This window comes from Scyliorhinus torazame, chromosome 21 (genome assembly GCF_047496885.1).
Source record: "Scyliorhinus torazame isolate Kashiwa2021f chromosome 21, sScyTor2.1, whole genome shotgun sequence".
NCBI lineage: Eukaryota > Metazoa > Chordata > Chondrichthyes > Carcharhiniformes > Scyliorhinidae > Scyliorhinus > Scyliorhinus torazame.
In genome coordinates, this window is record NC_092727.1 from 107,752,639 (window position 1) to 107,824,727 (window position 72,089).

A 72,089-nucleotide genomic window follows, 5' to 3' on the forward strand; every position below is an offset into this window, starting at 1 on the left:
TTCATGAATCCTGCATCATCCCAGTTCGTGGCGTATACGTTTACCAACACCACCCACGTCCCTTGCAGCCTACCACTCACCATTACATATCGCCCTCCATTGTCCGCTACATAGTGCCCCCCCCCCCGGCCCGGCCGACTAGCCATCTCCTTTTCTGGGCCAGTCCCGTGTCCACACCTCCCTCACCCTCCAGTCCCCCGGAGGGGGGACCCCCGTCCCGACCACCTCTTCTGTGTCCCATTCCCTTTCGGCCAGTGCAGCAGCAACCCGCTCCGCACCCTCTGGTGCAGCTCCTGTCGCGGCCTTGTCTCTCTCCCCCAGCCAATGTAACATTTCCTGCGCGTGATTGACCCCCTTTATACAACAACCATCACACATCAAACCCCAAAACATCCCCCCCACCCTCACAAACCCTCAGTTTGACAAAGGTCAACGCCTCTTCAGGCGTTTCGAAGTAATAGTGTTGGCCCTTGTATGTGACCCACAGTCTCGCTGGCTGCAGCATTCCGAATTTCACTTCTTTCCGGTACAATGCCGCTTTGGCCCGGTTGAAACCCGCTCTCCACTTTGCAACCTCCGTGCTCCAGTCCGGGTATATTCGGATCTCTACATTGTCCCACTTACTGCTCCGCTCCTTCTTGGCCCATCTCAGGACCCACTCTCTGTCCGTGAACCGGTGGAACATCACCACCATCGCCCTTGGCGGCTCATTTGCCTGGGGCTTCTACGCCAGCACCCGATGTGCCCCGTCCAACTCCAACGGCCTCGAAGGGGCCTTTGTGCCCATCATCGCCTTGAGCATCGTGCTCGCGTATGCCCCGGCATCAGCCCCCTCCACTCCCTCAGGGAGACCCAGGATTCGCAGATTCTTTCACCTCGACCTGTTCTCCAGGTCTTCGAGTCTTCCCGCCCACCTCTTGTGTTGCGCCTCAAAGTACAACAAAGAACAAAGAAATGTACAGCACAGGAACAGGCCCTTCGGCCCTCCAAGCCCGTGCCGACCATGCTGCCCGACTAAACTACAATCTTCTACAGTTCCTGGGTCCGTATCCTTCTATTCCCATCCTATTCATATATTTGTCAAGATGCCCCTTAAATGTCCCTATCGTCCCTGCTTCCACTACCTCCTCCGGTAGCGGGTTCCAGGCACCCACTACCCTCTGCGTAAAAAACTTGCCTCGTACATCTACTCTAAACCTTGCCCCTCTCACCTTAAACCTATGCCCCCTAGTAATTGACCACTCTACCCTGGGGAAAAGCCTCTGACTATCCACTCTGTCTATGCCCCTCATAATTTTGGATACCTCTATCAGGTCTCCCCTCAACCTCCTTCGTTCCAGTGAGAACAAACCGAGTTAATTCAATCGCTCCTCATAGCTAATGCCCTCCATACCAGGCAACATTCTGGTAAATCTCTTCTGCACCCTCTCTAAAGCCTCCACATCCTTCTGGTAGTGTGGCGACCAGAATTGAACACTATACTCCAAGTGTGGCCTAACTAAGGTTCTATACAGCTGCAACATGACTTGCCAATTCTTATACTCAATGCCCCAGCCAATGAAGGCACGCATGCCGTATGCCTTCTTGACTACCTTCTCCACCTGTGTTGCCCCTTTCAATGACCTGTGGACCTGTACTCCTAGATCTCTTTGACTTTCAATACTCTTGAGGGTTCTACCATTCACGGTATATTCCCTACCTGCATTAGACCTTCCAAAATGCATTACCTCACATTTGTCCGGATTAAACTCCATCTGCCATCTCTCCGCCCAAGTCTCCAGACAATCTAAATCCTACAGTATCCTCCGACAGTCCTCATCGCTATCCGCAATTCCACCAACCTTTGTGTCGTCTGCAAACTTACTAATCAGACCAGCTACATTTTCCTCCAAATCATTTATATATACTACAAAGAGCAAAGGTCCCAGCACTGATCCCTGTGGAACACCACTGGTCACAGCCCTCCAATTGGAAAAGCATCCCTCCATTGCTACTCTCTGCTTTCTATGGCCTAGCCAGTTCTGTATCCACCTTGCCAGCTCACCCCTGATCCCGTGTGACTTCACCTTTTGTACTAGTCTACCATGAGGGACCTTGTCAAAGGCCTTACTGAAGTCCATATAGACAACATCTACTGCCCTACCTGCATCAATCATCTTAGTGACCTCCTCGAAAAACTCTATCAAGTTAGTGAGACACGACCTCCCCTTCACAAAACCGTGCTGCCTCTCACTAATATGTCCATTTGCTTCCAAATGGGAGTAGATCCTGTCCCGAAGAATTCTCTCCAGTAATTTCCCTACCACTGAAGTAAGGCTCACCGGCCTGTAGTTCCCGGGATTATCCTTGCTACCCTTCTTAAGCAGCCTCATTCTGCTCCACTCTCACAGCCAGGCCCACGAGCTCGTCCTCGTTCTGACTGACTCTTTTCTGTACCTCCTGGATCTTAGCTTCGTGGGCTTTCTGGGTGATCCCGAGTCCTTCAATTGCCGAAAGCATAGGCGCCAGCATCTCCTTGTGCATCTCCTCGCGCTGCTCCTCGAAGCAGCGCTTGATGAACTCCTGCAGCTCCCCTTTGTCCCTGGCCGCCGCCATTTTGTTTTCTTTCCCTCACTCCTCCCGTTGCTCCAGTGCCGCTCCTTTGGCCGTTACACTTCTGGTCCGTTTAATAGAAGCTGGAGGGGGACCTCTCTCTTCCCTTCCCCACGGGTTGCGTCAAAAAAAAAAATGTTCCGTTGGGGCTCCTCTAACGAGCCCGAAAGTCCATGGTAGCGGGAGCTGCCGAATCGTGCGGCTTAGCTCCGCATAGCCGCAACCGGAAGTTGAGAGGGAATCCTTTCGGCAGTGTTCGCTTCACCAGTCTGCCCCAAAAAGTCTATGGAAACCCCTGAAAAAGGTCTGAGAGTTGGTTCCAGACAGGAGCTGCCAAATGCGCGACCTACTCCTCCATGGCCGCCACCGGAAGCCTCGTCCCTGCTTCTTCAATGGCCTTGGTAGATCTTTTCACAGTTGTTCCCTCTGCTGCTAGAATTCACCTTTGATAGAGGCCCCCAAGTCAGATTGCAGCTTTAAGCTTGCCCTTCCCCCGCCTGCATGCTGGAAGAGGCTTTTGTCTATTCCTGCAGCTCAAGCCAAATTTTTTACTGTTTTTGCCGGGTCTGGTAGCCAAAAGACACAACATTCCTGGGGGACACTGTCGGGGGAATGCCGCAGTCTTCTTCCCACACCGGGAAATGTCAAACAAATGCCGTGGGGGCCCTGTAAAAGAGCCCAAAAGTCCGTTCCAAGCGGAACCTACTGAATATGCAACCTAGCTCTGCATAGCCGCACCCGGAAGTCTCCAAATTGAAATGAACTGAAATGAAATGAAATGAAAAATGAAATTAAATGAAATGAAAATGAAATGAAATTGGGATAAATTGTTGAGTTATCTTCCAAAGGAAAAACAAACTGACCTGAAAGAGTTATTGATATCATGTGGGCAAGTTTGTAGTGATAAATTGGGAAGTAATAAAATGGCTATACATGATGCAGATGTGGGAAATGCTGTTCCAATCTAACAACATACATACAGACTTAACCCTTTAAAATTGGCATAGATTAACAAAGAGATTGAGAGTATGCTTCAAAATGGCATAATTGAAGTGGGTTGCAGCCAATGGAGCACACCCACAGTGATGGTACCTGAACCAGAAGTACCGAACAGTTGTGTGTGGACTATAGAAAGGTTAAGGCAGTTACAAGAACGGACTCTTATCCTATCCCACGTTTGGAGTATTACATTGAGAAAGTGGGACAATCAGTTTTATTTCCAAACTGGATTTTCTTAAAAGGTTACTGGCAGGTACCTTTAATAATAATAATAATAACCTTTTATTGTTACAAGTATGAAGTTACTGTGAAAAGCCCCTAGTCGCCACATTCCGGCGCCTTTTCGGGTAAACTGGTACGGGAATTGAACTCGCACCTTTATCCGAAAGGGCGAAGGAGATTTCAGCTTTTGTGACTCCAGATGGTATATGCCAATTCAAAGTTATGCCATTTGGAGTGAAAAACGCCCCAGCCACATTTCAACGGTTAACTAACAAAGTCTTTTCAGGGTTACCCAATTGTGCGGTATACATCGATGATCTGGCAATTTTCAGCCAGACATGGACAGAACATTTGACACATCTGATGGAGTTATGCGATCGACTTCAGGAGGCGGGTTTGGTGATAAACCTAGCCAAAAGTGAATTTGGAAAAGCCCAAGTCACTTTCCTTGAGGAGTTTCCGATACCCTCAAGACAAAGGGAAATAATGCGATTTCTTGGCATGAGTGGATTTGTTCGAACATTGGTGAAAGGTTTTTGTAACGTGATTGCTCCACTGACGGACTTGCTGAAGAAATGTCAAACATTTCAATGGACAGCGGACTTTCAACAGGCATTTGACTGCCTGAAAGCGGTGATAACCAATGCTCCTGTGTTGGAGAATTGCAAGGGACTCTGTGATCAGATTGAACTAAAGTATCTGACTTTAAAGAGAAATGCCGAGGCATAGAGAAATGGATGGAACATGCAGAGACCTTCTTGTTCAAAGAGACTGTCTATCAGGAAGGATTTCAGTTGGAGAAAGAAGATCAAAAATGGACTATATTATTATACCTTTTTGCGTGTGTAGTTTTTTTTTAAACAAAAAAGTATATTTACTGTGTGCATTTCTTAAAGGATAGTGAAAAGGTGAAAAATGAAAAAATCTTGAAGTTGGTTTATTTTTTTTTCTTGGGGGGAGGTGTCATGTGAGAGTACCTTTATGAAATGGTTGCTTATAAATGGGTATGTATATAAATATCTGTAGTGAGCGTACCTTTAAGAAATGGGTGTTTATTACTGCAGTGATGTCGGAGAGTGGGTGGAGCTGGGCTGTCTGTCAGCTTTTTACTTTTGTTTTAGGCTGTTTGCTGCAGGGTGTGTTTTAGTTTCGTTTTCAGAGCAGGATAGCTGCAGTCACAGCCAGAAGGTGTATGAATCGCTCTCTGTAATCTAAAGACTGTAAATCGATCCTGGTTATTTAAAACTAATAACAGTAGTGACTTTAACCTGATGTGCTTCTGGTAAAAGATGTTTTAAGTCTTATGGGTGTTAAAAGGAAAGTTTAACGGATTACTTATTGTTGTATTCTTTGGGGGTTGTATTTCAATTGATGGTTGCTAAGATGTTCACTGTATGTTTTAAAAAAGTTAACTTGAGTTCATAGAATAAACATTGTTTTGCTTTAAAAAATACTTTTCCATTTCTGCTGTACCACAGCTGTCGAGTGGACCATGTGCTCCCCATACCACACTCCTTTAAAGGTTGTTGGTCAGGTGAACTCCATGATACACTTTGGAGTTCTCTACACCCTAGCCCATAACATGTGGCACAGTCCCTGAGTGATGTGGTACAGTCCCTGAGTGATGTGGCACGGTCCCTGAGTGATGTGGCATGGTCCCTGAGTGATGTGGCATGGTCCCTGAGTGAAGTGGCACGGTCCCTGAGTGATGTGGCATGGTCCCTGAGTGATGTGGCATGGTCCCTGAGTGATGTGGTACAGTCCCTGAGTGATGTGGCACGGTCCCTGAGTGAAGTGGCACAGTCCCTGAGGGATGTTGCACGGAGACCCTAATCGAGACAAGAGCGGGCCTCCAGCACTGGCAGCGGCAGATGATGAGGAGCCCCCAAAACCTGCTCAAGCCCCGCCCCCCCATCCCAAGGAGTAGCCCGGAGGCCATCGGGCATCCCGGGGCAGGAGGAGGTGATGGGGCACGTGCTGGTGACTCCCACAGGGGAGGTGCTAAAACACCTCAGCACCTCTGAATCAAACCCACCTGTTGCTGGTACATCCAATGGGCATCCGGCAGAACAGAGTGGCAACATGCCACCTGTGACATCCTGTAGACTGGAGGGGACATCTAGTCCCGGTCGCTACAGAGGATGTCCCGCCAAAGGGGACCCAGATCACAGAGAGGGGATCGCAATAGGCCGCTTCAGCTTCTGATGTACTACCTGGGGACCAACCTAGATGGAGCGTTAGGGCAGGTAAGGCTAGAAAGTTGGCACAGGTGAAGCACGTAAGTTAGTGATGGGGGCTAGGGCACAATACTTGTATATATCACAATAAACACCTGTTCACCAATGTTCAGACCTACCTCGGTGCTCTATCTGAAAGGTGTAATGGATGGGTTGAGCTGGACTTGGTGCAGAGGGTGGGCTGTGTGGGGGAGGTGCGAGGTGGGCAATGGAGGTGGGCATGGGCCTGGGCCACCAGGGCAGTCTCGGGCAACACCCAATGTAGCTCCAGAAGGCAGCAGAGAATGGGGCTAGATATGTGGGCATGCCATGTGGTAGGGACTACCCGGTGCATGACCGACCACCGGTACCCAAACCCACCCCTCTCCCCCTCCCCCCTCCCACCCCAGACCTTGTCCCCACCCCTGCCACCCCAGGGGTTCGCTGGGACCGTGAAATGGAATGGCCAGCACGCATGCAGTGATCACCCAGGCAGACGGCGGAAAGTGCTACCCAGGGCAGGAGTCAGATATTGTCCAGAGCACCAGAGCTCAACGCGGAGCAGGTTGTCATCATCCCCTGCCCCATGGACCAGACCCGCTGATACTGCCAACACTCTGTAGTGAAGCAGGTAGGAAGCACGGTGGGGGGTGCGGTGCAGGGAGAGGAGGGGGTGGGGGTGGTGAAGTGCAGGGAAGGTGGACAGCGCCGGGGGTGACTGGCCGACACGGAGTGTGTGGGGGTGGGAAAGGACATTTGAACTGCCACCGGCCAGGTCCCCTGGTCAGTGAACCTGGAACCTGGTGATGATTAGATTGTCCCATGTGCGGAGGTTGTGGCGCACATGTTATGCGGTCTCCTCTAGCTGCCCAAGGCCCATGCCCGGCCCATCTTGGCCCTCCTCTGCATCCTTCTCGTTGGACGAGGCATAGCGTTCATCCTCCTCCTCCAGCATAATGGCCCTCTGCTGCATGATGTTGTGGAGGATGCAGCAGGCCTCCACGACATGGAAAACTCTCCTGGGGCCAAGCTGGAGAGCATCTCCAGAGCGGTTAACGTTGTGAGGGACAGCCGGTGATGCTCTTCGCATCTATGGACCATGGTGGATGGTGTGGGGGGTGCGCAGGCCTGTGGCTGGACACCTATGTGCTGGGGCAATGCCCCAAACCCAAAGCCCGTCCACCGGTTGCCTCCCCTTCCCACCCCCCCGCTACTCCCCCTGGCCCTGGCAGATCTGGTCGTGCACAGCTGCGCCTTTGGGAACATGTCTTACCTCCTTTCTCTCCCTCAGCAACCTCGGCAACCTGATGTTAAATACCATAAATGAACCTCGCCGTTCCTGCATCCGACTGCCAGAGGCGGAGCACTGCGTGAGGCCGGGAGATTGCCAGGTCTGGCCCATTAATGATATGCCAAGGGTCTTTACTGTACAATTTGCATCCCCACGCCAGTGTGCGCCGTGGAACGCATTCACGCTGCTGTTGCAACACCGGAGCTGCGTTTCCCATGGAATTCCTTTGGGTGCCCGACAATGGCCTCAATTTTCGACTGACGCGGGATTCTCTGCCCAATCGCGATTCACGATTCCAGCATCACTGGATGGAGAATCCTGTCCAGCACCTTTAGCAATGTTGCTTCCTGATGGCCACTTGCATGAACCTCTTTCATGATCATCGGGTTCATTTAATTTGGACGGCCAAAATATTAAAACATTTCACATTAATTACTTTAAATTTACATTTCCGAGCAGCAAACAGTCTGTGTGGCTCAATCCCTTGGATGAATGTAGATTTATCAATTAATGTCTGGTTGTTTTAACCAATGGTTCAGAGGTCTATGTCGCACCTTTTGAGTATAATGTCATGTGAGATGTGGAATTCAGGGTGAGAGGCGTAGTGTTCCATTATATAAGGTAAGGTTAGAAAGTCCAGTGAAGAGTGGTGAAGTGGTAGTAGGAGTAATAGATAAACTATCTTGTCCAGGAATGATATAGCTGGATCGCAGGTGGGAGTGATGCCTTCTTTGGTTGATAAGCCAGTGGAAAATCAGACAACTGGACTGTTGAAGGACGAATATCTTGGGATTTGTCCAGATTGTGTAGTAACAAGATCGCAAAGTCACAGGTTAAGACAAGAGGAGAAATCAGAGAGTGAAGATAAAGGTGAAGTGCCATTATCAGAAACGACTTTTGATCAGATGGTTGGAAAGAACAGGTGGAGGCTGAGACAGATATTTTTAGTTCAGGAAAATTGGCGGAGTTACAACAGAAAGGTGTAGAAATAAAACAGATGTATCAGAAAGCATACATGGAAGAGGAATCTGAGTGAAAAGCAGAGTGTTATTACCGTAAAAGTTTTGTCTTGATGAGAAAATGGAGACCTTTACGTTTGCAGGCGGATGAAACGTGGCCAGAAGTTCATCAAGTGGTATTTCCGGTAGGGTATAGAAAGGAGGTGTTGCGAGTTGCACATGAGGTACCAGTGGGAGGTCATTTGGGAGTAAGGAAAACTCAAGCTAAAATCCAAAAACATTTTTATTGGCCTGGACCACATACAGATGTAGTTACATTTTGTCAATCATATCACACATGTCAAGTGATAGGGAAATCTCAAGCAGTGATAAAACCAGCGCCCTTAATACCCGTTCCAGCATTTGAGGAACCTTTTACAAGGGTCCTAATTGATTGCGTGTAACCGTAAAACGAAAAGTGGGAATCAATATCTTTTGACTACAATGGATGTGTCTACTAGGTTTCCAGATGCCATTCCAGTATGCTATATTACAGCTAAAACAATTGTGGAGGAGTTACTTAAATTCTTTGCCAGATATGGACTACCCACAGAAATACAATCAGATCAAGGATCAAATTTTACCTCAAGGTTATTCAAAGAAGTTATGGATAGTTTAGGAATAAAACAATTTAAATCAATCCAGAATCGCAGGGAGCGTTAGAAAGGCGGCATCAGACATTAAAGACCAGGTTGAGGGCTTATTGTCAAGATTATCCAGAGGATTGGGATAAAGGAATTTGATTTGTACTGTTTGCAATTAGGGATGCACCGAATGAGTCAACCAAATTCTGTCCTTTTGAACTAAATTTTGGTCATGAGGTAAGAGGACCACTTAAATTGATTAAGGAGAAATTGGTCGTGAGCAGTCTGAAACTACATTATTAGATTACGTGTCAAATTTTAGGAAACGATTAAATAGAGCAGGTGAATTGGCTAGACAGCATTTACAAGTTGCACAACATGTGATGAAACAGGTAGCAGACATGAAATCCAAAGTTCGTAGTTTTGCCTGTGGAGATAAAGTTTCAGTATTGTTACCAGCGGGAGGTGAACCTTTAAAAACAAGGTTTTGTGGACCTTATCAGATTGAAAGGAAATTAAGTGAGGTGAATTATATGGTAAGATCGCTGGATAGAAGGAAAACTCACCACGTGTGTCATGTGATTATGCTTAAAAGGTACTTTGAAAGGGAAGGAGAGCAAAAGGAGGAGGTTTTAATGATTCTAACTCAAAGTGACGAACCAAATCCAGATGACTGTGAATTTCACATACCTCAAAGTAAATTGGAAAATGAGGATGTTCTTAAAAATTGGGATAAATTGTTGAGTACCTTCCAGAGGAAAAACAAACTGACCTGAAAGAGTTATTAATATCACATTGGCAAATTTGAGGAGATAAATTGGGAAGTACTAAAATGGCTATACGTGATGTAGATGTGGGAAATGCTGTTCCAATTAAACAACATCCATCTAGACATAACCATGTAAAATTAGCACAGGTTAACAAAGAGATTGAAAGTATGCTTGAAAATAGCATAATTGAAGTGGGTTGAGGAAATGGAGCTCACGCATCATGATGGTACCAAAACCGGACGGCACCCAACGGTTGTGTGTGGACTATAGAAAGGTTAATGCAGTTACAAGAACGGACTCTTATTCCATTCCATGTTTGGAGGATTGCATTGAGAAGGTGGGACAATCAGTTTTCCTTTCCAAACTGGATTTACTTAAATGTTACTGGCAGGTACCTTTATCCGAAAGGGCGAAGGAGTTCTCAGCCTTTGTGACTCCAGATGGTATATGCCAATTCAAAGTTATGCCATTTGGCATGAAAAACGGCCCAGCCACATTTCAGCGGTTAACTAACAAAGTTGTTTCAGGGTTACCCAATTGTGCGGTATACATCGATGATCTGGTTATTCGATTGACTTCAGCAGGCGGGTTTGGTGATAAACCTAGCCAAAAGTGAATTTGGAAAAGTCCAAGTCACTTTTTTTGGCCATTCAATTGGACAGGGTTGAATGGTCACACGGGATGTGAAAACAAAAGTTATTGAGGAGTTTCCAATACCCTCGAGATGAAGGGAAATAATGTGATTTCTTGGCATGAGTGGATTTGATTGAACATTTGTGCCAAATTTTTGAATCATGGTTGCTCCACTGATGGGCTTGCTGAAGAAACGTCAAACATTTTAGTGGACAGAGGAGTTTCAACAGGCATTTGACAGCCTGAAAGCTGTGATAACCAATGCTCCTGTGTTGGAGAATTACAAGGTGAACTGACATATCTGACTTTAAAGAGAAATGCTGAGGCGTAGAGAAATGTATGGATCGTGCAAAGACCCTCTTCTTCAAAGAGACTGTCAATCGAGACGGATTCCAGTTGGAGGAAGAAGAACAAAAATGGACTATGTTATTATTAAATGTTTGCGTGTTTTGTTTTGTTAAACAAAAACATTTATTCATTGTCCTATTTCTTAAAGGAAAGTGAAAAGGTGAAAAATGAAACCATCTTGAAGTTGATGGTTTATTTATTTTTCTTAGGGGGAGGTGTCATGTGAGAGTACCTTTAAGAAATGGGTGTTTATAAAAATATCTGTCGTGAATGTCATTTGAAGAAATGTTTGTCTGCTCAAGTGACTGCAGTGATATCAGAGTGTGGGTGGAGCTGAGCTCTGGCTTTGCTTTTTAGTTTCGCCTTGAGGCAAAGCTTGGGTGTGTCTGTGTTTTTTAATTTAGTTTTAGTGTTGGAGTTGCAGCCAGCCAAAGAAGGTGAGCAATAAATGCTGACCTAGCCAACGACACCCACATTCTGTAAAGTAATTTTAAAAAGGCGATTGAGACATCATTTAGCTGTGTTATATACCATTGCAAGGCCCCAATGAGCAGTGTGTGAGATAAATAGAAAATCGTATTTACTATTCATGTTTTAAGTCAGATCCCACCCCTTGAGTGTCCTGCCTGCTTATTGGTCATGTCCTGTTCTCTGTGTCGATTAGCTGCTTGTCTGTATATCATTATGTGTGTTTGCATATCATTACAGCTTGAAGCACCTTTAACTTCATTGTTTTGACATGCGAGAACACTTCCTGCTCAATGGGTGTCACTCTCCTTCCTGGAGTCACTATTTCTTCATATCAAAGCATTTCATTAATATCGAGTCAGATTAACACCTGCGACAGGGCAAGGGAACACCAGTTGTGCACATCTGACTGGAGAAAAACAGCAGTGAACAGGAGTGAAATAGGCAAGGAAAAACTTGTAGACGGAGACAATAAGAAACATCGGCAAAGACAGAGAAAACATGGGAAGGAATTGAAAGGAATGAAGGTGCGAAGAAAATAAAGTAATTGAGGTGAGCATGTTACAAGTAAAAGTGAGGGAATTAAGAGGCTTTGAATGTGAATTAGAGGGATCACGTAACTTCTACCATTCACAGGCTTGAGAAAATAATTGTGCATTCAAAAATTAACCCATTAATCGCCAAAGTTGACATTAATGCCCTAATTTGGATTGATGCATGTTACTCTGTTTCAAAACTATGTATCATCCTTCAGTTTATCTGTAGCAACTAGCTTCTGCAGGAGTTTGTTTGTACATCAACTTGGTTCAATGTCTTTCTTCTTTCTAAGTACAGATCACACATGCCCAGACTTATTTTCTTATTCTCTATTTCTAAATCTTTACTTTGTTGCACAATCCATCCTTTACAATCGCCATTCAGGCAGAACAATTGTTGTTCAAACATGGGTTGGTCTATTTCGAAGAGTTATCAGTTTCTGTACTGAGAACTGAGCACCACCAGAATAATTTTCCAAACAGATTAGTTTGCTACTCTGCACAGGCTGAGTCATTTTATAATTACCTCCATACAGATCCAGAGCTGAATGTTGCCAATAATGAGGTACTTTGTGATAAAGCAGCACCTTTTGATTTGAGTGGTGGCCTCTGTGCAATGGGAGGGCTTAACAGCGAAGAAGACACACACACTTTAAACTGGAGATGGGGTGCAGTGAGACTGAGTGCTTCAATCCAGCAATTTGTGACGGGAAGGAATTTGGTGCAGAAAGGGAAGAGGCGCTGCCTGGCCTTTTACAGAAAAGGAATAATCTGAGTGGGAGGCGTAGATATTGCAATGGGAGTGTTGAAGCCCAGAGTCATTCATAACACATTCAGGTATGCAGTTCACCAACACCTTCTCTTAGGCATGGACAATAAATGCTGGGCTAGTCAACCACACCTATATGAGGGTATCATATAGTTGGGATTATGGAGGCATGGCTCCAAGGTGACCAAGGATGGGAACTAAACATTGAGGGGTATTCAGTTTTTAGGAAGGACAGACAGAAAGGAAAAGGTGGTGGAGATGCATTGTTGGTTGAAGAGATATTGATACAATATTTTGGAAAGATATTAGCACAGAGTAAAAGGTTTCCTTTACTCCACACAGACTGAGAGACTAAATATGGGTAATTTTAAAAATAAATAGTTTATTCAAGAAAATCCAGATCGTAAAAAACAACCCAAACTCAGATCACAGCACACAATACCCCACTACTATGGTATGGGAACAAGAAATTTGGCAGCACGGTAGCACAAGTGAGTAGCAATGTGGCTTCACAGCGCCACGGTCCCAGGTTCGACTCCCTGCTGGGTCACTGTCTGTGCAGAGTGTGTACATTCTCCCCGTGTCTGCATGGGTTTCCTCCGGGTGCTCCGGTTTCCTCCCACAGTCCAAAGATGTGGATTGGCCATGATAAATTGTCCTTAGTGACCAAAAAGGTTCGGAGGGTTATTGGGTTACAGAGATGGGGTGGAACTGAGGGCTTAAGTGGGTCAGTGCAGACTCGATGGGCCGAATGGCCTCCTTCTGCACTGTATGTTCTATGTTCTATGTAAAGGCGGCACAACGTAAATTCTTACTTTTACACAATTACCTTTACACCCAAACCACCCCACCTCAACAACCTGACCTATGTGGGGGATTCTAAAGGCTGAAGTATACCCACTGCTCCTGGAGTTGATTTCAAAGTCACAAAATGTCTCCTCTGCTCCTTCTTTAACTCGGCTGGACCTTTGTAACAGTATCTTCCTGTAGTTTTCTGTTTGTCTTAATTCTGTTGAATTCTTCTTGGATTTTCTCGCAGTAGTCTTTTATGCCAAAAATCTGTAGTCTTTTCTTTCTTGAAGTCTTCCGTTGTAATAGTCTGAAATCTCCTTGAGACTGTTTAGACTCAAACAGGTTGATATTAAGAAGGAGGATGTGCTGGCAATTTTTAAAAACATCAGGATAGATAAGTCCCCTGGGCCTAGGTTACTACGGGAAGCGAGGGAGGAGATTGTTGCGTCATTGGCGATGATCTTTGCGTCCCTCCACTGGAGTAGCACCGGATGATTGGAGGGATGCGAATGTTGTTCCCCTATTCAAGAAAGGGAATAGAGAAATCCCTGGGAATTACAGACCAGTCAGTCTTATGAATGTGGTGAGCAAAATATTGGAAAGGATTCTGAGAGATAGGATTTATGATTGTTCAGAAAAACACAGTTTGATTAACGATAGTCAGCATGGCTTTGTGAGGGGCAGATCATGCCTCTGCCTTACAAGCCTCATTGAATTCTTTGAGGATGTGACAAGACACATTGATGAAGGTTGGGCAGTGGATGTGGTGTATATGGATTTCAGTAAGGCATTTGATAGGGTTCCCCATGGTAGGCTCATTCAGAAAGTTTGGGGCATGGGATACAGGGAAATTTGGCTGTCTGGATACAGAATTGGCTGGTCGAAAGAAGACAGCGAGTGGTAGTGAATGGAAATTATTCCGCCTGGAGGTCGGTGACCAGTGATATCCCGCAGAGATCTGTTCTGGGACTTCTGCTCTTTGTGGTTTTTATAAATGGCTTGGATGAGGAAGTGGAAGGGTGGGTTAGTAAGTATGCCGATGACACGAAGGTTGGTGGAGTTGTAGATAGCGTCGAGGGCTGTTGCAGGTTACAACAGGACATTGACAGGATGCAGAGCTGGGCTGAGAAGTGGCAGATGGAGTTCAACCTCGATAAATGTGAAGTGATTCATTTTGGAAGGCAGAATTTGAATGCTGAATACAGGTTTAAAGGCAGGGTTAATGGAAGTGTGGAGGAACAGAGTGATCTTGGGGTCCACGTTCATAGATCCTTCAAAGTTGCCACCCAGGTTGATAGGGTTTTTAAGAAGACGTATGGTGTGTTGGCTTTCATTAACAGGGGGATTGAATTTAAGAGCCTTGAGGTTTTGCTGCAGCTTTATAAAACCCTGGTTAGACCACTGTATGGTGTCCAGTTCTGGTCTCCTCATTATAGGAAGGATGTGGATGTTTTGGAGAGGTTACAGAGGCGATTTTCCAGGATGCTGCCTGGACTGGAGGGCTGTCTTATGAAGAAAGGTTGAGAGAGCTAGTACTTTTCTCACTGGAGGGAAGAAGGAAGAGAGGTGACTTGATAGAGGTGTACAAAGTGATGAGAGGCATGGATAGAGTGGATAGCCAGAGACTTTTCCCCAGGGCCGAAATGGCTATCACGAATGGATATAATTTTAAGTAAGAAGTCTTACAACACCAGGTTAAAGACCAACAGGTTTGTTTCAAACACTAGCTTTTGGAGCACTGTCGGAGTTTCGCCTGAGGAAGGAGCAGTGCTCCGAAAGCTAGGGTTTGAAACAAACGTGTTGGACTTTAACCGGGTGTTGTAAGCCTTCTTACTGTGTTCACCCTAGTCCAACGTCGGGTCGGAGAATCCCCGGAGGGGAGGTGCGAATCCCGCCCCACCACCCCAACGCTTGCTTCCCTATTCTCCAGCGCTGTTTTTCGGGGGCCGGTGGGTTCCCGCCACGCCGCTCGGGGGCCTTTGATAGCAGCTCCTCCGGGATTCTCCCTATGGGCCGTCAAGTTTGCCCAGTCCCGCTGGCGTGGATTATTCACCTCACACACGGCGGGACCTGGGGCAGGGGGGTGGATGGATCCCCACGGTCACCTGGCCCGCGATCTGGGCCTACCGATCTGCGGACGGGCTTGTTACATGGGTAACCAGGAGGACGGCAGTTGGACGGAATGCATTGATGCAAATTTTCCCCACAACAGCCAATCAGCAGCTCCGCTCTACTGCCCTCTACTGGATGCTTGCCTTGACTTGAACACTCCAGGTTCCTTGCTCATGTACACTTTCTGGATGCAGTGACTGCAATGCACTGATGCAAATTTTCCCTGCAACAGCCAACCAGCAGCTCCACTCTACTGCCCTCTGCAGGGTGCTTGCTTTGACTTGAACACCTCGGGTGTCTTGCTCAGGTACACTTTCTGGATTCAGTGACCACAATGCACAGCTGCAAATTTTCCCTGCAACAGCCAATCAGCAGCTCTGCTCTACTGCCCTCTGCTGGATGCTTGCCTTGACTTGAACACCTACGGTGTCTTGCTCAGGTACACTTTTTGGATGCAGTGACTGCAATGCACTGATGCAAATTTTCCCCCCAACAGCCAATCAGCATCTCCGCTCTACTGCCCTCTGCTGGGTGTGTATTTTCGTCTTTTGGATGCATCTGAGCCTGTCCCACCTTTTCACGTTTTTTAAATTTATTTTTTTTATAAATTTTCAGCGGTTTCACACATGGCCTGGGCATATTTTAGTGATGCCTCATCTGCCCATATTAAGCTACTGCCGCTGGAGTCATTGGGGATTTAGTTCCAGTTGTCATGGGGCATCCCATTAATATCTCATACGGGGTTAAACCCGTATTACGATTTCTCTGATTTTGCAGTGCATACATTACTATGGGTATGGCATCTGGCCATAGCATCCCATTTTGTTGACACACTTTTGTAACTGCAGTTTTAATTATTCCATCCGTCCTTTCCACCATTCCTGAGGATTGTGGCTGATATGGTATATGCAATTTCCAATCAAATCCCATGGCTTCTGTTAGGGCTTTGGTCAATTTGCTAGTGAAATGAGTTCCCCTGTCACTGTTAATACCCATTGGTATCCCAATCCCAGAATATTCATCCTTCCACACTTCAGTTGTCTGATTTTCCACTGGCTTATCAACCACAGTAGGCATCACTCCCACCTGCGATCCAGCTATATAGTTACCCAAGATAAACTGTATTCCTGGATAAGATAGATTCTCTTTTACTCCTACTACCACTTCACCGCTCTTCACTGGACTTTCCAACCTTACCTTATATAATGGAACACTACTCCTCTCACCCTGGATTCCACATATTACCACCTTTTTTGGCAACATTCTTCCCAGACTACATAACTCTTCATCTCCTACCATTAAAGATTGACTAGCTCCCGTATCTCTTAAAATTGTGACTTCATTACCTGCTCCTCCTGATACACATGAGTAAACTTTACGCACACAAGTAAATTCTTTAAAGGGTCTGGCACCTTCTTATCAATCACATCTTGATCAGGCTATACAATCTTTTGCACCTCCTTCGCTTCACTTGGGCTTTCCTTTACCACTTTAACAAACCCCACTGTCTTATCCTGTTTTACCACATCAGCCTTCCCAGTGCTTTTCTTCAACCACCAACACTCTGACTTTACATAGCCTAGTTTATTACAGTGAAAGCATTTGAAACTTTTGACACTCTCCTTATTATCTCCCATCAGATCACCTTTACCTTTACCACTTGAGTATTTCTCATTTTTTCAAAGCCTTTATTCACCTATCAAAATTGTCTTGATAGCAACCTGCTTTTAGCCAAGAGTGAATCTCCTGTACATAGACATAGATCATACTGTGCAGAAGGAGGCCATTCAGCCCATCGAGTCTGCATCGACTCACTTAAACCCACACTTCCACCCTATCCCACAACCCAATAAACCCTCCTAACCTTTTTGGTCACCAAGGGCAATTTATCATGGCCAATCCACCTAACCTGCACGTCTTTGGACTGTGGGAGGAAACCAGAGCACCCAGAGGAAACCCAGGCAGACACGGGGACAACGTGCAGACGCCGCACAGACAGTGACCCAGTGACCCTGTAGGGAGGCTTGCTCCCGTGCCTGTTTTAACTTTGGTTCTGTTATGGTGGATGGAAGTTCAACTGCAGCTGCTTGCAGTTGTGGCTGCTGTTTGAGAGCCAATTCCTTTGCTATTTTATCAGCAAATCTATTGCTGCATGAGACTTCATCATCTGCGGTAGTATGCGCTTCACACTTTAAAACGGCTATCTTGCTGGGCAGCTGAACAGCATCTAGTAAATTTAAAACCAATTTAGCATGTTTAATAGGTTGGCTGGAGGAAGATATGAATCCACTGTTTTTCCATAATTGGCCACAATCATATACTACCCCAAAGCGGATCGGGAATCGGTATAGATATTGACTGTTTTATTTTTAGCTGGAATACATGCTTTAGTAAGGGCAAACTATTCGGCCGCTTGAGCAGACGTTCCCGAAGGCAGAGCAAAAGCTTCCACTATCTTGAATGGAGTTACTATTGCATAGCCGGCCAGGAGGGTCATATCATTTGGCCGGTTTGCTGATCCATTGGTGAAAAAGATGATGTCTGGATTTTCTCGTGGGTGAATCAGGTCGAGGGGTTGTGGTGGCTTCAACCAATTGTAAACAGTCATGATCATACATATGTTCTGTTTCCGAGGGCGCGGGTAAGCGTGTAGCAAGGTTGACAGCTGGCGCTTGCTTGTAGGTAAAGGTGGTTTTAGAAAGGATTACTTTACACCCAGTGCATCGAGCCGCAGTAAAATGCTACGTTGTGGATGAATTAAGCAGCAGCAAAACTGAATTTTTTTACTATGGCCGCTGTGGCAGCTACTGCTCTTAAGCAACTTGGCATAACCTTTACCACAGCACATAGGGCCACCGAGTAATAGGCAAGGGGTCTTTTCCCCCCTCAATGCTCTTGCACCAGGAACGCTGTTGCAAATCCCCCTGCTTCATTCACATAAAGAGTAAAGGGCTTGCTGAAATTAGGAAGTCCCAAGGCATGGGCGCTAATCATGGCTTGTTTCAAGGTACGAAATGCTTGCTCCCTCTCTAGAGTCTAGATAACAACTGAAGGGGCATCCTGTAGGGTAGCCTTGCGCAGTACTGCGTCCATCTCTCTATAGTCCGGTATCCACTGCCTGCAATAGTCCACCATGCCAAGGAAGATAAAGGTTTCCTTTTTCCGTGCACAGAGTTGGAACCCTTGCTGCAGCCTGTACACTTTCAGACCCAAGCCTCCGCTGTCCTTGCTGCAGCTGAAATCCCAAATACTCAACTGTTTCCTGACAGAATTGCAGTTTGTCCATTGAGACCCTATGCCCTCTTTCTGCCAGATGTGATAATAACAAAAGGGTATTCTGTTGACAAACTAGCCCTCCCTCTGAGGCTATCAATAAATTGTCATCATACTGAGGGAATGTTGAGCCTGCAGACAACTGTCTCTTTTAAAAGTCTCTGTTAATACTGTTAATTCCGATGTGTAAAGCAAATAGATATTGACTTTCTGGCTGCAATGGTATGGAGAAAAAGGCTGAGAAAGTATCCGTTGTTGGTGGTATAGAAGACAAAATGACATTTGTGTCCGGCACCAATGGAGCAATTGTGATATCAATTTTATTGATGGCTCTGACATCTTGTCCAAACCACCAATCGTTGGGTCTTCCTACCTTTGGAATGGGGAGTATACAGGTGTTACAGGGGCTTTGTGTTCTCCTCAGCACCCCTTGCTGTAATAGTGCATTGATTACTCCCTCTGTCCCTTTTTCTGCTTCCGGTGCCAACCTGTCTAGTTTTAAGTAGGGCAGGGCAACGTTCTTCTGTAACTGCATCCTATGCACTGGGGCAGAATGTACTTTTCCAACATTACTTTTATGTTGGGCCCATAGATGGGCCAGTACCTGGGCCAGGATTGAAGGGAGCAAATGCTGGCTCTCTCGGGGAGGTTGTTGTCTTTCAAATGTAGCGGGCCATTGCTCCTCTTTCCATGTCACTTTGCCCTCCTGTTTGCCATAAAATTCTGTCAGGTAATTGCGTCCGTCCATTTCAATATTAATCCCCTGTATTACTTTTTTCCTTTGGCCTCTTTGATCACTTTTCCTATTTGCTTTGCCTTAGCGGGATGTCTTACAGCCAATGTTAAATGGGGTTCTGAAGGTAAACCCATCCCAAAAAGGTCCCTCTGACTATAGGTCAACTGTACTAACATTCCTAATCCCACAACACCGAAAAATAAAAAGGAGTGACATGCAATGATGTCTGCTGTCCTAAGTGACTTTGCGTTTATAAATTGTATGCGTGCTCATCCTCACGAGCATACCAAGCCGTGCAATGGGTCACAATATTCTCTCATCTGGACTTTATCAGGTGTTTTAATAGCTGTGCAAAAGGATCATTGATCTTTTGTAAGACTTCCTGCAGTTTAAAAAAATTGTTTTTTTTAACAGTGGTACTGTAAGGGTTAATGTCCAGCTGCCAGCATAGAACACAGACACAGAGCGATCGGGCACAGTCTCAGAAGTTATTACATTTTTCAGCTGGTGAGCTCGTATTTGAGACAGTTTTACAAACATTCCATTATCAATGCAATGAATTACCGCTCCTAACTTGCAGAGTGTCTGTCTGCCTAATAGGGTCAGGTGTCGCTAGTTTCGGTACATCCTTCCTGGGGGTTAAATGCTTCTTGGCCCCTTGCATGATAGCCTCTTTCCCTCTATTTGCTAACCAGTGTTCAAGGGACTCATTTCCTTCATTCAAATGATTATCATTATTGGGAAGCCAGCCCCCATTTATGCCGGGTGGGACTGCAATTCAAAGCTTCAAAGCTGACAAAGATGCATCATAAGAGTATTTTGGAAGCAGCAAAACATCCCCTGGGAGGGGGCTATAAATAGCACACATTTAAGTCAATTTCCAATGATTGATGTTATAGGCATTAGCTATTCTTAGAGACGTATATTTTTTCTTTGTCAATTCAGAAAAGATCAACTGTCTGCTGAAATGGTTAATATTTCCTACAAAATCTAAGGGGCTGAGAACTTGGCATGATGCCATTTACGTTTTTTCACGTAATCTAAAAACTTATTCATATTCAATTACTTTTATTCGTAAAGGCACTTTTAAACTGATCGTAATTTCCAATGTTTCCGTTCATTAGAGAAATCTCAACAAAAATCACTTAAGTTATAATCTCTGACTCACAAAGACAGATGATAAAAAATGCAACCATCTTCATGCTTTGACTAAAATTAATTGGTTAAACAAAACACACAGATTCTCACAGCTCACAAATATCACAGTTAACCGTGAGCCTTATCTCACGGCTACAGAAAATCTGAAGTCCCATTTTCTACAGGAACCCATCTGTTATGCTTTTACCTTAATCTTCTATTTACTTTTACTCCCCTGTTTTTTTTTTCGAGAGGGGTCAGCTTCATTAGATTCCTATGCGGAACATATAGGTTTTCCTCCCTCATTCCGTTGCTTTACGATTGTTTCTTTTCATTTTCTTACTCATTTTCACTCCCTTATCTGTCCTCTTTAAGGAGTTCACCTTCTTTCTCGCTCCGGATATCTTTACCGAGGCTTCGGGACGACCTGTGAGGGGGCGTCGAGTTTAGTGCTCATCGTTCCTTCTGCAAAATACTTTAGAACATATTTATAACAATAACAATGACCGTGGAAATCATTTACAAATACTACAGGGAGCGCACACCGGTGTTTATCCTTTCACGAACCTCAAAGTCTTTTTTTTTAAATTTTAGTCTCTAAGGCACCTTTTTCTTCCCATGCAGCTATCATTAATTTATTAATTAAGATAACACTCCTAGCATGAGTCACTGGCTAGTAATTAAGGCTGCCGAGCCGCAGACCCCCTTTCAGCTGGGGCCACGCTTTGGCTACTTCCCGTTAAATTAGAGAAACTACAACAACTACGCCAATTTGTCGTGGAAGTCATAATAAAGACAAATTCCTCAAGGTTCGATTTAAGGAAATTTATTGACACAAATATATTTGTGGAGATAGAGTGTTCCAGCTGCAAAAGCTAGTGCACTGCACTCTGACTTATGCAGTCGAAAACCATTATATTTATAGTGTGAAATAAACAACTTTGAAGAGATAAAGCTTGGGAACATATGCAAGAGGAAATATGAATGTTTTGCCCTTGGTTTAAAAACAATTCGAGTACGCATTTTGTTGTCCTTCGGAAGAACAACTTATTATCATAACAAGGCCAGTACAACATATTAAGCAATATTTAGCAATGCTTATTTTCGCTCAAAAGCAGTGTTAAAATATAGTCAATATTCCCAGCATGCTTCTAAATTGGTAACTCATTAACTTCCCTTCCACAGGCGGTTGACAAGGATCAGACACAAGCCCTAAAGATTGGACTTATAGACATTAATCTTGTAAATTTTGTTCTGTATCTGCACGCTAGACACCTCTTATGTATATATTCATCCACTTGCCATTTAATGTAAAAGGTATACATGTAAATACAGTCAGGTATGCGCCAAGCAACCAACATTTTTTTTAAAAAGGGGAGATGTCATGATATGCACTCATGCACATAATGAGATACAGACAGGCAGTGACAGACACCCAGTACAGCCAATCAACACACAAGACAGAACACAACCAATCACCAGGCAGAACACTAGAGGGTGGTCTCCCACTATAAAACACACGAGGCATCACCACTCTGCCTCTTTTCACTGGTGACAACTGTAGTGACAGTCAGGGTGTATAAATCAGTTAGCACCTTCTACATGTGGCACAGAGCTAGTCTGGTCTAGTTAGTTATAGTAAGCACGCTTAGATTAGTAGAGTGTCAAACTCACAGAGAACTGTGTGCACTGCTTAACAAGTTCAATAACGCGTATTGAACTAACATCAAAGTTTGGAGTCTACTTTCAAGTACAACTGCATCCAGTTGCAGTCCGTGTTACCCCAGGGTGATTAACACGACAGTTTGGACAGGCTGAGTGATGGGCATATGCATGTCAGATGCATATAGTATGGATAAATATGAGGTTATCCACTTTGGTAGCAAGAATAGGAAGGCAGATTATGGTTTGAACGGGTGGAAGTTGAGAAAGGTGGATGCTCAGCGAGACCTTGGTGTCCTTGTGCATCAGTCATTAAAAGGTAGCCGCAGGTACAGCTGGCAACAAAGAAGTATGTTGGCCTTCATAGCGACAGGGTTTGAGCACAGGAATAGGGATGTTTTACTACAATGATGAGGGCGTTGGTGAGGCCACATTTGGAGTATTGGGTGCAGTTGTGGTGACCTTATCTGAGGAAGGATGTTCTTACTATGGAGGGAGTGCAGCAAAGGTTCACCGGGCTGATTCCTGGGATGGCGGGACTGTCATATGAGGAGAGATTAAGTCGGTTTGGATTATATTCATTGGAGTTTAGAAGAGTGAGAGGAAATCTCACAGAAATGTATAAAATTCTGACAGGATTAGACAGGGTGGATTCAGAAAGAATGTTCCCGATGGTGGGGGAGTCCAGAACTCGGGGTCAGAGTTTGACGATAAGGACTGAGGTGAGGAGAAATTTCTTCACCCAGAGGGTGGTGAATCTGTGGAATTCACTACCACACAAAGTAGTTGAGGCCAAAAGTGACGTAATTTCAAGAAGGAATTAGAGATAGCTCTTAGGGCGAAATGGTTCAAGGGATATTGGGGGAAGGCGGGATCAGTGCATTGAATTTGATGATCAGCCATGATCACAATAAATAGCGGAGCAGGCTCGACGGGCCGAATGGCCTCATCCTGCTTCTATTTTCGACATATGTTTCTATGTAATATTCACTGCTGGAACTCACCAAGGCTCCTTCGTGGGCATCTTCCCAATCCACGATCGTTACCATCTACAAGACAAGGACAGCAGACATATGGGAACACCACCACCTGGAAGTTCTCCTCCAGTGGCCATCCTGACATGGAAGTACATCGTCATTTCCTCTCTGTCACTGGGTAAAAGTTTGGTAACTGCCTCCCTAAGAACACTGTGGGTATACGTACACCACATGGACTGCGGAAGTTCCGGAATGCAGCTCACGACCACCTTCTCAAGGGCAATTTGCGATGGACAAAAAATGTTGGCCAAGCCAACAGTGGCCACATCCCATGAATGAACAAAAAGAATAATAGTAAATAATGTCACTTGTTGTGCTCACTAAGCCACAATATATATTTCTTCAAAGAGAAAATGAAATCCACTTTGTCTGTAAAGTTACTGCTGTTATTTGTCTACAATCAGTTTTTTTTCTCACATGTTTGGAGTATCTATTGAATGATCACTGTTATATATCTATTGAATGATCACTGTTAACTATAAATATTACCATTGTAACGCATACATCTCCTGCAGAGGGCGGCACAGAGGCGACGCTGATTGGCTGTTGCGGAGAGTGAATTGTGGAAAGTTGCTGTCGGGTGAGTTTCTCGAACTAATATATTTCAGGCAGTGGCTAAACCCGAGACATACACAAGTAGTGTCTCCCGCTCCTCCTCCTCTAACCCCAAAAAAATAAAGACTGTGTGGTGAGTTGGTGAGGTAAGTGTTTCTTTCCTTTTCCTCTCTCCACCCTTCCACCACCTCTAACCTGCGGGGAGTGTGAAAATCAGGCAAGCTTTTTTTTTTCTCTCTGTAATTGTCAAGTGGATAAATGGAAGGGATGGCAGAGAGGGCAGTGCAATGTTCCTGCTGCAGGATGTTCGAGCTGAGGGACACCGTCAGTGGCCCTGCTGAGTTCACCTGCGGGAAGGGCACCCATCTCCAGCTCCTCAAAGACCGTGTTAGGGAACTGGAGCTGGAGCTGGATGAACTGAGGATCATTCGGGAGGCAGAGTCGGTAATAGGTAGAAGCTACAGCGATATAGTTACTCCTGAGCATGAAGGTAGCTGGGTGACGTTTAAAAGGAGGGGGAAGAAGCAGTCAGTGCAGGGATCCCCTGCGGTTGTTCCCCTCAATAACAGGTATACCATTTTGGATACTGTTGGGGGGGGGGACCTACCAGAGGTAAGCCACGGTGACCAGGTCTCTGGCACTGAGTCTGTCCCTGTGGCTCAGAAGGAAAGGGGGGAGAGCAGGAGACAATTAGTTATTGGAGACACTATAGTTAGAGGTACAGATAGGCGGTTCTGTGGCAACGATAGAGGCTCACGGTTGGTGTGGTGCCTCCCGGGTGCCAAGATCCGTGATGTCTCTGATCATGTTTTCAGGATCGTTAAGGGGAGGGGGAGCGGCCACAAGTCGTGGTACACATCGTTACCAACGACATAGGTCGGAAAAGGGATGAGGATGTAAAACAGGAATTCAGGGAGCTAGGGTGGAAGCTGAGAGCCAGGACAGACCTTGTTATCATCTCTGGTTTGCTGCCAGTGCTAGCGAGGTGAGGAACAGGGAGAGAGTGCAGTTAAACGCGTGGCTACAGAGATGGTGTAGGAGGGAGGGTTTCAGTTCCTTGGATAATTGGAGCACATTCTGGGGAAGGTGGGACCTGTACAAACAGGACAGGTTACACCTGGAACAGAGGGGCACCAATATCCTGGGAGGGAAATTTGCTACAGATCTTCGGGGGGGGGGGGGACTGATTTGTAGTCCAGGAGCTAGCGTTGCTGGAGTTCAGGAGGTTGAGGGTAGTGCAGTACTAAGGAAGGTACCAAGATCACACGAGTGGACCTGCATGCATGTAGGTGGTTTGAAGTGTGTCTACGTCAATGCGAGGAGCATCAGGAAGAAGGTTGGTGAGCTTGAAGCATGGATTGGTACCTGGGACTACGGTGTTGTGGCCATTACGGAGATGTGGATAGAACAGGGGCAGGATTGGTTGTTGGAGGTTCCGGGGTTTAGATATTTCAGTAAGATTAGGGAAGGTGGTAAAAGTGGTGGAGGAGTAGCCTTGTTAATCAAGGGTAGTATAATGGCTGCAGAAAGGCAGTTTGAGGAGGATCTGTCTACTGAGGTAGTGTGGGCTGAAGTTAGAAATAGGAAAGGAGCGGTCACTTTGTCAAGGCGTTTTCTATAGGCCCCCAAACAGTAACAGAGATGTGGAGGAAAAGATTGCAATGCAGATTTTGGATAGGTGCAGTAGTCACAGGATAGTTGTCATGAGTGACTTTAATTTTCCAAATATTGATTGGAACCTCTATAATTCGAATAGTTTGGATGGGGCTGTTTTTATCCAGTGTGTGCAGGAGGGTATCCTCACACAGTATGTGGATAGACCGACAAGAGGCAGGGCCACATTGGACTTGGTACTGGGTAATGAACTGGGCCAACTAGATTTGGTTGTGGGAGAGTACTTTGGAGATAGTGACCACAATTCGGTGACTTTCCCGATAGCAATGGAGAGGGATAGGAACATATGGCAGGGCAAGGTTTATGACTGGGGGAAGGGTAATTACGATGCGATTAGGCAAGAATTGGGGAGCATAAGATGGACACAGGAACTGTCAGGGATAGGCACAATTAAGATGTGGAGCTTTTTCAAGGAGCAAATACTGCGTGTCCTTGATATGTATGTCCCTGTCAGGCAGGGAGCAAATGGTTCAGTGAGGGAACCATGGTTTACAAAAGAGGTTGAATGTCTTGTCAAAAGGAAGAAGGGGGTTTATGTAAGGATGAGCAAACAAGATTCAGTTAGGGCACTTGAGGGATACAAGATAGCTAGGAAGGAGCTCAAGAAAGTGCTTTGGAGAGCTAGGTGGAGGCATGAGAATTCCTTGGCATGTAGGATCAAGGAAAACCCCAAGGTCTTTTACAATTATGTGAGAAATAAAAGAATGACCAAGGTGAAGTTAGGGCCAGTCAAGGACAGTAGTGGAAACATGTGCATCGAATCTGAAGATATAGGAGAGGCTCTAAATGAATACTTTTCTTCAGTGTTCACAAAGGAGAGGGGCCATGTTGTTGAGGAGGATAGTGCGATACAGGCTTGTAGGCTGGAGGAGGTAGATATTCGGAAGGAGGATGTATTAGAAATTTTGAGAAGCCTGAGGATAGATAAGTCCCCTGGGCCTGATGGGATATATCCTAGGATTCTTTGGGGGATGAAGGATGAGATTGCAGAGCCTTTGGCTTTGATCTTCATGTCCTCACTGTCTACAGGAATAGTGACAGAAGACTGGAGTGAGGCGAATGTTGCCCTCTTGTTCAAGAAAGGGAATAGGTATAACCCTGGGAATTATAGGCCGGTTAGTCTCACTTCGATCATAGGTAAATTATTGGAAAGGGTGTGAGGGATAGGATTTATGATCATTTGGAAAGATACAGCTTAATCCAGGATAGTCAGCACGGATTTGTGAGGGGTAAGTCTTGCCTCACAAGTTTGATTGTATTCTTTAAGGAGGTAACTAAGTACATAGATGAAGGTAGAGCAGTTGATGTCATAGACATGGATTTTAGTAAGACGTTTGATAAGGTGCCCCATGGTCGGCTCATGCAGAAAGTAAGGAGGCATGGCAAAGAGGGAAATTTGGCCAATTGGATCAGTAACTGGCTATCACATAGAAGACAGAGGGTGGTGGTAAATGGTAAATTTTCATCCTGGAGCCCAGTCACCAATGGTGTACCACAGGGATCAGTGCTGGGTCCTCTGCTATTTGTGATTTTTATCAATGACTTGGATGATGGAGTTGAAGGTTGGGTTAGTAAATTTGCTGATGACACCAAGATTGGTGGAGTAGTGGATAATGTGGAGGGCTGTTGTAGGCTGCAAAAAGATATTGATAGGATGCAGAGCTGGGCTGAAAAGTGGCAGATGGAGTTTAATCCTGATAAGTGTGAGGTGATTCATTTTGGTAGGACAAATTTGAATGCGGATTACACGATTAACGGCAGGGTTCTGAAGAATGTGGAGGAGCAGAGAGATCATGTCCATAGATCTCTGGAAGTTGCCACCCAAGTGGATAGAGCTGTGAAGAAAGTCTATAGTGTGTTAGCATTTATTTACAGAGGGATTGAGTTTATGAGCCTTGAGGTTATGCTGCAACTGTACAAGACCTTAATTAGACCACATTTGGAGTATTGTGTGCAGTTCTGGTCACCTCATTATAGGACGGATGTGGAAGCATTAGAAAGGGTGCAAAGGAGATTTACCAGGATGCTGCCTGGACTGGAGGGTAGGTCTTATGAGGAAAGGTTGAGGGAGCTAGGGCCTTTCTCATTGGAGCGAAGGAGGATGAGAGGTGACTTAATTGAGGTGTATAAGATGATGAGAGGGATAGATAGAGTGGACGTTCAGCGACTTTTTCCTCGGGTGGATGTAGCTGTTACAAGGGGGCATAACTATAAGGTTCATGGTGGAAGATATAGGAGGGATGTCAGAGGTAGGGTCTTTACTCAGCAATTTGAGCAATTTCTGGACTTTCGTAAACGCGACCTGAATTGAAGGAATCAATCACATGAGGCTGCGGTGATGGTTCATTTAAGCAAAGTCTGTGTTTGGCAAAGAAAGAAAATGCTCTTTTCATTATTGTTCGGTTATGGAAATATATATGGAAATTAGCTTGAATATTCAATGGATTTCATTTATGGTATGCTAGCGAGACAGCCATATATCTTCAGTGTTTTAAAAATGTAACCATGACATCGCAATGTGAAACAGTGAGTGACTCTGAAAGGGTGAAGATTTCTAGTAAAAGAATTTGGACAATGAATTCTATTGTGCGACTTGGTAACCAGATAGGGGAGTATGTAGCATTCTACGCATTGGCAAAATTGAATGGTCACCAAGCATACATTTTGCCTGCCATGGCCAATTACCTGTCCCCTATCTTCAAAATTACGATAAGAATAATGTCTTTACTGGTGTCACAATTAGGCTTACATTAACACTGCAATGAAGTTACTGTGAAAATTCCCCAGTCGCCACACTCTAGCGCCTGTTCGGGTACACTGAGGGAGAATTTAGAGACACCAATTCACCTAACAAGCACGTCTTTTGGGACTTGTGGGAGGAAACCAGAGCATTGGAAGAAACCAATGCAGGCACAAGGAGAATGTGCAGACTCCGCACAGACAATGACCCAAGCCGGGAATTGAACCCAGGTCCCTGGTGCTGTGAAGCAACAGTGCTAGCCACTGTGCCACCGTGCTGCCCACACTGTGCTACCGTGGGGAGACAATTTACCTCACAAAGTTTACTTTGCCAGAATCACCATTTCTAAACATCTGGATTTTAAGGATTTTCTCTTCAAGGAGGAGAATGTAAATTTAATTCCATTGTTCAGCAGATCCAGCAGAGGGCAGTAGAGCGGAGCTGCTGATTGGTGTTGCAAGGGAAATTTGCATACCTCCATCGTGGTCACCCTAATTTGAAGGTAGTTTGTGGAGGAGCTGTTGGCAAGTGACAATTAAACCCGAAACACTTCTTCAGTGTTTCCCTCCCTACCCCCTCCTCTAACCAAAAAAAAAACAACCGCTGTAAAGGTCAAGAGATAGGCTCGAGGTCAGGAAGAAGTTGAACCGTGACTCCACAGCCTGCAGGGAAGGGATTGGCTGGTGACGGGTAAGTAGTTTTTCGTTTATATTCCCTCAGGTGTTATCGTGCAGGGCGCAGAGGTTGCTGAGTGAGTGCTTGCTGAGAAGGGGAGTGAATAGCAGATAAGCTCTTTCTTTCTTTTTTTTTATCTAGGGGGATGGCAGGGAAGGTAGTGCAATGTTCCTCCTGCAGAATATTTGAGGTGAGGGACGCCGACAGTGTCCCTGCTGATTTCATCTGTGGGAAGTGCACCCATCTCCAGCTCCTCAGAAACCGCGTGAGGGAACTGGAGCCGGAGCTGGATGAACTTCGGATCATTCGGGAGGCAGAGGTGGTCATATATAGAAGCTTCAGGGATGTAGTTACCCCGAAGAATAAAGATAGATGGGTGACGGTGAGAGGGGCTGGGAGGAAGCAGTCAGTACAGGGATTCCCTGTGGTCGTTCCCCTTAGTAACAAGTATACCGCTTCGGATACTGTTGGGGGGGGGGGGACTTACCAGGGGTAAGCCATGGGGTGCAGGTCTCTGGCACAGAGTCTGTCCCTGTTGCTCAGACGGGAAGGGGGGAGAGGAGTAGAGCATTAGTCATTGGAGACTCCATAGTTAGGGGGATAGATAAGGGATTCTGTGGGAACGAGAGAGACTCGTTGCCTTCCAGGTGCCAGGGTGCGTGATGTCTCGGATCGTGTTTTCGGGATCCTTAAGGGGGAGGGGGAACAGCCCCAAGTCGTGGTCCACATAAGTACCAATGACATAGGTAGGAAAAGGGATAGGGATGTAAGGCAGGAATTCAGGGAGCTAGGGTGGAAACTAAGATCTAGGACAAACAGAGTTATTATCTCTGGGTTGTCACCCGTGCCACGTGCTAGCGAGACGAGAAAAGAAATAGGGAGAGAGAGGAGTTGAACACGTGGCTACAGGGATGGTGCAGGAGGGATGGTTTCAGATTTTTGGATAATTGGGGCTAATTCTGGGATCGGTGGGACCTCTACAAACGGGATGGTCTACACCTGGACCAGAGGGTTACCAATATCCTGGGGGGGAAATGTGCTAATGCTCTTCGGGAGGGTTTAAACTAGTTCAGCAGGGGCTTGGGAACCTGAATTGTAGCTCCAGTATACAGGAGGTTCAGAGTAGTGAGGTCATGAGTAAGGTTTCAAAGTTGCAGGAGTGTACCGGCAGGCAGGAAGGTGGTTTAAAGTGTGTCTTCTTCAATGCCAGAATCATCCGGAATAAGGTGGAGGCTTATGTAAAGATGAGACATGAAGGTTCAGTAAGGGCGCTCGAGAGTTCCAAGTTAGCTAGGAAGGACTTAAAGAGAGAGCTAAGAAGAGCCAGGAGGGGACATGAGAAGTCTTTGGCAGGTTTTATCAAGGATAACCCTAAAGCTTTCTAGAGATATGTCAGGAATAAAAGAATTACTAGGGTAAGAGTAGGGCCCGTCAAGGACAGTAGTGGGAAGTTGTGCTTGGAGTCCAAGGAGATAGGAGAGGTGCTAAATGAATATTTTTCATCAGTATTCACACAGGAAAAAGACAATGTTGTCGAGGAGAATACTGAGATTCAGGCTACTAGACTAGAAGGGCTTGAGGTTCATAAGGAGGAGGTGGTAACAATTCTGGAAAGGGTGAAAATAGATAAGTCCCCTGGGCCGGATGGGATTTCTCCTAGGATTCTTTGGGAAGCTAGGGAGGAGATTGCTGAGCCTTTGGCTTTGGCCTTTAAGTCATCTTTGTCAACAGGAATAGTGCCAGAAGACTGGAGGATAGCAAATGTTGTCCCCTTGTTCAAGAAGGGGAGTAGAGACAACCCCGGTAACTATAGACCAGTGAGCCTTACTTCTATTGTGGGCAAAATCTTGGAAAGGTTTATAAGAGATAGTGTGTATAATCATCTGGAAAGGAATAATTTGATTAGACATAGTCAACACGGTTTCGTGAAGGGTAGGTTGTGCCTCACAAACCTTATTGAGTTCCTTGAGAAGGTGACCAAACAGGTGGATGAGGGTAAAGCAGTTGATGTGGTGTATATGGATTTCAGTAAAGCATTTGATAAGGTTCCCCACGGTAGGCTACTGCAGAAAATACGGAAGCATGGGATTCAGGGAGATTTAGCAGTTTGGATCAGAAATTGGCTGGCTGGAAGAAGACAAAGGGTGGTGGTTGATGGGAAGTGTTCAGACTGGAGTCCAGTTACTAGTGGTGTACCACAAGGATCTGTTTTGGGGCCACTGCTGTTTGTCATTTTTATAAATGACCTGGAGGAGGGCGTAGAAGGATGGGTGAGTAAATTTGCAGATGACACTAAAGTCAGTGGAGTTGTGGACAGTGCGGAAGGATGTTACAAGTTACAGAGGGACATAGATAAGCTGCAGCGCTGGGCTGAGAGGTGGCAAATTGAGTTTAATGCAGAAAAGTGTGAGGTGATTCATTTTGGAAGGAATAACAGGAAGGCAGAGTACTGGGCTAATGGTAAGATTCTTGGCAGTGTGGATGAGCAGAGAGATCTCGGTGTCCGTGTACATAGATCCCTGAAAGTTGCCACTCAGGTTGAGAGGGTTGTTAAGAAGGCGTACGGTGTATTAGCTTTTATTGGTAGAGGGATTGAGTTTCGGAGCCATGAGGTCATGTTGCAGCTGTACAAAACTCTGGTGCGGCCGCATTTGGAGTATTGCGTGCAATTCTGGTCACCGCATTATCGGAAGGATGCGGAAGCATTGGAAAGGGTGCAGAGGAGATTTACCAGAATGTTGCCTGGTATGGAGGGAAGATCTTATGAGGAAAGGCTGATGGACTTGAGGCTGTTTTCGTTAGAGAGAAGAAGGTTAAGAGGTGACTTAATTGAGGCATACAAGATGATCAGAGGATTGGATAGGGTGGACAGTGAGAGCCTTTTTCCTCGGATGGTGATGTCTAGCACGAGGGGTCATAGCTTTAAATTGAGGGGAGATAGATATAAGACAGATGTCAGAGGTAGGTTCTTTACTCAGGGAGTAGTAAGGGTGTGGAATGCCTTGCCTGCAACAGTAGTGGAGTCGCCAACACTAAGGGTATTCAAATGGTCATTGGATAGACATACGGACGATAAGGGAATCGTGTAAATGGGCTTTAGAGTGGTTTCACAGGTCAGCGCAACATCGAGGGCTGAAGGGCCTGTACTGCGCTGTAATGTTCTATGTTCTATGTTAAAAGTACATTAACTCCAGAATAGAACAAGTGGGAGCCTGTGCAACCTAAATTAGAAAGAATGGTTCAGATCATTATTGTTCTTCATGCAAAATGGAAAATACTGCAGATGCTGCAAATTTGAAATTAGAACAGAAAATTAGAACCTGCTTTTATCCACTAATTATTTATTTTATGTGGGTGTGTAGCTGCCACATCTAAATATCTGAACATTATTGTCAACAATTCAATAGGCGCGGTCTTACCAGAAAATGGCCAAGTGCCAGTTCCGGTTAGAAACTGTACTCACCAGACTTTTGGATGGAGTGCAACAGAGGCGGGACCCACACTGAATCCCACCAGCAAGGTGACTTTGCCCACCTGGGAGGCTATGGCAGCATTAGTTAGTGCAAGCTCACTGCAGAAGAGGATGGAACAGCTGTGCCTGAAAATAACGAATGATCTTCTCCGCATGGCCAGGGTAAGCCTTCCACTTCCAGTCTCTCGGCATATCCCCTCACCCGCCCTCCCACCTCCAAGGTGGTTTCTCACCCAGCCACCTCAAAGTGTGCACACTTGTCACGAGGTTCTCTTTCCGGACCGCCAACCACCCTGATGCACCTCCCCCAGTCTCAACTTCACTCTTCACATCCCAGCCCCCACTCCAGCCCCACACATGTCAGCCCTCAATCCCCTGAACTGGCAGGTCTCCCACCTAAACTCTTCCATAGAACCATACAATAGAACCATAGTATTCCAACTGTGCAGAAGAAGCCATTTGGCCTATCGCATCTGCACCGACACGCTGAAAGGGCACCCTGCCAAGTCCCACTTTCCCTTCCTACACCAGTGACTTAAGCTGTACAGCCCTGGACACAAAGGGGCAATTAAGCATGGATAATCCGCTTAACCTGCACATAGAACATAGAACATACAGTGCAGAAGGATGCCATTCGGCCCATCGGGTCAGACCGACCCCTAACCCAATAACCCCTCCTAACCTTTTTGGGCACTAAGGGCAATTTAGCATGACCAATCCACCTAACTTGCACGACTTTGGACTGTGGGCGGAAACCGGAGCACCCGGAGGAAACCCACGCAGACACGGGGAGAACTTGCAGATTCTGCACAGACAGTGACCCAAGCCGGGAATTGAACCTGGGACCCTGGCGCTATGAAGCCACAGTGGCAACTACATCTTTGGTGTGTGTGGATAAACCAGCGCATTGGAGGAAATCCAACCCGGCGTGGGAGAATGTGCACACTCCACACAGACAGTCACCCTAGGCTGGAATTGAACCCGGTCACTGGTGCTGGCAGGCAGCTGTGCCAACCACTATGCCACCGTGCTGCCAACTTGTAGCCCCGGAGGGCAAAATTGAGCACAACAGGTGTGAGAGGGAACAACTAGCCAGAGTCATGCAGGAGGAATGCAACTGCACCCCGCAACGGGAAAGAGCCCTTAAGCTGGCCGGGGGGGGGGGAGCAGGGCCATCCGCGTCTATGTTGATGGTGAAGTGGGGGCTGAGAGCAAAAGTGAGAACACGAAGGACACACTGTCATTCCTCAAACCTTACGTGAGTAAACATGTTTCATCATTTATCCCCTGTGATGCACTAATGCTATCTTCCTTCCCTTGCAGAGCAATCGGACGAGCAGCTCGGATCATCCTCGCACCCTCTGGATACCACTGACCTGAGCAGCACAGGTGGGGTTTTCAGGCATTGCCATAAAGGAGGTGTCACAGTTGTCACCCGCATCCTACACCAGCGCAGATACTCGCACCTTGGTGGGATTAACTGGTAGGCAATCTTTTGGGTCACTCACTGGTGAGCACCTCACCTCAGCCGATGGAGGTCGGGATGCCCCAAGATTCTGTTGCTCTCTTTGGTTGTTTCTAAATATGGCGGTCAATATGGTCGCCTTCCTTAATTCTAATTACTTTTGCTTTAGAGTCGCCAGGTATCTTTCGATACCGCCACAAGGTTCAAACCCGAATACTGATCAAAGAGTCGGTACACCAGTTAGTTAGTTCAAAGTCAATACTATTTATTTACATACACAGCAATATCTACTCATGCACGAAATACTACAGACTAAACTATCACTACTGCTAAATCCTATACTTAGCTTCGGGCACCTACTCAGTCAGAGGAACAATGGCCGTTGTTCGGGTCTGAGGCTGCTGGGGTCGAACTGGTAGAGGGGAACAGCTAAGGTCATCCGTCTGGTAGCGAGCGTTGACCTTGGACTTACTTGCTTCTGGTGCAGCTGGTGGACGGGTCTCTCCGCTGTGAGAGCCAATTCCAAGAGAGCGATTCTCTCTTGGAGCCTTCTTCTTATACCCGAAGGGGGCTTCGCACGCTTTTGGGCGGGCCTTGAACTTGGCCCCAATCAATTGGGCCATTTCTTGATCATTCGCATTGATCCTGACCAAGAAAGGGGTGGGTGCCCTGATGGCTGGGCGCGTCCTAGGTGGCCGTTGGCCTGGCTTTGTTTTCTGCTTTCGGTTTGGGGAACTGACACCGTGAGGTCTGGGGCCAGATCGGTTACTTCAGCATCTTTCCTTTGTTCCTGGAGATGGGCCATCCATATGCTAATGAGCCTACTGTTTCGGTCTCGCCTGGACGCTGTTTCTCCAATATTCAGACAGGCTCTGTGCCTGCTTGCTTTCTTAACATTGTCCATTTTTCCCTGCAACCTTTGCAAATGTCCATTTTGTATTCTGGAAGTGGCCATCCTAGATGGCTACAATTCCGGCACTCGGAGAGATGCTGAAGCCCAGGACTCTGGCAAGCCCCTGGTCAATGACATGTCCCTTGGTCTGATTACCAGAGCTGATGGAGCTGCAAAGACAGAGTTGCGAGAATCAGGAAGGAATGACAGCATCTCTCCTCGGACTGCAAGGCTGACTTGAGGAATTTGATCTCCTTCTGACCGAGGAGATGGTGCCGTCAATGCAGCAGAACAAGGCCAACAGAGCGAGGGCGGCATCCACAGTGGAGACCTTGGTACAGGAGGTGCACTCCATGGCGGTGAATGTCCGCTCCATGGTTCAGCTCATGACCTCCATGACTGAAGGAATGAGTTCCAAGGTGCAGAACGTCAATTGCATGGTGCACGCTCTGGAGGGAATCCATGAGTGTTTGTGCCTGAGGTTGGCGGGGCTTCTGTATCTCACTCCAGTTGCCCTTCTATCCCATGGAGGAGCACAGGGGCCCCTAGGGACGAGGATAGGCAGGTGCACAGCCTTGGACCCTCCACCCAGGGGGCTCCGTGGATGTCCAGCCCATTTGACACCACCCTCCTTGAGTGTTACACACCTCCAGTCTTGAACCCCTGAAGAGGGTCTCTGCAACATCTGTGTTTCCCAAAAGTACACCCAGATGCTCAAGGTCCAGGCCCCCTAGGGGGCACCTGCCAAAGTCATCTCAGGCAACAGGGCCTGGAAATCAGCAGGATGCTTCAACCCCAGCTGTGGACCCTGGGAATACACCTAGACATAGTGGGAGGGTGAGGATGGTTAAGAAGCTGTAGCCATTGAGTGGGCATGGGTGAACATAGGCACTGGTAGAGATAGGTCACCACTGTAATTAGACACTTGTAAATAAACATCACTTAGTTCACCAACAGATTCCCTCCCTGTCATTGCATGTTGCCATGCTCCATGAACACATGCGCACTCTCGTGCTTCATCACTACACTGTGGGAGAATGGCAACGCCATGTCTCTCCCACCTCCCACCCCGATGACTCAGTAAAGACGCACTGCTGCTGCCTCCCTTCCCCATCCCCAGTATCAATGCTCAGGCCTCTCATTGCAGCCGACTGAGAGGCTGACCCATCCCTGAGTGAGTTGGATGAATACAGCAGGACTCCTGGCCTCGAAGGGGGCTGGAGTACATGAGTGCTCATCCAGCATCTCTGACCATGCTGTACCAAGAATTCCTTCCAAAAAATTCCATGATTTTCTCATCTCAGTTACCTTTGCTCATCTGATGTTTCCAGTCTAAGTGTCGACCAAAATGCCCCATGATTATCAATGTACCATTTTGTCAAGCTCCTATTATTTCTTCCTTTACATCCTATATAAACCATGGCCGGGATTCTCCGAGCCCGTGCCGGGGGGCGAGAATCTAGCTACGCCGCTCCGACGCCGGGCCGCCGATTCTCCGGCGACCGGAGAATCGCCGCCAATCGCGCCCGCGCGGTCACTGCTGTTGGGGGCTGTTGAAAACGGGCCGGCATGGTTTACCCGACGGGACCTCGGCGTTCTGGCTGCGGGGGCTGTCCTGGTGGGGCGGCGGGGGGACGCGACTCCGGGGCGGGCCTCCACAGTGGCCAGGCCTGCGATCGAGGGCTAATGATCGGCGGGCACACTCATTCCAGGGGGGGGGCCTATGTTTTCCTGCGCCAGGGCCCTGTAGCGCTCTCACAAGTTGCGCGGGGGCCGGTGCAGAGATGGCAACCACGCGCATGCACCGGTGCGGAGACGGCCGTTGCGCGCATGCGCGGACCAGCGCTGGCCGTACAGTGCCGGCTTTCGGCGCCGGAGCAGCGCACAGCATTCCGACGCCGTTCTAGTCCCCGAAGAACAGGAGAATGACTGGGTCTGGAGGCCCATTGACGCCGGCGTCGCTTGCGCCAGTTTCGATGCCGGCGTCAACACTTGGCCGTGATATCGCAGAATCCCGGCCCCTGACTATGTAGTTATGGTTAGGGGCCTGTACACCTCTCCTTGTCTTTATCACTTCTCATCTCTTTCCAAACTGCTTCTACATCCTTTTTTCCTGAACTTTGGCCATTCCTCTGTATTGTGGTAACACGATCATTAATTAACAAAACCACCCTCCACCTTTTCCTAACTTCTTTTCCTTCCTAATTGCCATGTACCCTTTAATATTGAGGTCCCGATCTATGCCATCCTGCGGCCATGTCTCTATCATGGCTATCAAATGGTATTTATCTATTTCTATTTGCTCCAACAATTTGTCTCTATCATTCGGAGTGATGCTTGCATCCAGTTACAAATGCTTTAGTTTTGTCCTTTTATTAACATTGTTATCTTTACCTTATCTGCTGGTTTTCTTAGATTTATATTTTCTGCCCCTTCCTGTCACCTTGTGGTTATCCTTTCCACATTAAGACCTTTCTCTTTTGCTTCTCTACACTTTGTTTTAGAACATTTCTACAAATTTGATCCTGCCTGCAAGTTTTAGTTTAAAACCCTCTGTGCACTGCCAATTATGAAGTGCGCTAGGACACTGGTCCCAGCATGGTTCAGGTATAGACATTCGCAACTTTATATAACCCACACTTTCCCCAGTATTGGTGCCTGTGTCCCCCTAACTGGAATGGAGTTCTCCACACATTCATTTCTCTAATTTTATTTACCAAGCCAATTTGTAACTTTGATGTTCTGCTTTTTAATTTTATGCCGAGTTACACATACTCTCTATGCAAAATCTTTTTCCTAACCTTACCGTTGTCCTCGGGACCTACATGGATCACAGTCACTTGACACTCCCCCTCCCACTGCAAGTTCCTTTCCAGTCCTGAGCAGATATCCCAAACGCTGGACACTGCCTTAATTTGTGCCTTTGACCACATTTTTGACACAGAAATACTTTGTCCTGATCTTTAACCTGTTTGTTGGTGTGTGAGGAGCTGAAGGAACTTTCCCGCCTTTTTCTTGGAAGTTTCCTGCCTTATTGGAAAAAGGGCGGCAACCGGAGTGCTTTCCTCCAAGAAGACACCACCATTACTGAGATACATTTTAGAATGCTGTGCTGCTAGCTTGTGAGTCTGACAAATCTTCACTGTTTGTTCCAAAGACATCTCTGATTCCCTCAGCAGCTGTTCCCTCATTCACACCAAACACAATTTTGTCCCGAATCATGGAAGATTCAACCACAGACAAATGACAGGTTTTAACTTTCAACTTTAAATCAGTAACAAAATGACCTATGGACTCTTCTACCTTCTGTAAACATGATCTAAACACATAGCGCTCATAAATTTCATTCTTTCTGGGGGTGCAATGTTCATCAAATCTTCAAATGACTTCGTTAAAATTTTTACAATCTTCATTGTTTGCAAATTTAAATGTATTAAACACAATTGCTTCAGGCCCTGCCGCTGTGAGGAGCATCACTACCTTACACGAATCTGATTGATTTCCTAAATTTACTGCAGTTAGAAACAGATTAAATTGTTGTTTAAACTCTCCTCAGTTGCTGTCCACATTACCATGAAATCTGAGACTCATTGGTGGCTTCAACAACTCCACGAAGTTCATTCGTGCAGTCTGCAAAACCTTCAAATCTCTATGGACCTCGTGGAAGGCTTGCTGCTCGTTTTTTCTCAGTGTTTAATACCATCCAGCTCTGGTACCATGTAGTGTTCTTGTCGGATGGCCTGATCTATATTACAAGAACACTTGTAGCCATAATAAAGCTATAAACGATTTATTAACATTAACTGTGGGTCAAATATATACAAAACAACAGATGAATAATAGTATGAACATGAACTAACCATTGTCTCTCTCCCAGCTCCCTAGTCAGTCTGAGTTCATATGACTCTAACATTCATTTATATACTAATGAGACTCAGTCGGTCAGTCGGTGAATTACAACACAACCGTGATATCACTACACCATGGATGGCAAAGGCGAGTTCATGGCTACGCCCATGATATGCATAGTACATACATAGAACATACAGTGCAGAAGGAGGCCATTCAGCCCATCGAGTCTGCACCGACCCATTTAAGCCCTCACTTCCACCCTATCCCCGTAACCCAATAACCCCATCTAACCTTTTTTGGTCACTAAGGGCAATTTATCATGGCCAATCCACCTAACCTGCACGTCTTTGGACTGTGGGAGGAAACCGGAGCACCCGGAGGAAACCCACGCAGACACGGGGAGAACGTGCAAACTCTGCACAGACAGTGACCCAGCGGGGAATCGAACCTTGGACCCTGGCACTGTGAAGCCACAGTGCTATCCACTTGTGCTGCCCCAAATATACCTCTCTACATACAGATATATACACTCAGTTTCATCAATGAGTCCAGTGCATTTATCAAGAGTAGCTTTGTAAAAAGAACTGATTCAGCAGCATAAATGGGAAGATTGGTTTCGTAATTGCTTTATAATAATGACCAATTTCTCAACTTTCAGAAACTCCACCTACATTGAGAAAATCAATCACAACGTGAAGAGTCTGCAGGGATGGTCCATTTAAGCAAAGTTTGTGTTTGGAAAAGAAATAAAATGCTGCTGCTCTTTCCACTGTTGTTCTGTTCAATAACAGTACCTGCCATATTCTACAGTCATCATTTAAGGTATGCCAACATAATTGCCAAGTACTTTCAGTGTTATGACAATATAACCATGACATTGCAATGTGAAACAGCAAGAGACTCTGAAAGAGTGAACATTTCTAGGAAAGGAATTTGGACAATTAACTCTGTTGGACGACTTGGCGACCAGATGGGGGAATATGCAACACTGTACGCATTGGCAAAATTGAACGGTCACCAAGCATACATTCTGCCTGCCATGGCCAATTACCTGTCCCCTATCTTCAAAATTGCACTTCCAACCCTCCATGACAGTGTGTGAAATAGAATGCACTGGAAGGATCATAAAGTGTATGACTGGATGGAGGATCAGTACCGCAGTTTCCAGGAGACTATGTTCTATTCACAGGAACCCCATGTTCATGGACCTTTTATCATCATATCCGAGAAGAAATTCTCCTTGAGTTCACCTTTCATGACTTTCTGAAAGAACAGGCCAATACATTCCTTAGACGCATCAGAGGGGAGCGAAAGAATGTGACGTATGTTGGTGTTCACGTTCGAAGGGGAGATTACGTACATGTCATGCCAGATATGTGGAAAGGAGTTATAGCTGATAAGAAATATTTAGATACAGCAATGGCTTACTTCAGAAATAAATACAAAAACGTTGTTTTTGCCGTGACAAGTAATGGAATGGATTGGAGTAAGGAGAACATCGATAAATCCAAAGGAGATGTTTTCTTTTCAGACGATCCAAAGCAATCCAGTCCAGCTGATGACATTGCTATCCTTGCTCATTGTAATCACACCATAATAACAATAGGGACATTTGGTTACTGGGCTGCCTACTTGGCAGGTGGGGAGACAATTTACCTCACAAACTATACTTTGCCAGAATCACCATTTCTAAAGGTATTTAAGTATGAGGCGGCTTTCTTACCTGAGTGGATTGGACTTCCTGCTGATCTCTCACCTCTTCTGCCTAAAAAGGTTTGAAGTTAGCCAAATAGCGACACCTCATATCATCGAATCCATAGAATCCCTAAACTTGGCCCATCGAGTCTGCACCGCTCCTCCCAAGGTGCACTGTACTGAAGCCCACTCCCGCACCCTTTCCCTGTAACCATGTGATCATAGCCAATCCACCAAACCTGCCCATTTTTGGACTCCGAGAGGAAACCGGAGCACCCAGAGGAAACCCACACAGACATCCAAGGCCGGAATCGAATGCAGATCCCTGGTGCTGTGAGATAGCATTGCTCATCAGTCTAGCACCATGCTACTATCAGCTTCAAAGCTCAATAATTTTATATGGTTCACATTTAATTACATTAACCGTTTCGAAAATACAAAAATGAGCTTTAGGAGAGTAACTTATGCTAAGTTCAGAACTCAAAGTGTCCAGAATGTCCACTGGAAGTTGCATTAAATTTTAGAGTATTCCTCTTTTCCATAGAACTCCTACAGTGCAAACGAGGCCATTTGACACATTGAATCTGCACCGACCCTCTGAAAGTGCACCCACTCGGCCCACTCAGACTCATAACCTAACTTGCACATCTTTGGGAACCAGATCACCCAGAGGAAACCCATGGTGGGTGAGTGCAGATTCCATGCAGACTGTCACCCAAAGCAGGAATTGAACAGGGATCCCTGGGGCTGTGAAGCAGCAATGCTAACCACTGTGCCACCATGCCTGCCAAATTTTCATTTGTCAAAATTGATTAGGTTAATGAATGAACAGCATTGAAGGTCTCACGATATGTAGTTCACATTTAACCCGACTGCACAGCAGTGGAACGAACAGTCAGAAGCACCTGGAGTTGAAGGATTTTCTCTTCAAGGAGGAGAATGTAAATTTAACTCCATTGTTAAACATACATTAGAACAAGTGGGAATCTGTGCAATATAAATGAGAAAGAATGGTTCAGACCATTATCCTTATTCATGCAAAAAGCAAAAGACTGCAGATGAGAACAGAAAATGTGACTGAACCTACTTTTTTTATGGTATGTGTAAGAGTGTGCAGCTGACATAACTAATTATCTGAACATCATTGTCAACAATTCAATAGGGGCAATCTTATCAGAAAATGACAAACTGCCAGTGCACCTGTATCCCGCTGACGAAAAGCATGCGAAATGGCCACCCTCATCCAGGCTTAGGCCCTGGAGTTGTTTAATGGCTTGCACCCGCTTGCCGCGCCGTTTCAGCTGCTTGAATGTGCGAGTATCGGTTAGTGGCGTGTTCATGCAGAACGCAGGTCTCGATGGCTATTGCAAGGGTGAGCTGTTTAACCTTGAGGAGCTGCTGGCGTAGGGGGTCCGATTGCACACCGAAAACGATCTGGTCACGGATCATCGAGCCGGAGGTGGAGCCGTGATTGCAGGACTGCGCGATGATGCGAAGGTGGGTGAGCAAAGATTGAAAAGGTTCATCCTTACCCTGCAGATGCTGTTGAAAGACATAGCGCTCAAAACTTTCATTTACCTCGATGTCACAGTGACTGTCGAATTTGAACAGGACTGTCTTGAACTTAGACTTGTCTTCACCTTCAGCGAAAGTGAGAGAGTTGAAGATATGGATGGTGTGGTCCCCGGCCGTGGAAAGGAAGAGAGCAATCTTCCTGGCAGCTGAAGCAGCTTCCAGGTCTGTAGCTTCGAGGGAAAGCTGGAATCTTTGTTTAAAGATTTTCCAGTTCACACTGAGGTTGCCGGCGATGTGGAGCGGCGGGGGAGGGCGGACGCTGTCCATACTACCGGATGGCTGATTGCTGGTCGAAGGCAGATCAATTGAAGGCAGGTCTAGTAAACTCTAACATCACCATAAGACCATAAGACATAGGAGCAGAAGTAAGGCCGTTCGGCCCATCGAGTCCACTCCACCATTCAATCATGGCTGATTTCAACTCCATTTACCCGCTCTCTCTCCATAGCCCTTAATTCCTCAAGAAATCAAGAATTTATCAACTTCTGTCTTAAAGACACTCAACGTCCCGGCCTCCACCGCCCTCTGTGGCAATGAATTCCACAGACCCACCACTCTCTGGCTGAAGAAATTTCTCCTCATCTCTGTTCTAAAGTGACTCCCTATTATTCTAAGGCTGTGCCCCCGGGTCCTAGTCTCCCCTGCTGATGGAAACAACTTCCCTACGTCCACCCTATCTAAGCCATTCATTATCTTGTAAGTTTCTATTAGATCTCCCCTCAACCTCCTAAACTCCAATGAATATAATCCCAGGATCCTCAGACGTTCATCGTATGTTAGGCCTACCATTCCTGGGATCATCCGTGTGAATCTCCGCTGGACCCGCTCCAGTGCCAGTATGCCTTCCTGAGATGTGGGGCCCAAAATTGCTCACAGTATTCTAAATGGGGCCTAACTAATGCTTTATAAAGCTTCAGAAGTACATCCCTGCTTTTATATTCCAAGCCTCTTGAGATAAATGACCACATTGCATTTGCTTTCTTAATTACAGACTCAACCTGCAAGTTTACCTTTAGAGAATCCTGGACTAGGACTCCCAAGTCCCTTTGCACTTCAGCATTATGAATTTTGTCACCGTTTAGAAAATAGTCCATGCCTCTATTCTTTTTTCCAAAGTGCAAGACCTCGCACTCGCCCACATTGAATTTCATCAGCCATTTTTTGGACCACTCTCCTAAACTGTCTAAATCTTTCTGCAGCCTCCCCACCTCCTCAATACTACCTGCCCCTCCACCGATCTTTGTATCATCGGCAAACTTAGCCAGAATGCCCCCGGTCCCGTCATCTAGATCGTTAATATATAAAGAGAACAGCTGTGGCCCCAACACTGAAGCCTGCGGGACACCACTCGTCACCGGTTGCCATTCCGAAAAAGAACCTTTTATCCCAATTCTCTGCCTTCTGCCTGACAGCCAATCGTCAATCCATGTTCGTACCTTGCCTCGAATACCTTGGGCCCTTATTTTACTCAGCAGTCTCCCGTGAGGCACCTCATCAAAGGCCTTTTGAAAGTCAAGATAGATAACATCCATTGGCCTTGGTCTAACCTATTTGTTATCCCTTCAAAGAACTCTAACAGGTTTGTCAGGCACGACCTCCCCTTATTAAATCCATGCTGACTTGTCCTAATCCGACCCTGCACTTCCAAGAATTTAGAAATCTCATCCTTAACAATGGATTCTAGAATCTTGCCAACAACTGAGGTTAGGCGAATTGGCCTATAATTTTCCATCTTTTTCCTTGTTCCCTGCTTGAACAGGGGGGTTACAGCAGCGATTTTCCAATCCTCTGGGACTTTCCCTGATTCCAGTGACTTTTGAAAGATCATAACTAACACCTCCACCATTTCTTCAGCTATCTCCTTTAGAACTCTATGATGTAGCCCATCTGGGCCTGGAGATTTATCAATTTTTAGACCTCTTAGTTTCTCTTGCACTTTCTCCTTTGTGATGGCTACCATATTCAACTCTGCCCCCTGACTCTCCTGAATTGTTGGGATATTACTCATGTCTTCTACTGTGAAGACTGATGCAAAGTACTTATTTAGTTCCTCAGCTATTTCCTTGTCTCCCATCACTAGATTACCAGCGTCGTTTTGGAGCGGCCCAATGTCTACTTTTGCCTCCCGTTTGTTTTTAATGTATTTGAAGAAACTTTTACTATCATTCCTAATGTTACTGGCTAGCCTACCTTCATATTTGATCCTCTCTTTCCTTATTTCTCTCTTTGTTATCCTCTGTTTGTTTTTGTAAGCCTTCCCAATCTTCTGACTTCCCACTACTCTTTGCCACATTATAGGCTTTCTCTTTTGCTTTGATGCATTCCCTAACTTCCTTTGTCAGCCATGGCTGCCTAATCCCCCCTCTGATAACCTTTCTTTTCTTTGGGATGAACCTCTGCACTGTGTCCTCAATTACTCCCAGAAACTCCTGCCATTGCTGTTCTACTGTCTTTCCCACTAGGCCCTGCTCCCAGTCGATTTTCATCAGTTCCTCCCTCATGCCCCTGTAGTTACCTTTATTTAACTGTAACACCTGTACATCTGATTCTAACTTCTTTCTTTCAAATTGCAGATTGAATTCTACCAAATTATGATCACTGCCTCCTAAGTGTTCCCTTACTTTAAGATCTTTATTCAAGTCTGGCTCATTACATAACACTAAATCCAGAATGGCCTGTTCCCTCGTGGGCTCCATCACAAGCTGTTCCAAAAAGCCCTCCTGCAAACATTCAATGAATTCCCTTTCCTTGGGTCCACCCTTTCCTTGGGTCCACTGGCAGCATTATTTACCCAGTCCACCTGCATATTGAAGTCCCCCATGATCACTGTGACCTTGCCTTTCTGACATGCACTTTCTATTTCGTGGTGCATTTTGTGCCCCTGGTCCTGAACACTGTTAGGAGGCCTGTACATAACTCCCATTATGGTTTTTTTGCCTTTGTGGTTCCTCAACTCTACCCACACAGACTCCACATCATCTGACCCTATGTCGTTTAGTGCTGTAGGTCCCCCCTGTCCCAAAACTGATGCCAGTGTCCCATGAAAAGGAACCCCTCTTTCCCACACCACTCTTTCAGCCACATGTTAACTTCCCTTATTCTTGCTTCCCTATGCCAATTTGCACATGGCTCGGGCAGTAATCCGGAGATTATGACCCTTGAGGACCTGTTTTTTAATTTGAATCCTAGCTCTTTATAATCTCTAAACAGGTCCTCTTTCCTAGACTTGCCTCTGTTGTTGGTACCGACATGGACCACAACAACTGGATCCTGCCCCTCCCTCTCCAGTATCCTTTCAAGCCGCTCAGAGATGTCCCGCACCCTAGCACCGGGCAGGCAACATACCATGTGGGACTCTTTATCCTGCTCACAAAGGATACTATCTCTCGCCCTGATAATAAAATCCCCCACAACTACAACTTGCCTATTTATTCCCTCCCCTTGAATGGCCTGCTGAACCATGGTGCCTTGGTCAGCTGACTTATCCTTCCTGCAGCCCTGTTCGCCATCCACACAGGGAGCAAGTGCCTCGTACCTGTTGCACAGGGTCAAGGACTGAGGCTCCTGTGTTCCTGACTGCTGGTTCCCTTTACCTGCCTGACTTGCAGTCACACCCTGCTGTCCCTGGCCACTGGCAGGATTTAAACTACTTATTCTGACAGGTGTGACTGCCTCCTGAAACACAGTGCCCAGGTAAGTCTCCCCCTCCTGGATGTGCCTCAGTGTTTGAAGCTCAGACTCCAGCTCATCAACTCTGAGCCGGAGCTCTTTGAGCAGCCAACACTTACTGCAGATGTGGTTGCTGCAGCTCGCAATGGGATCTGCCAACTCCCACATCAAGCAGCTCAAGCACATCACCTGACCAGCCATCTCTAAATAATTAATTAGTTTAATTTAAGTTTACGAGTTTAGCTGTGTTTTTTAAAAATTTGGGGCCGATTTTCTATAAACCAATCAGATCGCAGCTTCCCTCTGATGTCACTTTTGGAAGAAAAAAACTGGAAAACAGGAAGTTACCGTTAGGTTTTTATACTCAGAGACTGCTTCTCCTCCCCCGAACGGCTCCCGAAATTAGGCGCGAAGAAAGGCAGAGAACAAAACAGTAGGGAAAAAGCACCTTCTCCCGCTCTGCACCGAATTACCTCACTGCACCAAATTACCAAGTTTCAAATTCTCACTCTGTCTGTGTCTCACTCACTCAGGCTGCGTCTCTTTGACCAGCACAATGCTTACTGAGTGCGCTTTCTGTCTGTCTTTTATACACTCACACTAAACCTTCAAAGAGAGGAATACAATGTGTACCTTTGTGCCCCTAAACAGGCCTCAGGTGACTGCCAGATAACTGCCTCTCGGCAATTAGGGTGGGGGCAGCTTCAGCTAATCAGACACTAACCTACACTGCACTTTTAACTGAAAAACAGCACAATTAGATTAACCACTTACCTTTCCTTGTTACCTCACTGCACCAAATTACCAAGTTTCACATACTGGTACCATGATGTGTTGGGTACTCTGGATCTGTGGAGACTGCGTTTACCTTAGCAGTAACATAGACAGGCTACCAACACTTGTAATAGTACAACTCTATTTTATTTAACTAAGAGCTGTTAAACATACTTGCACTGTGGATCAACACTATGTTAGATTGACTGAAGACCTATGCCTAACCTGACCTGCCTATACTGCTAGCACATGGTGGATGTTTGTGCTACTGACTGCGGGCTCTGTCTGTCTCAGAGGCTGCATCCCGAATGAGATGCCTCTGCCTTTACAGTGACCGTGCCCTAGCTAATGATTGGCTGCTGGGTTGTGTGTGTTGATTGGTCTTGCAGTGTGTCAGGCAGTGTGTGTCTCTGCGCCATCATATACTGATGTGTATATTATGACAGGCGGGACCGCTTGGAGTTTCAGGGGGCATTGCCGAATAGAGGGCAGCGCCGCACAGTCCTTAATCGCTACCTTAATGGGTACAACCTTCGCTAGTCCCACCTGTGACGGATGATCCGCCCACACCTGAGGATTAACATACGCCAAAACATTACGCCCCAGGTGATGTCGGAGTCGGGTGTTAACCGTCTCGGGATTCTCTGAGTACTGTATAGAAGTGCCATCTGGCAGTAGTTGGGGTGTGTATTCTGTCGGATTCGATTGGTCCACTTCCCTTTTTACCATAAGCCCCAGATCCTTAGCATGGTGTGGGTTGTGGGCTTCACGTGTAATATGTGGGGCCACGGAGGCTGATTGTTGCCATAAATGTGGTGGTATTGCTACAAGGTCGGCTATGCCTTCCTGTCCCATGACAGTTGCCATGATTGTGATTGGCCATTCGGTCCCGATTAACAACTGATACTTTTCCTCTAGTTTCCGGTCCCGTCCGGTTCTGTCATAAGCGAGGGTAACGTGGTGCAATGAACGTCCACCACTGAGGTGTAGTGGAAACATAACATTGTCTTGCCGGCTTCCATGATTGAACCGTTACCCCTTCATCCCCGCATTCCAGCCGCAACTGGAATATACACAGTAGATCTTGGGCCAGCAAGTTACAGTCAAATCCGGTGGTAATCCCATTCGCATAAGTCACCTTCACTGGTTCAGAAAGGGGATATTGACACACTTGGCCTTGAAACCCCGCCAAATGCTGGGTGTGGTCAGATACTAGTAGTTGGAGTACTGATTGCACCAAAGACATGGCTGCTCCGGTGTCGACTATGAATGGATAATGTAGATGCCCTATCTGCAGAGATATGAGTTCTCTGTCCGATTGGAGGGTCTGTATAACAAAATTGGCTAGTCAATCTTGGGATGGTAAGGGGTTTTCCTGGGAGAAGTTGGTGTACCCAATCTGCCCTCCCCGTGGTGGATACCCCCTCCTGGCAGGCGGGTGTCCTCCTACTGCCTGTCTTCTAAATGGGCATTCCTGATGCCAGTGATCTGTGTGGCCACAGTTGAAGCATAAATGATCCCTTCTGTATCCTTGCCCTCTTCCTCGCCCCGTCCTTGCGGTTGACCCATGGCCTCGCGGGGGGGGGGGGGGGGGGGGGTGGTTGTAGGGTTGCCGGTTCATACGGCGGGCCGTAGAGGGGGGCTGAAGGTCCATTTGGGTGTGTTTGACATCCCCTCCTGTACTGATCCACCCACCCGGGATCGCAATATTGGGGTTCCATATGGTAAGCCACTGCACCCACATTCGGTTGGGGTCTTAAATCGTCCTTTTTCATGACATATTCGGTCTTAATCTTCGTAACCTGGCCCCCTTCATGGCCTCCACCCTCTTTCCAATAAAAGTTAACTGCCCGGGCCATCTGGAAAGGGTCATTCTCTGTCCAGTTCATATTATTACATTTCACAGCGGTGGCCACGGAAGGGGGCAGGCAATGCATCAACATAGCACAATATTGAGAAGAGTTCTGAGCGTTTTGATATGGTAAATTGCCTGATTGTCCACGATATATCTCATAAAAGCGTTCCAGAAATTCCTCTGGCTCCTCTGTCTTTTTGGGTTTGATATCTAGGATGGCAGAGATGTTTATGGGCTTTTGAAACGTGACATTTAGCGCATTCAGGATTTGTGCTTGTCTATCATCACCTTGGGCATCTTGGGTTGAAGTGCATCGTGGTCGACATAATTCAAATGGTTGAGGTGATTGCGGTATTCGGCTGGAGTTACAACCTGTTGGACTAGGGCCCAGAGGTCCCTAGAATCTGCTTGATAAATGGAGATGGTTGTTCTCAGGTAGTCCACAAATGCAGCAAGGGATTTCTTCCTGTCTGGAATTGCAGCTAGAATAGCCATCATCTCGCTATGTCTCCACGGAAGATAAACCTCTATCGTGGGATTAGCTGCTGCCATGGCTGCGTCAGGGTTGGGCATTTTCCTAATCGGTAACTGTCTCGGAGTTTCTCCAGGCGGCGCCGGACGTGGCGTAATTTGGGGAGATTCCCCTTCAGAGGCATCAGAGTCCTCGCACTCTGACGTAGGGGACTCTAGTTTTGCAGGATCGTCCCTATCTTCGTCACCGAGTTTTCTGTTCTGTCCTTTTAAGCAATCTAGGTCGCAGGTGTAATGGCTTCCGAATGGCCTTAGATTTCTTTTTCATAGTCTGAGATTGGGTTCTGCACGCGGCTGGGCTTGTATAATGGCGCCTCTCTTTCCTAACTGGTGCTGGTGGCGAGGAAGAAATACCTGGCCCCTCCATTGAAGGGGCTGGCCCTGACTCCTGCTGGGATGCTAGACTACCAGCCAGATGTGGAGGGATAATCAACTGGGCCTGTTTAACCGGGTTCGAGGAGACTGTAATGGCTGGCGTGTATTGAGTCTGGGGAGTAATGGCTGGGTACAAGTTCTGGTATTCTGGGGTTGGTGGTGGTGGGGGCGATGCCGCCGGTGCTGTAGGAACCCTACTGGGCACAGTCCAATTCTCTAAGTCATCGTCTACCTCTGTCAATGCAAGGCCAGCCATTGAACCACGCAGTCCATTTCTTTCGATCGAATTTGCCCCTTTTTGTGCCTCGGCCTCTTTCTGTGCGCGTTTTTTGAATGCGCACTTCTTTTGTAGGAGTGCCAAAGTTTTATGATTTCCCCCTTCACTAAATGATATTCCCATTTTAAGGGCATTTTCTTGACAACAAGGTCTTATCTTTTTCCTCTTGACAACATTGTCTCCATAATCCAATCAGCTCCTTAATTTTAATCATCCTGTTTTTTTTCCATATATTCCCTTGACTCCTTTTGACCAACTCCAAGTCTTTGGTTCCCCCTAGTAGCTATTCATCTCCCAACATTTTATTCAATGCAGCTGAAAGTTGTCTAAACCCTTTTCTTTTATCTGGATATCTTTCACATAATACCTGGAATGAGCAACCCGAGTCACTTGTGTTATGTAGACAATTCCCCACAATCGAACTAGTCCCCAGACTGCGTTTTTTGCCCCTACAGTCCAAGAACAAAATGTTTTTAACTTAACCAAGTCTAATCTTCAACATGCAACTGAATTACTAGGCAACATTCCCTCAGTCTCCAACTGAATTATTACCTCGTATTCCCTCAGTCTAATTTCATTTCTTTTTAACCCTCAGTCACACCTATATCGACTGAAATTAGTTTTTCTAATCCGCCAGACTGACCTTTGATTTCGTCGAGACGGCCTTACCTGACCATGTGCGAGTGATCAAACTTTTATCAGACTACGAGACAAAGGAAAACCAACATGGTCATTTTCCAGCTACTTACGTCGTGGGCCCATTTCCTCTCTCCCCGTCCGAGATCAGTTTAATTCTGATTTCGCAAATGACCGGTGATCGTCTGTTGAAATCCCACTCCCGACACCAAATGATGAAATTGAGTTCTTTCTGCCCTCAGACTAGTCTAAGTCAAAGGCTGAGTCGGATTTATAGGTATTCCTTTATTTTATTTCAACCCGCTTGCAAGCCTCACTCACCCTGAGAAAGATCAGAGACCACAGCCTCCGACTTCTCCAGAGTGAGTGAACAAAGGGAGACAAAGCATGTGTTCGCATATACATTCATGTAGCATCAAGTTTCACATACACCCGACCAAATTAGGTAATGGTAACAAATACAAGATTCTCATAGGTATTTCTCCCACGTTCCTTGACATGGCCATATAACCTGATTTTCATAATTACTGATCCTGATAGGCCCACTGTACATTCCTCAGCATTGGGGCCCCTTTCTCCCAGCATCCTTTGCAGCATCCTTTGCAAAAAGAACCGGCCCTAATGGTTACCCATCCCCCTCCCGGCCAGCTTTGCCCAGCCCCTGTGTCCATTCCCTGCAACCCAAATTAATGTCTATAAATGCACTATCCTAATCTTCTGCTTTCCTATATTAGGGTATACCTCTACACTATCCTAACTGGTCATCCCAGTCTAATTCCCTTTTCTTTAGTTCAGTTCCTCAAGGTCGCCCCTCAACCTCCTTTGTTCCAGTGAGAACAAACCAAGTTTATTCAACCTCTCCCCATAGCTAATGCCCTCCATTCCAGGCAACAGCCTGGTAAATCTCTTCTGCACCCTCTCTAAAGCCTCCACATCCTTCTGGTAGTGTGGCAACCAGAATTGAACACTATACTCCAAGTGTGGCCTAACTAAGGTTCTATACAGCTGCAACACGACTTGCCAATTTTTATACTCAATGCCCCAGCCAATGAAGGCAAGCATGCCGTATGCCTTCTTGACTACCTTCTGCTCCTGTGTTGTCCCTTTCAGTGACCTGTGACCTGTACACCAAGATCTCTCTGACTGTCAATACTCTTGAAGGTGCTACCATTCACTGTATATTCCCTATCTGTATTAGACCTTTCAAAATGCATTACCTCACATTTGTCCAGATTAAACTCCATCTTTCATCTCGCCGCCCAAGTCTCCAAACGCTCTAAATCCTGCTGTATCCTCTGACAGTCCTTATTGCTAGCCGCAATTCCACCAACCTTTGTGTCGTCCGCAAACTTACTAATTAGACCAGTTACATTTTCCTCCAAATCATTTATCTATACTACAAACAGCAAAGGTCCCAGCATTGATCCCTACGGAACACCTCCAGCCCTGGACACCGAGCAGGGTATCAGGTATCACTGCAACCCCCGTGCTGCCCGAACGTACTGTCAGACGCTCAAGGTCCAGGCACCCCAGGGGACGCCTGCCAAAATCACCTCGACAACAGGCCGTGAAAGGCAGCAGGTCCTTCAACCTCAGCTGTGGAGACTGGGGCGGCACCGAGATATAGTGTGTAGGTGAGGAGGGCTAAGAAACTGTAGGCGCTGAGTGGGCATGGGTAAACATAGGCACTGGCAGAGATAGGTCACCACTGTAATTAGGCACTTGTAAATAAACATCACTCTGTCCACCAGGAGATCCCTCTCCCTGTTATTCCATGGCGCCATGCTCCATGGACCCCCGTGCACAGTCAGTGCTTCATCCCTGTGTGTGAGAGTGGCAGCAGTGTGTCTCTGTCACCTCACACATCTATCATGGATGGTCCCTGGAAATGAGCACACACGTACATGATTCACATCGAATGGTCACAAATGATCTGGACGTTGAGGGAGTAGAGTCCCCTCTGGTTCCAAAATGGGTTCTGTTTGATGCAATGGAGACCGAAGGGCCTTGGGGTTGCAGGGTCACGGAGCTTCCCGTGGAATGCACTCCTCGCCGTTGACAAACCCGTGGCAGGGGTGCGGCGTCAGTGGGACGGGACTATTCCGGTCCAGGAGTTTCAGGGATGAAGCTAGGAAAACCTCTACATCTCAAAGGTTGAATCTCTCTTGCGCAAATGGTAGTCGTTGCTGGCTTTAATTTCATTTTAAATCACAGTTTGATGGATTCCTGTTCATCAAAGGAATATGGAGCAGAGTCAGGTTTTTGGAATGAGTTTACAAATCGGTTCGCAGTTCGATCCCGGCCCCGGGCCACTGAACGTGTGGGGTTTGCGCGTTCTCCCCATGTCTGTGTGGGTCTCAGCCCCCCAACCCAAAGCAGGGTAGGTGGATTGGCCACACTAAATTGCTCCTTAATTGGAAACATAAAACAAAAATCAGGTTGCATTGAATGGTGGACTAAACAATCTCCCCTGTTCCTGTTATGGAACCAAGTTGAAATAGAATTTGGGCTGATTCTATAACAGGTGGGTGATTTCTCCCCCTCCAACTCCCCCCAAAATTGGTACATCATGTACAGAAATGCAATAATATCTTCAATGATCAATGTTAATCAGGAACACTGCTGTGCTTCAACAATATCAGGTGTACATTACTCCCATATTTGTCTTCTCATTGGGAAGACAAGCTCGGATTATTCTGCGATCAGACATTGCAAGGAAGGAGGAGCAGAAATGAAGCCCAGTGAGATAGCCCAGGACTTTTCTGTCAATTCAATTGAAGCAGTCATTTTAAAACTGATTTGTCAAATAGCTTTTTAAATATATTAGTTATACAAGTGTGACAAAAATTGATGCATGAAAAATAACAGAAAAAACAATATTAATTTTTGTCACAAATAATGACAATTGTACGTGTAAAGCTCCTGCCACAAAACTGAAGACAAATACCTGAGCGATTGATCCACCTTTGTTGCTATGAATGTGGGAGCTGAATTATCTGTATTTGGTGTAGGAAGGGTTAAAAGTCTGAGGTAGGGTCTGTATTTTACTGCTGCAGTAATGGTGTTAAGAATCCTGGTTTGAAAGTCAACCAGGCTTTTTGACTACGGAGGTGCAATTAAAGCATCGTAAAAATGAAATTAACATTCATTCCAATCATGTATATTGCCTACCTGAAGTTGGGCTAATGGAATTTTGTTCACATACGGATGGTTCCCTGGGGAGTACATAGTTGGTGCCTCTGGGCCCAATCTACCAGCCTTCTTATGCCCAAAAGGAAATACAGCCTGGCACGATGCAGCTGGTAGATGCTGGGAGATCCCTGGGATCTACGTGAATTTCCATGTCTCCCGAGATCTGATGCAATCTCATGTGATGTCGCAAAGTGAATCCCGTCCAGGTGCCAGCCTGGCACAGCCAAGGTGCCCAGGTGGCACTGCCATGTGGCAAGGGCACTGTCAGGATGTCCCTGGCAGTTCCAAGGTACCAATGTGGCATGTTTGCTCTGACAGGGATCATGCCTGGGAGTGCCCAGTGTGGGTGCAGGGGGGTACGAGGGGGTTGAGCCTGAGGACCCCCTTATAGGTGATTAAGGACATTTGGAACTCCCCAGTACACAAACGGGACTAAGTGCAGTCTCGTCAGGGAGTTCCCCGCTGAGGCCCCAAATGTGCCCGAATGGGAACAGAGTTTCGGTCTATACCGTGGGTTTTCTTGGCGCTCCAAGCACCAGAAAAAACCTGGCTAAATGGGCTCATTGTGGGACTCTGTTCCCATTCGCTAGATCGCGCCCAGTGTGTTTAACTTCAATAAGAAGATGTGCTAATGGGAGGAGCCAGGGGCTGAGGCCAGGTGTTGAGTTTCATTCCAGTTTATATTGGGGATGTGAACAGGCAAGTATCTTTTTGCTAAATGCTGGGATGTTAAACAATAGTTTGACACAGACAAGAACCTGCAAACTGTTCCCGAAAGGATCTCTCTCTCTCAAAGCGGTTTATACAATGCAGGCAGGATTCTCCGTCCTGCCCCACCCGTTTTCTAGTGCGGTGCACCACCGATGCCTGCGGGATTCTCCGTCCCGGCAGCCGGCCATTGGGGTTGCCCATTCTGGGCACCCCATGCCGTCCGGAAATCCGCTGGCGTGAGTGTGCTGCTGGAAAAACGGAGGATCCCGCTGATGGAGAACCCAGCTGCACATCTCTCTACAGCAAGTATTCCTGGGTCTGTTAACTGTAGCTAAAAGTGGATTTTGACTCAAAATGAAGCTTCGCTTGAGTAGAGATAAAATGTGAAGTTGCCATTGTCCCAGATGACCATAGGTTTCTTTTTCCTTTGAGGGGAAGAGCTGACAGGTGGTGGTTTAACCTGAGAATCACCACATCTCAGGCAAGGAGCAAGGTGGGGCCTTCATGAATAACCTCGGCTGGTACGGGAAGTGAACCGGCACTGCTGGCCTTGCTCTGCATCATGAACCAGCTGCCTAGCCCACTGAGCTAAACCAGCCCCCAAGAGCAAAGAAAGCAGTTAGGATTTGGTGTTTCATTTTATTGTTAAGCATTGCTTAAGAGGTAATTGTAAGCTATTTTCTTCTATGATGTGAAAGTTATTTTAATCCTGTGTTACTAATAAAGTTTGTTTTAATACAACGTGGGCTGGATTCTCCGCCGGTGGGATGCTCCGGCTTCCCCACAATGGGAAACCCCAATGACCAGCCGACTTAACAGAGCATCCCGGCGGCGGGGTGAAACAGAAATGTGGCATGGCGGGGCGGAGAATCTAACCATATCTCTATTTGTGCCTTGAATCACTCCTAGAGCGAAATATCCTTTCGTTGCAGTGTTACAAATAAAATATTGGGGTTTCTGTCTGGTATCTGAGCAAATGTTGGGGTCTTGTCCGGAATTGTAATACTTCATTATGGTAACATTTTCATAATTATTGGTGGTGGCAAAAATTGATCATGTTTCGACAACAACCTATACAATAAATTTGTTCTGTAATCAAATTACAGTGTTTATGTTCAATTGCTGATAATTATGTTAAACAGTTTATTTTCTGGTTCCACAAATGAGCAAAGGTGTTATTGAAATAATGTTCCATGGAGATTATTGAATGAGGCAGTTGTAATGATCCAGGGTGGAATGTGAAATTCTGATTTGTGTGTAATTGAATTCATGCATTATTGGCAATGTTTTAAATTACTGGCAAATGGTCTGTGGAAATAACTTCCCGTAAATAAATACATTTCTGATTGAATATTAACAGATTTTAATAATTGAAATGAAAATCGCTTATTGTCACGCTTATTGTGTGTTTAAGCGCACAACTATTCCTGTTTGGGTGTGTCGCACTGTCACAGTTCTTGATTGATTTGGGAAGAACTTGATGAATGCAAGAGGGTGTTGTCATAGCGATTATGAATAGTGACAGGCTGGAGTTTAGCGGCAACATTGTGAAAGTGCTTTGCTGAAAATGGCAACCTGGGAATCAATGTTAAAATCTCCACATGTCAAAATAAGTATGTTTTGCAAATTCTCTTACCAACAGTAAATATTGTACAGTAAGTGCTCTCAACATTGGACAATATTTTGCTCCGAAACATTTGCCAGTCTGGCTTCTTTGATTGGCCATTGGGTGAGTCAAGATTTAAAAATGCAGAACTGGCTGACAGAAAGATTCTCTCCCATTATGCATGCAAATCAACTGTTGAACAGGAACCCATGGATTGACTTTAACATGCACTACTTGGAATCGGGTTTTGGTGAGTGGTAGAATGAGACCGGTTACCGTCACTGACCTTGCTGCATTTGCACTGTCCTCAAAGCTAATTTGTTCCTCTGCTCAGGCAGATAAGAGACCTAAATAACCCCAATGTCCTTGCCAAGACCACTTCTGCAAGATTTGGTAGGAGACCTGAGCAGGAGAGCAGAAACCGTTTCCACGTCATGACAAACATTGAGAGGAAGTGGATTGTGAGCCGGAATTTGAACTACTTAACAGGCTCAATGCGGTGAATATATTCACCTAATGCATGTATGACACTGTAACCTATGACCTATGACCTGGAAGCGGTGATACGAGCTGCTTCCAGGGACTGTACTGTAACCCTGGTGAGCTCCGCCTCTAGCTCCGCCCTCACCGGGGCCATATATAGACCTGCCGACTGTGGACGGCATTCATCTGTACAACCGACTCTGGCTAGGCAAGTTCATGATTAATAAAGCCTAATGTTCACTCGCTTTCTCTGCCTCTCGTTAATTGAAGGTATATCACTCAATAAATAATGACCTTTATCTCAGGACAATAAAAGTGCAGTGTGCAGAGACTCAGAAGTGCTGAACAACCTCTCTGGCTATGAAAGACCAATGATTGAATGGAATGTCAAATTTCTTCATTCTCTAATACCATAGATCTTTTACTTGAACAAAGAACAAAGAACAAAGAACAAAGAAATGTACAGCACAGGACATCGAAGCCCGTGCCGACCATGCTGCCCGACTAAACTACAATCTTCTACACTTCCTGGGTCCGTATCCCTCTATTCCCATCCTATTCATGTATTTGTCAAGATGCCCCTTAAATGTCACTATCGTCCCTGCTTCCACCACCTCCTCCGGTAGTGAGTTCCAGGCAGCCACTACCCTCTGTGTAAAAAAACTTGCCTCGTACATCTACTCTAAACCTTGCCCCTCTCACCTTAAACCTATGCCCCCTAGTAATTGACCCCTCTACCCTGGGGAAAAGCCTCTGACTATCCACTCTGTCTATGCCCCTCATAATTTTGTAGAACTCTATCAGGTCGCCCCTCAACCTCCTTCGTTCCAGTGAGAACAAACCCAGTTTATTCAACCGCTCCTCATAGCTAATGTCCTCCATACCAGGCAACATTCTGGTAAATCTCTTCTGCACCCTCTCTAAAGCCTCCACATCCTTCTGGTAGTGTGGCGACCAGAATTGAACACTATATTCCAATTGTGGCCTAACTAAGGTTCTATACAGCTGCAACATGACTTGCCAATTCTTATACTCAATGCCCCGGCCAATGAAGGCAAGCATGCCGTATGTCTTCTTGACTACCTTCTCCACCTGTGTTGCCCCTTTCAGTGACCTGTGGACCTGTACTCCTAGATCTCTCTGACTTTCAATACTCTTGAGGGTTCTACCATTCACGGTATATTCCCTACCTGCATTAGACCTTCCAAAATGCATTACCTCACATTTGTCCGGATTAAACTCCATCTGCCATCTCTCCGCCCAAGTCTCCAAACAATCCAAATCCTGCTGTATCCTCTGACAGTCCTCATCGCTATCCGCAATTCCACCAACCTTTGTGTCGTCTGCAAACTTACTAATCAGACCAGTTACATTTTCCTCCAAATCATTTATATATACTACAAACAGCAAAGGTCCCAGCACTGATCCCTGTGGAACACCACTGGTCACAGCCTTCCAATTAGAAATGCATCCTTCCATTGATACTCTCTGCCTTCTATGGCCTAGCCAGTTCTGTATCCACCTTGCCAGCTCACCCCTGATCCCGTGTGATTTCACCTTTTGTATTAGTCTACCATGAGGGACCTTGTCAAAGGCCTTACTGAAGTCCATATAGACAACATTCACTGCCCTACCTGCATCAATCATCTTTGTAACCTCCTCGAAAAACTCTATCAAGTTAGTGAGACACGACCTCCCCTTCACAAAACCATGCTGCCTCTCACTAATATGTCCATTTGCTTCCAAATGGGAGTAGATCCTGTCTCGAAGAATTCTCTCCATTAATTTCCCTTCCACTGAAGTAAGGCTCACCGGCCTGTAGTTCCCTGGATTATCCTTGCTACCCTTCTTAAACAGAGGAACAACATTGGCTATTCTCCAGTCCTCCGGGACATCACCTTGGTTCGATGGTTCTGACATTTCAGGTTCCATCTTAATCCCATGTAGAACATAGAACATAGAACGATACAGCGCAGTACAGGCCCTTCGGCCCACGATGTTGCACCAAAACAAAAGCCATCTAACCTACACTATGCCATTATCATCCATATGTTTATCCAATAAACTTTTAAATGCCTTCAATGTTGGCGAGTTCACTACTGTAGCAGGTAGGGCATTCCACGGCCTCACTACTCTTTGCGTAAAGAACCTACCTCTGACCTCTGTCCTATATCTATTACCCCTCAGTTTAAAGCTATGTCCCCTCGTGCCAGCCATTTCCATCCGCGGGAGAAGGCTCTCACTGTCCACCCTATCTAACCCCCTGATCATTTTGTATGCCTCTATTAAGTCTCCTATTAACCTTCTTCTCTCCAACGAAAACAACCTCAAGTCCATCAGCCTTTCCTCATAAGATTTTCCCTCCATACCAGGCAACATCCTGGTAAATCTCCTCTGCACCCGCTCCAAAGCCTCCACGTCCTTCCTATAATGCGGTGACCAGAACTGTACGCAATACTCCAAATGCGGCCGTACCAGAGTTCTGTACGGCTGCAACATGACCTCCCGACTCCGGAACTCAATCCCTCTACCAATAAAGGCCAACACTCCATAGGCCTTCTTCACAACCCTATCAACCTGGGTGGCAACTTTCAGGGATTTATGTACATGGTCACCTAGATCCCTCTGCTCATCCACACTTCCAAGAACTTTTCCATTAGCCAAATATTCCGCATTCCTGTTATTCCTTCCAAAGTGAATCACCTCACACTTCTCTACATTAAACTCCATTTGCCACCTCTCAGCCCAGCTCTGCAGCTTATCTATATCCCTCTGTAACCTGCTACATCCTTCCACAATATCGACAACACCACCGACTTTAGTATCGTCTGCAAATTTACTCACTCACCCTTCTGCGCCTTCCTCTAGGTCATTGATAAAAATGACAAACAGCAACGGCCCCAGAACAGATCCTTGTGGTACTCCACTTGTAACTGAACTCCATTCTGAACATTCCCCATCAACCACCACCCTCTGTCTTCTTTCAGCTAGCCAATTTCTGATCTACATCTCTAAATCACCCTCAATCCCCAGCCTCCGTATTTTCTGCAATAGCCTACCGTGGGGAACCTTATCAAACGCTTTGCTGAAATCCATATACACCACATCAACTGCTCTACCCTCGTCTACCTGTTCAGTCACCTTCTCAAAGAACTCGATAAGGTTTGTGAGGCATGACCTACCCTTCACAAAGCCATGCTGACTATCCCTGATCATATTATTCCTATCTAGATGATTATAAATCTTGTCTCTTATAATCCCCTCCAAGACTTTACCCACTACAGACGTGAGGCTCACCGGTCTATAGTTGCCGGGGTTGTCTCTGCTCCCCTTTTTGAACAAAGGGACCACATTTGCTCTCCTCCAGTCCTCTGGCACTATTCCTGTAGCCAATGATGACATAAAAATCAAAGCCAAAGGTCCAGCAATCTCTTCCCTGGCCTCCTAGAGAATCCTAGGATAAATCCCATCAGGACCCGGGGAATTATCTATTTTCAGCCTGTCCAGAATTGCCAACACCTCTTCCCTACGTACCTCAATGCCATCTATTCGATGAGCCTGGGTCTCAGCATTCTCCTCCACAACATTATCTTTTTCCTGAGTGAATACTGACAAAAAATATTCATTTAGTATCTCGTCTATCTCTTCAGACTCCACACACAACTTCCCATCCCTGTCCTTGACTAGTCCTACTCTTTCCCTAGTCATTCGCTTATTCCTGACATACCTATAGAAAGCTTTTGGGTTTTCCTTGATCCTACCTGCCAAATACTTCTCATGTCCCCTCCTTGCTCGTCTTAGCTCGCTCTTTAGATCCTTCCTCGCTACCTTGTAACTATCCATCGCCCCAACTGAAACTTCACACCTCATCTTCACATTGGCCTCCTTCTTCCTCTTAACAAGAGATTCCACTTCCTTGGTAAACCACGGTTCCCTCGCTCGACGCCTTCCTCCCTGCCTGACCGGTACATACTTATCAAGAACTCGCAGTAGCTGATCCTTGAACAAGCTCCACTTATCCAGTGTGCCCAACACTTGCAACCTACTTCTCCACCTTATCCCCCCCAAGTCACATCTAATGGCATCATAATTGCCCTTCCCCCAGCTATAACTCTTGCCCTGCGGTGTATACTTATCCCTTTCCATCATTAACGTAAACGTCACCGAATTGTGGTCACTGTCCCCAAAGTGCTCTCCTACCTCCAAATCCAACACCTGGCCTGGTTCATTACCCAAAACCAAATCCAACGTGGCCTCGCCTCTTGTTGGCCTGTCAACATATTGTGTCAGGAAACCCTTCTACACACACTGTACAAAAAACGACCCATCTAATGTACTCGAACTATATCTTTTCCAGTCAATATTTGGAAAGTTAAAGTCTCCCATAATAACTACCCTGTTACTTTCGCTCTTATCCAGGATCATCCTCACCATCCTTTCCTCTACATCCCTAGAACTATTTGGAGGCCTATAGAAGACTCCCAACAGGGTGACCTCTCCTTTCATGTTTCTAACCTCAGCCCATACTACCTCGGAAGATGAGTCCCCATCTAGCATCCTCTCCGCCACCGTAATACTGCTCTTGACTAGCAGCGCCACACCTCCCCCTCTTTTGCCTCCTTCTCTGAGCTTACTAAAACACCTAAACCCCGGAACCTGCAACATCCATTCCTGTCCCTGCTCTATCCATGTCTCTGAAATGGCCACAACATCGAAGTCCCAGGTACCAACCCATGCTGCCAGTTCCCCTACCTTATTTCGTATACTCCTGGCATTGAAGTAGACACACTTCAAACCACCTACCTGAACACTGGCCCCCTCCTGCGACGTCAAATCTGTGCTCTTGACCTCTATACTCTCATTCTCCCTTACCCTAAAACTACAATCCAGGTTCCCATGCCCCTGCTGCATTAGTTTAACCCCCCCCAAAGAGCACTAACAAATCTCCCCCCCAGGATATTTGTGCCCCTCAGGTTCAGATGTACACCATCCTGTCTGTAGAGGTCCCACCTTCCCCAGAAAGAGCCCCAGTTATCCAGAAATCTGAATCCCTCCCGCCTGCACCATCCCTGTAGCCACGTGTTTAATTGCTCTCTCTCCCTATTCCTCATCTCACTATCACGTGGCACGGGCAACAACCCAGAGATAACAACTCTGTTTGTTCTAGTTCTGAGCTTCCATCCTAGCTCCCTGAAAGCCTGCCTGACATCTTTGTCCCCTTTCCTACCTATGTCGTTAGTGCCAATGTGGACCACGACTTGGGGCTGCTCCTCCTCCCCCCTAAGGACCAGGAAAACACGATCCGAGACATCACGTACCCTTGCACCTGGGAGGCAACATACCAAACGTGAGTCTCTCACGCTCCCACAAAATCTCCTATCTGTGCCCCTGACTATCGAGTCCCCAATTACTAATGCTCTGCTCCTCTCCCCCCTTCCCTTCTGAGCAACAGGGACAGACTCCGTGCCAGAGGCCCATACCCCATGGCTTACCCCTGGTAAGTCCCCCCCCCCACAAGTATCCAAAGCGGCATACTTGTTTCTCAGGGGAACGACCGCAGGGGATCCCTGCACTGACTGCTTCTTCCCAGTCCCTCTTACAGTTACACATCTATCTCCAATCTTTGGTTTAACTAATTCCCTGAAGCTGCTATCTATGACTCCCTCTGCCTCCCGAATGATCCGAAGTTCTTCCCACTCCAGCTCCAGTTCCCTAACTCGGTCTTGGAGGAGCTGGAGATGGCAGCATTTCCTGCAGGTAAAATCAGCAGGGACACTAACGGCATCCCTCACCTCAAACATCCTGCAGGAGGAACATTGCACTCCCTTCCCTGCCATCCCTCTAACTTTCTACCAAGATCTGGCTAACAACTAAATTAAATTTAAAAAAAATAATAATAACAATAAAATATGGTACTTCCCTCACACCAATGGGTTTTATTATTAGATTAGAGGAGGAGGGCGGGTGGGAGACACTACACGTGTAGTGTCTCGGGTTTCCTCTCCACCAGAATTTATTGGTGAGGGTCTTCCCAGAAGTCCGTGGGTCGAACTTCCTGTTCCCGCCTTAAACACTAAAAATTTTTTTAAAACAGCAAAGAGGGACCGAAAATGGGACCAGGTAAGTGTTTACCGCTGAAATTGACTAACCTGCTCCTGTGAAGGTGTCCCAGAAATCACTAACGCACCGCTCCCGCTGAAATCGACTGGCCTGCTCCTGCAAAGACAAGTGTTTTTAAAGAAGAAACTTACCTCCCAGAAATCACCTGTGCACTGCTCCCGCTGAAATTGACTAACCTGCTCCGCTCCCGCTGAAATCGACTGGCCTGCTCCTGCAAAGACAAGTGTTTTTAAAGGAGAAACTTACCTCCCAGAAATCACTTGTGCACTGCTCCCGCTGAAATTGAGTAACCTGCTCCGCTCCCGCTGAAATCGACTGGCCTGCTCCTGCAAAGACAAGTGTTTTTAAAGGAGAAACTTACCTCCCAGCAATCACTTGCGCACTGCTCCCGCTGAAATTGACTAACTTGCTCCGCTCCCGCTGAAATCGACTGGCCTGCTCCTGCAAAGACAAGTGTTTTTAAAGGAGAACCTTACCTCCCAGCAATCACTTGCACACTGCTCCCGCTGAAATTGACTAACCTGCTCCGCTCCCGCTGAAATCGACTGGCCTGCTCCTGCAAAGACAAGTGTTTTTAAAGGAGAAACCTACCTCCCAGCAATCACTTGCGCACTGCTCCCGCTGAAATTGACTAACCTGCTCCGCTCCCGCTGAAATCGACTGGCCTGCTCCTGCAAAGACAAGTGTTTTTAAAGGAGAAACATACCTCCCAGCAATCACTTGCGCACTGCTCCCGCTGAAATCGACTAACCTGCTCCGCTCCCGCTGAAATCGACTGGCCTGCTCTTGCAAAGACAAGTGTTTTTAAAGAAGAAACTTACCTCCCAGAAATCACCTGTGCACTGCTCCCGCTGAAATTGACTAACCTGCTCCGCTCCCGCTGAAATCGACTGGCCTGCTCCTGCAAAGACAAGTGTTTTTAAAGGAGAAACTTACCTCCCAGAAATCACTTGTGCACTGCTCCCGCTGAAATTGAGTAACCTGCTCCGCTCCCGCTGAAATCGACTGGCCTGCTCCTGCAAAGACAAGTGTTTTTAAAGGAGAAACTTACCTCCCAGCAATCACTTGCGCACTGCTCCCGCTGAAATTGACTAACCTGCTCCGCTCCCGCTGAAATCGACTGGCCTGCTCCTGCAAAGACAAGTGTTTTTAAAGGAGAAACTTACCTCCCAGCAATCACTTGCACACTGCTACCGCTGAAATTGACTAACCTGGTCTGCTCCCGCTGAAATCGACTGGCCTGCTCCTGCAAAGACAAGTGTTTTTAAAGGAGAACCTGACCTCCCAGCAAACACTTGCGCACTGCTCCCGCTGAAATTGACTAACCTGCTCCGCTCCCGCTGAAATCAACTGGCCTGCTCCTGCAAAGACAAGTGTTTTTAAAGGAGAACCTTACCTCCCAGCAATCACTTGCGCACTGCTCCCGCTGAAATTGACTAACCTGCTCCGCTCCCGCTGAAATCGACTGGCCTGCTCCTGCAAAGACAAGTGTTTTTAAAGGAGAAACTTACCTCCCAGCAATCACTTGCGCACTGCTCCCGTTGAAATTGACTAACCTGCTCCGCTCCCGCTGAAATCGGCTGGCCTGCTCCTGCAAAGACAAGTGTTTTTAAAGGAGAAACTTACCTCTCAGAAATCACTTGCGCACTGCTCCCGCTGAAATTGACTAACCTGCTCCGCTCCCTCTGAAATCGACTGGCCTGCTCCTGCAAACACAAGTGTATTTAAAGGAGAAACTTACCTCCCAGCAATCACTTGCGCACTGCTCCTGCTGAAATTGACTAACCTGCTCCGCTCCGGCTGAAATCGACTGGCCTGCTCCTGCAAAGACAAGTGTTTTTAAAGGAGAAACCTACCTATCAGCAATCACTTGCGCACTGCTCCCGCTGAAATTGACTAACCTGCTCCGCTCCCGCTGAAATCGACTGGCCTGCTCCTGCAAAGACAAGTGTTTTTAAAGGAGAAACTTACCTCCCAGCAATCACTTGCGCACTGCTCCCGCTGAAATTGACTAACCTGCTCTGCTCCCACTGAAATCAACTGGCCTGCTCCTGCAAAGACAAGTGTTTTTAAAGGAGAACCTTACCTCCCAGCAATCACTTGCGCACTGCTCCTGCTGAAATTGACTAACCTGCTCCGCTCCGGCTGAAATCGACTGGCCTGCTCCTGCAAAGACAAGTGTTTTTAAAGGAGAAACCTACCTCCCAGCAATCACTTGCGCACTGCTCCCGCTGAAATTGACTAACCTGCTCCGCTCCCGCTGAAATCGACTGGCCTGCTCCTGCAAAGACAAGTGTTTTTAAAGGAGAAACTTACCTCCCAGCAATCACTTGCGCACTGCTCCCGCTGAAATTGACTAACCTGCTCTGCTCCCACTGAAATCAACTGGCCTGCTCCTGCAAAGACAAGTGTTTTTAAAGGAGAACCTTACCTCCCAGCAATCACTTGCGCACTGCTCCCGCTGAAATTGACTAACCTGCTCCGCTCCCTCTGAAATCGACTGGCCTGCTCCTGCAAAGACAAGTGTTTTTAAAGGAGAAACATACCTCCCAGCAATCACCTGCGCACTGCTCCCGCTGAAATTGACTAACCTGCTCCGCTCCCGCTGAAATCGACTGGCCTGCTCCTGCAAAGACAAGTGTTTTTAAAGGAGAAACTTACCTCCCAGAAATCACTTGCACACTGCTCCCGCTGAAATTGACTAACCTGCTCCGCTCCCGCTGAAATCGACTGGCCTGCTCCTGCAAAGACAAGTGTTTTTAAAGGAGAAACGTACCTCCCAGCAATCACTTGCGCACTGCTCCCGCTGAAATTGACTAACCTGCTCCGCTCCCGCTGAAATCGACTGGCCTGCTCCTGCAAATACAAGTGTTTTTAAAGGAGAAACTTACCTCCCAGCAATCACTTGCGCACTGCTCCCGCTGAAATTGACTAACCTGCTCCGCTCCCGCTGAAATTGACTGGCCTGCTCCTGCAATGACAAGTGTTTTTAAAGGAGAAACGTACCTCCCAGAAATCACTTGCGCACTGCTCCCGCTGAAATTGACTAACCTGCTCCGCTCCCGCTGAAATCGACTAGCCTGCTCCTGCAAAGACAAGTGTTTTTAAAGGAGAAACCTACCTCCCAGCAATCACTTGCGCACTGCTCCCGCTGAAATTGACTAACCTGCTCCGCTCCCGCTGAAATCGACTGGCCTGCTCCTGCAAAGACAAGTGTCTTTAAAGGTGAAACTTACCTCCCAGAAATCACTTGCGCACTGCTCCCGCTGATATTGACTAACCTGAAATTGACATGAAGGCTACCGACCGTTGGTCGGTGAGGAGAGTGAATCTCCTGCCGGCCAGGTAATGCCTCCAATGTCGCACAGCTTCCACTATGGCTTGGGCTTCCTTTTCCACTGAGGAGTGGCGGATTTCTGAGGCGTGGAGGTTTCGGGAGAAAAAGGCCACGGGTCTGCCCGCTTGGTTAAGGGTGGCCGCCAGAGCTACGTCGGATGCGTCGCGCTCGACCTGGAAGGGGAGGGACTCGTCGATGGCGCGCATCGTGGCCTTTGCGATGTCCGCTTTGATGCGGCTGAAGGCCTGGCGAGCCTCTGTCGACAGGGGGAAGGTAGTGGTCTGTATTAGCGGGCGGGCCTTGTCTGCATACTGAGGGACCCACTGGGCGTAATATGAAAAGAACCCCAGGCAACGTTTCAGGGCTTTGGAGCAGTGGGGGAGGGGAAATTCCATAAGGGGGCGCATGCGTTCGGGGTCGGGGCCTATTATCCCATTGCGCACTAGGTATCCCAGGATGGCCAACCGGTTTGTGCTAAAAACGCACTTTTCCTCGTTGTATGTGAGGTTCAGGGCGTTAGCGGTCTGGAGGAATTTTTGGAGGTTGGCGTCGTGGTCCTGCTGATCGTGGCCGCAGATGGTTACGTTGTCGGGATACGGGAACGTGGCCTGCAACCCGTGCTGGTCAACCATTCGGTCCATCTCCCGTTGGAAGACCGAGACCCCGTTCGTGGCACCAAATGGGACCCTTAGGAAGTGGTATAGACGCCCGTCTGCCTCGAAGGCTGTGTACTTGCGGTCACCTGGGCGGATGGGGAGCTGGTGGTAGGCGGACTTGAGGTCCACGGTGGAGAAAACCTTATACTGGGCAATCCGATTTACCATGTCGGATATGCGGGGGAGAGGGTACGCATCTAGCTGTGTGTACCTGTTGATGGTCTGGCTATAGTCTATGACCATCCTTTGCTTCTCCCCGGTCTTTACTACTACCACCTGGGCTCTCCAGGGACTATTGCTGGCCTGGATTATGCCTTCCTTCAGCAACCGCTGGACTTCAGACCGAATAAATATCCGGTCCTGGGTGCTGTACCATCTGCTCCTAGTGGCGACGGGTTTGCAATCCGGGGTGAGGTTTGCAAACAAGGACGGCGGTTCAACCTTGAGAGTTGCGAGGCCGCAGATAGTGAGTGGGGGTATTGGGCCGCCGAATTGAAATGTTAGGCTCTGCAGGTTACACTGGAAATCTAATCCTAGTAATGTGGGCGCGCAGAGTTGGTGAAGGACGTAGAGCCTGTAGTTCTTAAACTCCCTCCCTTGCACCGTTAGGTTCGCGATGCAGAACCCTTTGATCTCTACGGAGTGGGATCCTGCAGCTAGGGAAATCTTTTGCGTACTTGGATGGATGGTCAGAAAACAGCGTCTTACCGTGTCTGGGTGAATGAAACTTTCGGTGCTCCCGGAGTCGATCAAGCATGATGTCTCGTGTCCGTTGATCAGCACCGTTGTTGTCGTCGTCTGGAGCGTCTGGGGCCGTGATTGATCCAGAGTCACCGAAGCCAGTCGTGGTAGTAGTGTCGCGGCGTCTTCTTCGGACCCCGTGGAGCCGTCGATGCTGGGGTCCTTTGTTGTCATCCAAGATGGTGGCGTCCATGAATCGCACACGGCCGGGGGTGGACAAAATGGCCGCCCCCATGGATCGCACGTGGTCGGGGTGGACAAAATGGCCGCCCCATGAATCGCACGTGGCTGGGGGGTCACAAGATGGCGGCGCCCATCCTCCCCTCGTGGTGCCCGGGACCCAAAATGGCGGCACCCGCGGGTCGCACATGGGGCGCTGGGGGGGGGGGTTGGGGAGCGTTCGGGCTATGCTGGGCTTGTTCTTCTCCGGGGATTGCGGCGACCCCCCGGGACCGGCACACAGCCGCGTAATGGCCCTTCTTGCCGCAGCTTTTACAAATAGCTGCGCGGGTCGGGCAGCGCTGCCGGGGGTGTTTCGCTTGCCCGCAGAAATAGCAGCGGGCCCCCCCGGGGTGGTCTGGCGCTTTAACCGCGCAAGTCTGTGAGGGGGGGGGGTTTGTCGCGACGGGGGTCCACGGAGCCCAAGGGGCTGCCGCGCGGTCGGGGCCGTAGGCGCGGGCGTTTTGCGAGGCCACATCTAGGGAAGCTGCAATGGCCCGTGCCTCTGAGAGTCCTAATGACTCTCTTTCTAAAAGTCTTTGGCGGATTTGGGGAGAGTTCATACCTGCCACAAAAGCATCGCGAATTAGCATGTCCGTGTGTTCGATCGCGTTCACCGGCGGGCAGCTGCAGCCCCGTCCCAAAATTAGCAGCGTGGCGTAGAATTCTTCTAGCGATTCTCCGGGACTTTGCCGTCTCATTGCGAGTTGGTAGCGCGCGTAGACCTGGTTCACGGGGCGAACGTAGATGCTCTTCAGTAATGGGAGCGCCGTCGGGAAATCCTCTGCGTCTTCTATGAGAGGGTAAATTTCCGGGCTTACCCTCGAATGCAGGACCTGCATTTTCTGGTCTTCTGTGATCCGGCCGGGGGCCGTTCGGAGGTAGCCTTCAAAACATGCTTGCCAGTGTTTAAATACTGCTGCCGAGTTCGCTGCGTGGGGGCTGATCCGCAGGCATTCCGGGGCGATCCGGAGCTCCATAGTCTTTTAAGCTCGCTTAATAAATTGTAGCGCACAATGACTTACGAGAGAGACGAGAAGTGATGAAGTCGATTCAGGCTTTATTAAGCAAGACTTGTCCCCAACAGTTCAGCAACAGAATGAAGCGGCGGGGAGAAGCTCGGGTTCTTATACTCCGCCTTCAGGGCGGAGCCAGGAGTCAGCAGCCAACCAGGACCCGGGATCTGTCAGCCAATAGCATCACGGCTTCACAGTCCCACATGACCCCTAATACATACCACCACAATGTTTAACAACACACAGCTACAACCCCCGGGGAAACGGGCAGGTGGAGCGGGAGAATGGGACGGTCTGGAAGGCCGTCCAGCTGGCCCTACGGTCCAGAAATCTCCCGGCTTCCCGCTAGGAGGAGGTCCTCCCCGACACACTTCACTCCATTCAATCGCTCCTGTGCACGGCGACTAACGAAACCCCCCATGAACGTCTCTTTGCCTTCCCCATGAAGTCCACCTCCGGGGTTTCGCTCCCAACATGGCTGGCAGCTCCAGGACCCGTTTTCCTCCGCGAGCACGTGCGGCTCCACAAGGTGGACCCGTTGGTTGAGAGGGTACAGCTACTCCACGCCTACGTAGCGTACCCCTCAGGGACCTGGCATCAGCTGGGTCCCTACACATCCCCCCCTCTGCCACGGCACCACCCTCCCTTCCCCCAGTGCACCCCACCACAGCCCCCACTCCAGGACAATCCGTCCTCCCCTTGGTCCCACCCGGGGATGAAGAGGATGTCGACACGCTCCCGGAGTCACCGACAACCGAGTCGCCGCCTGACTCGCCACCAGCACCGCGGCGCTCTCAACGACGGATCAAGGCGCCCGACCGTCTAAATTTGTAACCTGCTTTGTTTCGGTCTCCTCTGGCGCCGGGGTGTCTGCTTTAGTATCGGTTATTCAAATGTTACTCTTTTGTTCCCAGAGATGGGCCATTAGTATGCTAATGGGCCTACAGTTTTGGTCTTGTCTGGGAGCTGCGGCTCCAATATACAGACAAGCTCTGAACCTGCTTGTTTTCTCAGCATTGCCCATTTTCCCTGCAATCTTTGCAAAGTGTCCATTTTGTAATCGGGAAGTGGCCATCCCAGATGGCTACAGAGGGTGAGACCCGCGCAAACACGGGGAGAATGTGTAAAACGGCACACGACAGTGACCCAGGGCCGGGATCGAACCCAGGTCCTTGGCGCTGTGAGGCAGCAGTGCTAACCACTGAGCCACCGTGCCGCCGTGGATTTCATAATAATTTTGAGAGGGAGCTGGGCCATCTCATCTGTTCAGAAACTACTGCACACAAACCAAGGCAAGCCCTTTCACATCCTGCCAGATGTGCCTGTATCAAATGTCACTGTTGGTTATGTATTTTCTTTTGGCAGTTTAATTTCAGCAGCTTTTACAGCACTGATGCGTGGCTGGGATGCAAAGTGGATAGATTTTGTTGACGAAGCTATAACAGCAATGTGGGAAAATCCGGTTCGAGTGGTTCATGTTTCTTCTGAAATATAAAGTACCCTTACTATCTTTCATCAGATTTCACCTGAGCTGTTTGCACAGCTTGTGGCGCACAAAGACTCCGTGAGACGAATGGAGTGAAGTCGATGAGGCTTTATTAAGCGTGTCTGTTCCCCCGCAGCTCGATAGTAAACTGGCCTGCGGGGGAAGACTCCGGCTTCTTATACTCTGCCTTCAGGGCGGAGCTAGAGGTCAACGGCCAACCAGGACCCGGGATCTGTCAGCCAATGACATTAGGGCTTCCAGTCCCACATGACCCCCAATACATACTACCACACAGCTGATGATGACAAATGATGTATTTATGCCCAGAGCCATTGGTCTCTTCTTTGGAACTGGGCAGGATACTGGTAAGCATCCCTGATTAACTGGTTTCGTGTCACACAGCTGGCAACTGAAGGACCTGTGAAGAATTGTTGGAAAAATAATGTGATTAAAAAGTAAAGTTGCACTTCTGGTTGCGGCGATGACCAGCTGAGTTGCACGTTTCGTCACCTCCCGTTTTAACAGACTTTTGGGCTCTTATCAGGGGCCCCAACGGAAATTTTTCACGGCCAAACTCAGTGTGAGGCGATAAAGGAAGGAGTCCCCCAGGGTGTGAATGGAAAGAAGCGATAGTAGTGGCCAGATTGCGGAGGATCCTCTGGAGTAGCGGCAGAGAAGAGAAGATGGCGGCTGAGGGAGCCCAGATGGTATGGGGCCCGGAACAGCAGGAGTTCCTCCGGCGATGTGTGGAGGAGCTCAAGAAGGAGGTGCTGGCGCCGGTGTTGCTGGCGATTGAGGGATTGAAGGAGACGCAAAAGACCCAGGAGATGGAGCTCCGTGGAGTGAAGGCAAAGGCAGCCGAGAATGAAGACGAGATACAGGGCTTGGTGGTGAAGATGGAGACGCACGAGGCACTACATAAGAGGTGCATAGAAAGGCTGGAAGCCCTGGAAAATAGCTCGAGGAGGAAGAATTTAAGGATTTTGGGTCTTCCAGAAGGGCCAGAGGGAGCGGGTGTTGGGGCGTATGTGAGTACGATGCTCCATACTTTAATGGGAGCTGAGGCCCCGACGGGCCCCCTGGAAGTGGAGGGAGCATACCGGGTCCTAGTGAGAAGACCGAAGGCAGGGGAAATACCGCGAGCAATAGTGGTGAGGTTCCACCGCGACAAAGACAGAGAGATGGTCCTGAGATGGGCGAAAAAGACACGGAGTAGCAGGTGGGAGAACGCGGTGATCCGCGTGTATCAAGATTGGAGTGCGGAGGTGGCGAGAAGGAGGGCGAGTTTCAATCGGGCCAAGGCAGTGCTCCACAGGAAAAAAGTGAAATTTGGAATGTTGCAGCCGGCAAGACTGTGGGTTACACACCAGGGCAAACACCACTACTTCGAGACGGTGGAGGAGACGTCGGCATTTATTCAAGAAGAGAAGTTGGACTAGATTTGAGGAATGGATGTTTGGAAAGAAGTAGCGAGGTGGTGGCAAGGAATTGTAAAGGGGGGCGAGGGGGAGGGCTTATCTGTCAAAATGTTGGACGGGAGAACTTTTTCCCCCCCACCCCCAGAGGGGACACACACGAAGAAATGTGGGCGCCGGTGGGGAAGGGGACAGGGAAGGGGAGAGGGAACTGCGCCATTAGGGGCGGGGCCGAGAGGGAAGCGCGGGCTTTTCTCCCGCGCTACGGAAATTGTGGCGGGAAAAGTGGGCGCAGGAAGGAAGGGGGCCCCACACGCAGGGAGGCCAAGGGTAAACGGGGGAAGCCGAGGTCAGCCAGGGTTTGCTGACTCCCGGAAGCAATATGGGGGGAGCACAAGCTAGAAGGGAATCTAGCGGGGGGGGGGGATTAACTGAGTTGCTGCTGCTGAGGTAAGGGGGAGCTGATATGGGATGGGATGGTCGGGACGGGAGGGCGTCGTCTGGGGGACAAACGGGTGCGTGGGACCTGGGTGAGGAGCTGGTTTAAAAAAGGGAATGACTAGTCGACGATGGGGGGGGGGGGGTAAAGGGCCCCCCAACCCGGTTGATCACGTGGAACGTGAGAGGGTTGAACGGGCCGATTAAGAGGGCAAGGGTATTTGCGCACCTAAAGAGGCTGAAGGCGGATGTGGTTATGCTTCAAGAGACGCACCTGAAAGTGGCGGATCAGGTCAGATTAAGGAAAGGATGGGTGGGACAGATTTTCCACTCGGGATTAGATGCGAAAAATAGAGGGGTGGCAATACTGGTGGGGAAACAGGTACTGTTTGAGGCTAAGACCATAGTGGCGGACAGTGGGGGCAGGTACATGATGGTGAGTGGCAGATTGCAAGGTGAGGCGGTGGTGCTGGTGAACGTATATGCCCCGAACTGGGATGACGTGGGTTTTATGAAGCGTATGTTGGGGCGCATCCCGGACCTAGAGATGGGAAATTTGGTATTGTGGGGGACTTCAACACGGTGCTGGACCCAGGGCTGGACCGGTCCAGATCTAGGACCGGGAGGAGGCCGGCAGCGGCCAAGGTGCTTAAGGGGTTTATGGAGCAGATGGGAGGATTTGGAATCCCTGGAGATTTGCTAGACCGAGGAGTAAGGAGTTTTCCTTCTTCTTCCACGTCCATAAAGTATACTCCTGGATAGACTTTGATCCCGAAAGTGGC

General features: G+C 47.4%; 1 pseudogene; it reads left to right on the forward strand.

The window, feature by feature from the left end:
* The first annotated feature begins 11,373 nt into the window (after positions 1-11,373).
* LOC140398475 (galactoside alpha-(1,2)-fucosyltransferase 2-like) lies at positions 11,374-47,785 on the forward strand (annotated as a pseudogene).
* The last annotated feature ends 24,304 nt before the right edge of the window (positions 47,786-72,089 follow it).